We start from the raw sequence: 71,541 nt of genomic DNA, 5'->3' as shown, positions 1-71,541 counted from the left end.
TGAGAGGAGCTCTCTCAAAGGGCCTCACTGTATAACACACATGAGCAAGGATCACTCTTGGCGGCAATTCTCCTTCAAAGGTTAAGCACTCCTCTTTCATCCCTTCCAGAACTCTCGTCATTCTCCTCACCTCACACACACCTTTCACCGCCAAAAATGTTTCAGCATCTACCGACATTGGCACATCACTTACCACTCCTTTCTTTCTGGCTTCTGACCTGAGCGGGAAACATTTCACATCGCAATACTCTCAAATCTCACTAATCTTCAAGGCTTTCTTCCTCTGACTCTCAGACACAAACTCAATCTGGCTATTTTTTCCCCACACTGAATCATCAGAGTCACTCAAATCCTTCCATCTCCTTTTCTTATTCTTGCTACCAAGACCTCTCGTGTCCTCCATGTCCCTCTCCTGGGCTCGCCTTCACCCCTTCTCAATGCCATCTCTTCTTCTTCTTCTATTTCTTCTGTGGTGTTCTATGGCAATTGGCATCCTTTATGTTGTATTACCGCCTCCTTCTGGATTCATCCATCCACTGTTTCCCTAGATCTCTGCTGTCCTGACAATCGTCCATCAGCGTGTCACACACACACACACACACACACACACACACACACACACACACACACACACACACACACACACACACACACACACACACACACACACACACACACACACACACACACACACACACACACACACAGCTAGATACAATATTATGATTATTATTAATATTATTATCATCATCATCATCATCATTAATAATAATAATAATAGATTGTAAATCGATTGTCTGATCCACACTCCGGAGCAGAAGGTGGCAGTAATGCCAAATAAGATCAATCCGGAACCAATCGCACAGGAGTCTCCGTACAACACCGGACGGTTGAAAAGTGTCGGACAACTAAAGGGCAAATGGCAAATCTGCATGAAACGATTTTTTAAATCCCTGTCGTAAATGGCGATGTGGGTCGCCAGGCGGTTTGTGTCTTCGGTCGCTCAGAGAGGTACTGTGCTGAACATCTTTTGTTTCTTACCTGTTATTTGCAGCACATGAAATTGCGACCTACAACTGGGACTTCTAACTTAGCTTGCTGTCAATGCTAACTGACCGGTTAGCGTACCCGTTATTGTTTTCACAGAAATGTAACGTTAGTGGAAGGTAAACCACCTGAACTCGGTTTATCCACTTTACCTGCTTTAGGTTAGGTTCATTCACCTTTCTAGGCTGACAATACATCTTCATAATAACACACGTTCATGAGTGCTTTCAGACAGTCACAGATCCCTAGCCCTCAGATGCAATTATCCATCAATTCGCCTGGCGGCTCGTTAAACGTTAAACTGACACTCTTGTATGAAAACTGCCAGTTCACCAAACAATTTAAATTCAGTCATCATTGAGTGTCATCACAAAACATTCGTGGGAGGTCCACAGCAAAACACGGTTGCATAATTCTCCTAGACCTAGACAGTTGAAGTGGATGGAAGTTGGTCACCAGTGCACCACCCACTTCAATTGTTGACTTTAGGAGAATTCTGCAAGTGTTTTTGCTGTTTAACTCTGAATGATGTCTATGATGATTGCAGTGATGTCATATGAGCACAATCAAGTCCCAGGGGGGCAGACACTGAAAGAAGTGGGAGTCTGGCTTCAGACCCCCGTTTTCAGCCATGGACAGCTACAATAAGGAAAGAGGATGCTATTCCAGTGAGCCCCAATAGGCAAGCTAATAGGTTTGCCTCTGAGGGCTAGTTTATTCCAACCAAACACTAACCAGTTAGTTCCCCCTTGTATTCCTTCTGCAGGACAGTATGCGGGTCGGTCTGGCTTGTTCCGTCGTCCTCACCATTGCTGCCTCCCCGAGCTGGAGCTCCGGTATCTCCAGTGCACTTGCTGCTGGAGGAGTCGCGTGCCCGTGGCGGGCTTTGAGACCCTGAACGCCACCCTGTTCTCTTCGGGCCCATGCAAGGAGGACAGCCGCTCTCTGGACGACTGCTACACCTCTGAGCAACGAGTCGCCATCCTCCAGCTGCTCAACACCGCCACCGAGTCCGAGCTGGCGGGCGTCAAGCTCCTGCGAGGCCGCAAGTCTGTGAACATTGTGGAGTACAGGAGCAAACATGGACCGTTTAAATCTCTGGAGAGCGTGGTGAATGTGCCGCTGCTGAAACACAAGAGCGCCGTCATAGTGTTTAACTCCATTCTCAATCCACCTAAGAAAGAGAAGAAGGTGAAGATACAGCTGGCAAAGTTCATCCGGCCAGAGGTGGACAGGTCCTGGCTGGAGGTTAGACAGACAGCTTATATTGGACGTGTGTGTGTGTGTGTGTTTGTTTGTTTTCTGTCTTTCTACACAGTTACAGCCCAATTGCAAAATACCCACTTTTAAAAACATTTGTCTAATCCTTACACCAGGAAATTAATATTATAGGCTAGGGGTTGAATCAAGTGTGGTATCACTGGCACGGGCTAGAGCAGAGGTTTTCAAAGTGGGAGGCGGCCCTCCCCAGGGGGGCTTCAAACCATTTCAGGGGAGGCTCAATGAATGGAAGTGTGGGGGGGGGGGGGGGGGGAGGGGATAAAGTGATTACAGTTAGTTATCAAAAGGAGATCACATCCTGTTTTTCCCACTTTCCCAGAGTCACAAACAAATACATGCCTTCAGACGGACCTTTTTTGTGGGTATTATTTGGTGCAGTCTGAAGTGATGTCAAACAATATCAGGCTATATATAGCAACAATAGCAATATCAGGCTATCTTGTCTCAACTGTGGGGTGTCTGGGATAAAATAACAACCATGGTCCCTTTTCCAAGGTTTTGTCTGAGGGGGGTGGCTCTCAGACTTTGAAACCCCCTGGGATGGAGAGGTTGGTGAGACCTTTGACCAGAGGATGCAGGTTTGAGCACATTAGCCCTGCTGAAGTGTCCTTGAGCAAGACAATGAATCCCTAATCGCCTACTGCACAAATTCCCCCACAGACAAATAACAAAATAGCACATTTATAGTATTAGGCTAGTGTTCTGGTTAGGGTATGAATCTAAATCAGTCAAAAAGTGTTTTGGCGAATTTTGGAGGCGATTGGAGCAATGGGCTTGCAACTCCGGACAGACAGACACACCAGCAATTATCGTATTAAGATCTTGCTTACATCTTGCTCATTTCAGTCAGATATGCACCACAACCATTTGTCCTTGTTTGTTGTTTCCTCAGGGAGCCAGCTCCATCGTGTCAATAGTGTGCGGGACTGATAAAATCGCCTGGGCACATGTGGGCCGTGGCATGACAGTACTGGACTGGCAACAGCTGGAATGCCCTAATTTCTTTAGAGGAACATATCAGGCTTCTGCTTACTTAAATGATGTGAGTATCAATATTTAGACCTCTTTTATTACCAATACGTTAAAGACGTGTACGTCAACTTTATTTGACGAGCCTTTGCTTTTTCCTGGTTTCTTCTCTGAAACCAGTGTATGGTTGCATTTGTCCTAGCGTTTTAACAGGCGTCATTGGCATGTCATTTGAGCCCCTATTCAGTTGCTTTGATCGTTTGTAATGCGTTTCTTGATGTGTTTCTACCGACAGGTCTCATCAGTTGTGTCACTCCTTCCCTCAACTGACTTCTACATAGTGGAGAAGCCCTCCATCTCAGTCCAGAATACCACTCTGTTCCCTGTCATGGCTCACATGCGGGCAGTGGAGGCCATGCTGTTTGCCCTGCTGGAGCCCAGGTTCTCCCAGCCGGACTTAAACATCCCTCCCAGGTGAAAAAAACCAAGCGTTTTCCTATCAACATTTGGCCCAAAACACTCCAAATACCTACCAAATGTTTGGACTTAATTTCTGAATCCTACTTGACAGAGGAATCTTATTTAATATTAATCCCCTTAAGACACCGAACTCAAATGCCCTCCTTCCTTTGCAGGGTCCTGAACATGATGCGTGTCGCGGTGGGACGCCACTTCAGACTGATGGTGGGCGAGTCGCGCACGAGCGGCGCGCAGACGGTGCGGCAGATGATGACCGAGTCGGTGACGCAGAAGCTCCCCCGGCTCAACTTCCCACAGGAGCTGCTGGTGAAGTACAGGAACTCCTTCCAGATGGGCCGAGGGAGAGGAGGGGAGGAACTGTGCGACGCGCTGCTTCAGGCCGTGGCCTTCTTTGAGCTGCTCAGTGATTCCAGTTAGCCGGCAAGTGGTGGACTGATTTGAACAGAGAAACAGTTTTGTTGAAGATTTTCCACACATGCCTCTCCCGCCCTACCAGAGCGAATGCACCAAATATTTAGCTGGAAGGCGGTGGTGAACAAGTCGTGGATTCTAGTGACAGTGTGGTGAATGGGTTAAAAAATACTTTTTGAGGCTTAGTGATGGTTGACTGATTGTGCATTTAAAGTGATGAATCTTCTTGTAGGTTTGGGACAGAAAACACTCAAAGTGTTGTACTGAGCTGAAGAGGTGCTATACTGTTTATTTCTGATGTCATTCAGAGACAGAAGCTGGACCATAACCTGAAAGTAATCGCTGTCTGCTCTGTCAAGTGAGGATTTTCACTCTGGCCTGGTGGTGGTGCTCTGTAAGTCTATGGTAAGGTGACCAGACAGACGTCTCCGATTTTCAGGGACAGTCCCCGTTTTGGGGACTTGTCCCCGATTTTCTACTCCTCGTCCACGACCGACATAACTGCCTTTCAGATGCTCCAGCGGGAGTGAAGATTCTCACCATGAAACTCTACAGCCACAAACTAGAGACCTGGGGCATTCAGGGGATGTATGGCTTTCCTAGGTATATTGACAATAAGGGGGTTTCTGAGTAATTTCCAGAACAGAAGTACTACATAAGTACTTGCCACTCAATCGTCAAAAAATTCAATTCTTACAGAAATCTCCAAATGTCAAAAGTTTTTGATGGCAAATCACAACATGAATTTTCCTAATGGTGTTCCTCAAGGTGTTGGTGTCTTAATGTGGTATTTTGGAGGGATATCAGTTGGCTTGCACCATAGTTTATTACAGTAGCTACAACAGTTGCATGGTCAAACTACATGAAACCGGAATTGTCCCTCTTTTTTATTTCATAGATAATATTGGATATTTTAATGATATATTGACTGCTGAACTGGAAATGTCCCCGATTTTCATTTCAGAAATCTGGTGGTCGCCTTAGTCTATGGATTATGTGACAATTCAGTCTTTTACTAGAATGATAATAAAAAAAGCAAGCTAGTTTTTCCACCAGCAATCCATGTCTGTTCCTGAACAAGCGAGCGATGTTACATACCTCTAACCCAGAAATACCTCTTAGAATTTCACAGAGGAATCAAGAAAATGTACAAAAGTCAAGTTTTATTTACTTTTCATCATTGCACTTGTAATAAAATAGGATTTCATATCTTAACTATAGATTCTGAATTCATGTGATACAAGTAGTCAGTTCTTTCTGATGCAATTTACAGCATTTGAGGCAGTGTAAAATAAATATTGATCGGTCAATGAGAAGTGTAACTGAGGTAAGGTCATGTGATGAGTATCGTTGCTGCACACTCGTAGTCACGATACAATTTCTGTGCGACTTCCTTTCTTCACACTATGGTCAGCCCCTCTCCAAAATACTGGTGTGCGTCTCTCTCTCTCATCCTTTCATGAGGTTTCTACCATCTTGTCCATACTGCTCTCTTCTGCCAGGAGTTGAAGAGTTGATTTGGAGAGCCCCATGTGAATGCTGCTCAAGTAGTGCAGAATCCTGGTACACAAAAACACAGTGATAAATAATTTGAGTTCGTTAAATCATTCTCAATTATTCGCAGTCAAGACGGTCAACTTCCTCAACTCAAATGGTTTTTTTCTTCATCTTCTCACCTGATTGGCTCCTTTCCCTGCTGCTGTGCCCTATCAGAGCGGCAGATGAAGCGGAGGACCGGCATGTAGTCGACACCGACAGCCTGTCTGTTCCCCAGTAGGCTGAAGGCCCGGCTACTGAGGAGCGTCCTGCTCAGCTCAAACCTCCGCTCGGCCACACTGGAGGGACGTGGGGAGGTTATGCATTGTTTGTGCATCAAACAAATGTTTTTGAAAATTAATTGAAAGTACTGGATTTAAAAACAATGTGCCTTAGCTCTGAGCCTCTTTGCATCCGAGGACCAACACTTGAAATCCCACTGATGGGAGATTTGTGTTACTGTAATAGAGCAGCAGCGCTCATTTTTAAAAATGAATGGTTACACTTTGACAAGATCATGAGTCAAAGTTGAGGCCTCCACGCTGTCTTAATTTTGACCCATGTCATGTCCTACCCCAAAGTCAATGTACTCTCATCAAGGGGGAATCTTACTTACCGGTAGTCTGCTTAGTCACTAGAATGCACCAGGAAAATTTGAATCATGTTGTGAATATGCGCTGTCCAGATTTGAAGATCTAGGGTATCAGTCCAGATTAGATAACTGAAACGTTGGGCATCTTAATTGGCTTTTAGGCTACCCACACCAATCATGTAACAGACTATATCAAGACAATGCCCACACCAATCATGTAACAGACTAAAGAAATTACCCAAATATAGTCAACAATCTCAATCAGTACTTCACACCTTGGCGCACACAGAGGGTCGAAACTCCAGCTGAGTCTCTGTCTGTGGGATGAGACGGGAAGTGTGAGTCTCTCCACCAGCCTGTCCCACCTCTGGTCCTCGAGGTCCTCCTGTCTGCATCTGCGGGCTTCAGTCCACACCTCAGACACCCTCCACCAGCACCTGTGAAAGCCCAGGCCCTCGGCAGTCGCCTGGATCTCCTCCAGCCTCCCTTGGACGCAACTCCCGCCTTCCCCTTCTCTCATCTCATCCAACAAGCCGTCCTGGATCTCTGCTCCCGTCCAGACAAACCGCTCCGACGCGAGTGTCTCAGCAGCTGGTGTCATCATGGCGTTGAGGTATGACATGAGATCCATGAAGTCCGTTAAGGCATCCAGACAGCGAGTTGCCAGTTTGGCTGTGTCTGTTTCAGTCTTTTCATTTGCACTTGGAACTCTCAAATTCGTCCCCTTCAATGATAACAAGGTTGTGTGCGGTTCGAGAGTCAAATTGGAGGTAGTATATTTCCTTCGGCTAAGCCTGGAGAAGTTCCTAGCCGAGATGCTGTTGGTTGCTGCTGCCTTTACATTAACTTCCCCATCCGGTTGGTGGATGCGAGGATGAATATCAGGGGGTGTCGGTTCACTCTGAAGCCCAGAGCAAGTCACCTCATTTGGGGAGTGGGATGGGGTTCGCTGGGCCTTGATGGGCAGAGGAAGGAGGAGCTCCAGGTTGCAGTACAGAAGAGGTACAGTTCTTCTCCAGCTCTCAGATAGGAAGTTCACAAGCTTGTTCATGTCTGGTTCAGTCCAGGACTCACACTGAAGAATCAAAGACACAAGATATTGGGAAAAAATGATGGGAAAACTTAACCTGGTTAAGTTCATATACAGTAGGTGATGATGTTAATGTCACTACTTGCCTTCAGAAGGTTGAGTAGATTGCGTTGGGTCACAGTATGGAGACCCAGCATGCTGGCAGTGCAGGGAATGTAGGAATCTGAACCGTCTTCCCCTTCAGTGCCATTTGACCCTAGAAATAAAATCAAATTAAACAAATTCGGGCTAATCTGTCCTGGAAGTGTCAAGAATATCACAGCCAAATCATATTGGAGTTTTCTTCACATGCAGTTAGTTTTAACGGATACTAACAGAGTTTTCCTTGTGTGCGTTTAGGGGGGTCCTGGATGCCAGGGTCTAGGGCTGAGTGATGCCGGTGGGTTAGGTTAGGCTGTCGATTAGCTAGATCAGTGGTTCTCAAATTGGGGTCCAGGGAACCCCAGGGGCCCTTGAGTGTGTCCCCAGCAAAAGGGGAATAATGTATTTTCGCATTAATTTTATCCTTGTGTCAAGTTGTTAGGGTCAAGGTTGAGGGCTGCCGGTAGAGTAGGTCAGGTGGTAGGTTAGGCTGTAGAATAGTGTTTGTCTCGCTAAAATCTGCTCTTGTCTACTGTGTTTTTCTTGCTTTCTCTCTTCTCCTGCCATGCTTGTTTTAGATCATTTATAGTTAGATCTAGACTATTTTCTGTGAAGCCTTTTGAGACTTGCCTGTGAACTAGGGCAATATAAACTTGACTAGAATGACTTACAATGACGTACACTGCTGGGTTCCTTAGGCAGGACCCCTCTGTGAGATGCCCGCCTCCCACCGCTGCGAGCCCAGTGCTGTAGCTGGAGCAGGCAGCGCCTCACGTCTCCTCGGGCCAGCCTGAGGAGACTGCTGACATCATCCAGCTCCAGCCTCACCTCCTCAGCCAGACACAGCAGCTGCAGGTAAGCACAGGTGTTCACCTGGGAACACAGAAGTTTGGGAAACAATTTCCGCACTCAGATGAGATCTTCTCACCTGTGTGGGGAGCCAATAAGCACTCCAGCGTAGAGGTTTCAATTAGACACATGGCACAAACCTACAGGAAAGATGGAGTAGCTTGACTTACCGCTGAAGGCCTTTTGAAAATGATTTCTACCAAGTTGCCGTCAAATCTCTCTCTGAAGGAGGGATCTAAGGAAGAAAAGTTTTGCATCAAACCTCTTAAAATAGGGCTGGGCGATACAGAAAAAATCAAATATCCCAATATTTTTGACCAAATACCTCAATATTGCGAAAATATTGTAGGGATGACTATTGGTGTTTTTACAAAATATTTACACATAGGGCTGGGCCATATGGTCGAAATCAATATCACGATAATCACAAAGACTTTGTTTTTGGTATATCACGATATGTCTCGCCTATATCTGAGCAGGAAGAAGAGATCTTGTATCTCAATGGGACCTTCCTGGATAAATAAGGATAAATAATTAAGAATATGCAAAATCTTGTTAAATCCAGTTGAACTGAATGGTAATGTTAGGTGTGATGTCAAACAAAATAGAAATATTCAAATAAAGTTAAAGTAAGTAAAGTGAGTCACATTTTCTTGTTATCATCAATTTAGGTTAGCAGAATTGTGTGTCACGATACTCCAAAATCACCATATCATCACGATACGATTCCACTGAAAGACGATAAATGATAATATGGAATTATCGCCCAGCCCTATTTACACAATGATATTTTGATAAATAATCATCAGTAATGTGGATATAATGACTACGTCGGTAAAGGCAAATAATAGAACAGCTAGAACAGTCTGGTAAGTTCAGAAAATGACATTACTTTACTGTAATGCAGCCATTAAAACCGGGAAAAGTAAACACTTCTGCATGTCATATTACGAAAAAAGGAAAATCCAAGACGATATCTATTCTCATATCCCAATCCCAAGATCGATATAATATCGTTATATTGGCCAGCTCTATTATCATTCTCATTTATTCTACGTTACATTCTGTGCGTGTTTACCATTGGTGGTCAGAACGACGGGTCTTTTGGTGGTCGCCATGAACGTCTTGATGGCTGCGAGGAATCCGACATCATCATCAAATATGACATCAACCTGTGGGGAAATGACCAACAGATCAAGGACAACCCCCGACATGGTTGATGGACACTTCCTGCAGTTCCCTTAACAGCCAGTAAAACACAGCTCACAGTATTCCAGCTGCCAAATGGCTCACCTCCTCAAACAGGATGAGCGACATGGCTGCCGGCGTCTTCTTGCTCTGCGGCACTGTTCCACCGCGGCTCGGTGATAATTCCTCGCGGTCTGCCTTCTCAGAAGATGACAGGCCACCAGAGAACAAGTTGTCTGCTTTGGCCTTGGTCTTGAAGAAGTTGGCCAAAGTCACCGTGGCTGGATTAGACTTGCCTTTGCGGCCAAGTTTCTGCCCCGGTCTCCTTTTGATGGTGGAGACGACATTTACGGAAGATGCCGTTTTTCCTGTTGAAGGAAAGGTTGAAAAAATAACAGTTCCTTCCAATATACATCACAGAAGCCTCTCGTACGGTCTACTGTTGTAAATTCAAACGTGTCTTATCCAGCCTTCTCGTAAAACCCCCCGTCAACACAAAAGTAGAAGAGAACTTGTATGATTATGTGAATTTCAATTAAGCCTGCACGATATGAGGAAAATCTGCGATAACATTGTTCAATATTGCGATGATGACGATATGACTTGCGATGAAATATTGAAGTACGATATGCATATTAGCTATACACTTTCCTATGTCTTTCTGCTTAATACTGCTAACATAGACCCCAAACATTGAATAGCCTATGCCCACAAGCATGGCTCTCTGTTAGTGACTCAATCTGAAATGACACCACGTGTTTGGGCTGAAACGGAGGGGCGGAGCGCACCGCTGCAAGGGAAAGGTGTGCGCTGGATTTACAACACAAGACAAAACGATCGCATGCTGAAAATTATTTTATGTGTTCATTGTGCATGTTCATATTGCGACGACGACGAAAATACGATTTATCGTGCGGCCCTAATTTCATTGAAGCCTGGCTTACCAGGTAAAGCGTCCGGTTTGGGTGAGCAGCTGCTGCTGGCGGCGTAGTTGTTGAAGTAAGCCGGTTTGAGGGGGTCATTCCCCGACGTCTCCACTAGGTGGGACTGGGTGGCCTCCTTCAGCTGGGACAGGAGGTGGCGGCCGCTGCGCTGGGAGGAGCAGTTCACCTCAAACACCTTTCGGGGTGGACGCAGGGTTGGAGGAAGGAAGGAAAAAAGGACTTAAAGGAATTATCCCGGTGGTTTCTGGTGTGATGTTCAGATGGCTCTTTGGCCTGAGAGTAGTCTAAGAACCTGGAGAAACTGGAAAAGGCATGATTTGGTCCTCTGGGAGTCGCCACACAAACATCGGCAAATATTAGACACTGCTAATTAGGATGAAAAATAATATAAATGTCACAGTTGTAAGACATCATTTACACCCAGTTTTTAGCTGAAATCTTCACCGGAGCACTGAGCAGGCTACAGTAGCTGCCCCCTTCTTGCTCGAGCACCTGACTACAGTGCAGATCTCAGCTAAAAACAAGGTGTAGGTGATGCGTGATTTCTATTCGCACATAGGATAAGCAATAACCACGCCCTGTGGCGCTGGGATTGGCCAGGAGCATTGAAGCTTGGGACTAAAGCACCTGGGGTTTTTCATCTTTTAAAATAAAGATGTTTAAAAAACTATTGCTTGTTACATTTTCAGTGCTGTAGGCCTACCTTTTCTCTGGATAAGAATTGAGCTTGAAATTAACGATATGATACATTATATTATATGAGCTATGAACATGAACACAACACTGTTTATATTATTGCATGTTTTTGTAGATTGTGTACATTGTGTAGATTACAATTATTATGCTTATTATTATTATTACTATGCTAAGGAAGGTAGGTGACCATAATTAATTTCAATGTCCGCTCTCAATGTCTCGAAATCGCTGTCTGTTCTCAAGAGCTATTCAGTTGGTTCATGAAATCACTGGGCTGCGTGCCCTCCAGTGTTGCTCCTGGCCAATCCCACACGCCACAGGGCGTGGTTATTGCTTATCCTATGTGCGAATAGAAATCACGCGTAGGTGATGTCTTTTCAAGTCAACTTGGCATCTCGGGGCTTGTGGAGACTTGGATTACGCCAGGTGAGAGTATGCAGGCTTCTTTTTTTTTTTTTACACACATTTGAAAGTTGGACCCCATCCACTTCAATTGTTTAGGAGAATTCAGCAACAGTGTTTTGCTGTGAAACTCCACAAATGTTGTGTGGACTAAAAAACGTCACCCGTCCTTCCATCGGCACGGGGTTGGCGTAGATAATGACCGAATTTTCATTTTTGGGTGAACTTATCCTTTAAAGATATTGAATATAGGGCACAAAACATCCGCCTCAATTAAGAAGATCTCGGTACAGACAATCAAAACCCCCGACCTTGAAGCCCAGCTCCTGAGCGCAGGCGTACACCGAGGCGGTCTTGCCAGCTCCCGTGGGTCCCGTGATCAGCATGGCGTTCCGCAGAGGCTCCTCCCTCTCCTCCTCTGACCCAGCCTCACCCTGGAAGTCCCCGCAGTCCCACGAGCCTGCATGGGACCACAGTCAATTAGCAGGGACCCACTCATTAAAATAAAGTGTGTCACATGGACACAGAAGAGACAGCTGTGTGACACATTTTTGGCCATGGCTCATAAGAACCCCCCCCCCCCCATCCCCCCCCCCCAGCAGTTAGTATGGGAAAAGGAGACAAATTAGTCCATACTGTTGCTGTTTTCTTCATGCTTCCTTTCCTCCTCTTTGCTTCTCTCGTCACACCCGGCTCGCAGTTTCCATTTCTTTAACCAGCTGCATTCCAAAGACAAATCAAATCAAATCAACAAACTAGCAGTTCAGCTCATACTGATTTCAAGCCCAATGATATCAGTGAAGAGTAGAGCTGCAGCGATCAGTCGATTAATCAATCAACAGAAAATTAATCCCCAACTATTTTTTTAAGAAACATAAAATCTCTTCTTCCAGCTTCTTAATGTGAATATTTTCTGGTTTCTTTAGTCTTCTTTATGACTGAGTAAACTGATTGTCTTTGTGTTGTGGACTGTTGGTCAGGACAGAAGAAGACATTTGAGGATGTCATCTTTGAGCTTTGGGGGAAACGTGATCATCATTTTTCACCATTTTCTAAAATGTTGTAGACCAGACTAAATTATTAGTTGAGGAAATTGGATTAATCGATAATGAAAATAAGCATTAGTTGTAGCCCTAGTGAAGGCTTGAGAAAGCTATTCCGTATAAAAATCACCTGTGGAGTTTATTCACAGAGGCGGCGTTACCGATGAGCTCACTTGAATGCTGGGGGCTGTACTTCTCCGTCCAAAGCTCATCCTCAATACTGGAATCTGGACCAGAATCAGAAACAACATACCATAAAACAGTAAAATAGAAGTTAGGTAGCCTATATACAATAAAGTGTCAGAAATATGTACCTTCTCCTACAATCCTTCCTTATCAAGTACCATTGAGTAAGAAGTGAGATATGTAAAGTACATACGGTAATATTATTAGGGATGCACCGATATGAAAATTTTGGCCAATGCCGATAACCGATATTAACATTGCTGTTATGGCCGATAACCGATATTTACCGATGTCGATATGATCTGTATAAAACCACATTTTTATGATCATCACATTTTGTACATACTGAAAAACACATGTTTTGAAAAAGTTATGCATTTCTTTATTTGCAAAGCCTTTGGATAAGCCCATAAATCATAGATTTACTGCATTATTTCATATCAACGTGAAGAATTTGGCTGATAATGATAACGATATTAACATTACAACATCTGACCGATACCGATATGACCGATATGTTAAAAAATGACTAAAATCGGCCGATACCGATATGATTGCCGATATATCGGGCATCCCTAAATATTATATTATACAGCAGTGCGAGTAGTGATCATAGTAATAATAATAAAGAATAAGGTGCATTAGGTTCCTGTTAGTCAAATGAACATCTGTAACAGTGTGGATTATTTGATTATTGCACAAATTGCCGTATTTAGCAGATATTGCACATTGAGTTTCATTGCACAATCAGATATACATGATCAAAAGTGTGTTTTTTTATTTGTCGATGGATGGAGTGAGTCCAAGGCTATATTATTATTGACTGAGTCAGAGTGTCTGACGCTCTGAGGGAGGAGTTCAAGAGTTTGACGGCCACAGGCACGAATTACTTCCTGTGGCGCTCTCTGGGTGGAATCAGTGTTGTACTGAAAGTGCTCACTATGCTTGACCAGCTGATCGTGGAGTGGCTAGAAATGGTTTTCCAGAAGAAGGCACATTGGTCATTTCCCGTTATTAAAAAAGGAAATAAAAACATTTGATAGGAATAACACAACAGAATCCTCACCTCTCGGGACACTGTGAGAGGATAGGAGTGACTGGCTGTCTGACTCTGTACGACGTGGCGGTTCAGATTTCAGCTCATGGTCACTTTCCGTGTGCTGCTTCAGTCTGTGAGTGCGGCTCAGCCTGCTTCCTCTGGGCTGCCTCATAGCCGGGGGAACAGGATCTCCCTGCACAGCTTGTGCTGACAGGAGGGGACAATCACCTGAACAACGGCTCTTCTTCACCTCCGCGGCAGCAAGGTTAGACCTCGGACGCTTGGATACCTTGTTAGAGGCGTCTTTTTCACTTCCTCGTTTCCTTTTGTCTCTCGAGTGGTGATGTGGGAGTTGTCGGGAGCTCAGACGTGATGCTTCCTCTGCTTTGGAAAAGAAAGAGAGACATTAAAGAGTAATTTACCCCACAAATTAGAGGTCTTCACAGGTCCAAAAGGATGGGCCCGGAGTGGACCCTAATGGATCTGAGAAATGTGTGCCCGGAATCACTTTGATGATATGAAAAGGGGTGATTGACAGCTGTGACAGCCACTCACCGGGTCCACTCGGGTCCTATTGGACCCGGCATTTCACTGTCCACTGCACGGACCCGGAGTCATTTCTTTTGAATGGACCCGAGACCCGGCCGGGTCGGGTCCTCGGGTATCCGGGCATACCCGAAGACCTCTACCCCGAATCCAAATTTGTAATCTAAACAAACCTCACTGCTACTGAAGTTCTGGTATCAGCCAAAATAGCAGATGTCAGTTTCAGTAGCATGCTTTTGTACCATTAGAGATGCCACTCTTTACAGATTTGATTTTGGTGTTAGTTGCTGAAATGTCTAGTTTGTTAGCTCTATAATGGCAAGTTGGCAACGCAAGCTCATTGGATGCTGGAGGACACCTCCAGCCACATGTGGTAGGATAACCTGGACCTCGCTGTATGTGTATGTGTATGTGTATGTGTATGTGTATGTGAGTGAAGTGAATATAGACCTCAACCTGCAGCACAGCAGTGATCCAGTATCAAGTGATTCTCATTAGAATGAATGAGTAATGTTATGGATGATGTGTCTCACCTGTCAATTCAGACTCTTCTAACGTTAGGCTTCCAGCAGCTTTCCTCTGCAGAGTGCGGAACACACTTGTGACTGGAAATGCTGGGTGAGACTCTCTGATCTCCTGCAGGCAGCTGAGTCGAGCTGAAGCCGACGACTGGCCTCTCCGGCTGGACAGAGCTGACCCCTTTCTCTCCGCCAGGTGAGAAACTGAACATGTGGGTGGTGGTGATAGCGATGACCGCTGCTGCTGACTTCCCCCCAATTGCAAACCATTGCTCTGAGCAGCGGTGACTGATTTTTGAGGACGTGTGACCTGCTTCTTTAGAGATTGACAAAGCGCTTCTTTACCCCTGCTGTGCTGGGTTGTCCGCAAGAAAATGGGAGCAATTTTGATGCCTGGTTTGTTGTAACAACTCTTCTGCCACAGTGGTTGATGTTCCCCAGATGTGATGCATACAGCTGCATCTGTGTCCTCCTCTTCCACCAGCAGCAGGGCTGAGAAATCAGAGCAGCTTGTCTCGGATAAAACGATGACATCAGTTAGTGAGTGGTCTTTGCTTGGGCAAGCTGTAACCTTACGTGTTTTGCTCCGTTTGAGTTTGTTTCGCACTGCAATCGACTCCATGTTTAAAGACGCCCCACTGGCATTTTGAATTTGCCGCTCGCTAGCCTTGGTCGTCGTTGTGTAGTTGTGCGATGTGAAATTTAGTCAGGTCATCTTTGGAGACCTCGCCTTCCCTGTGCGTGGTGCAATCGTGTATTTAAAAGTAATTTAACAGTCAAATAAATAAATAAATAAAACTGAGCGGTATATAACGTTAAACCACACAAAATCTTAAATAACATTTCGGTGTTACTTCGAAAACAGTCCGCCCGGCAGTGACGTACAACGTGTAGCCAAAGATTGTGTATTTAGAGGCGACAACAAGCTCTTTCCTGCAATTTTGCCAACATAGACGACATACGCCATACATCCCCCCAAAAATATGCATCACACAAACATGAGTTGCGTATCTACATGTTAACGGTACTTTAAATTCGTTTAAAGTGACTTTTACATAATTTGACCGGGAAGATATCAGAATATACAGTCGGCCGCAGACTCCGCAGTACCCGGAAACAAGAGTAGAGAGAGAGGTCTCTTCGTCCTTCGCACTCTCTAAATGTAGCCAGCCATTGTAGCAGTGATTGTAGTTTACCGAGCTACAAACGTCGAGCTAACCACGTCCGTTACTTTGTTGCGAAAATGTCTAAAATCGAGACGCTGAGAGAGTTTGTGAACAGGCGGCTCGTAGCTGCCGCAGAGGAGATATGCGGAGTCTTTGAAAGAACTTTAGCTGAATATGAGGAAGAGACGACCCGCTTGATCGATCACCAGCGGAAAATGCTGGACAGCATACTGACCGAGAGGTTACATGGTGCAGGTTCGTGAATATACTGTGTTCCTGACTAGATTTAATGACTGGTTTAATTTAAAGCTACCTGTCAACATTGGGCTTTGAAAATAAGTGGGATTTTCCGGGACCCTCGGCCCCACCCGATCGTTTTACAATTACGTTATGAAAGGGATTTCCTCTCTCGGTTCCAGTGAGACCCCCATCCCTCCCCTCCCACCCCTCGCATGGTTGTTTCCCAGCATACTTCTGGCCAGGAATCTATAAATAGTCTCCCAAATGTCTAGATATCCAGGGTTCCCACGGTCATGGAACACCTGGAGAAGTCATGGAATTAGTAAAATCATTTAAAGTGTTGGAAAAGTCATGGAATTTTGTTGTGTCCAATTAGATTGTTACACTAATCTTCGTAAAAACAAGTGTTATGATAGCGAGGAGGAGGCAATGGGCAGGCTTCAAGTTCACTAGAAAATATTTAATTAAATAATAATGAATTACTAATTCGTGTCTTATTTCAATAGCTTCCATGTCATGTGCTGCAGTGACTCTAAAAAGCCCTAAAATTCATTATAAAGAGCTGTGTGTTCTGGTATTGATTCAGAGTCACCGCCTCACATTACATGGAAATCCTATTGTTGATCCTTGAAAAGTAATTTTTTGAAATTGTTTCCATGAAAATGTGTGGGAACCCTGGATATCGATATCAATTTTTATTTATCATTTTTATGTGTTTATTTTGTGCCGGGCTGGCGTGTGATAAGGGGAAAAACATGGAATTTTACAGAATTGCATTGAACTTGAACTTCCTGAATTTCCAATTCTGTTTTCTATCGTTTTTGTTTGTTTTGTTTTTGAAATTCCAGTTCAGTTGAAGTTCATATTATGACTTGACCCCAACCCTGCTACCTGTTTGTTTTGAATCTTCCATCAAGATTGTAGATGCTTAACACGTTGTCTTCTTGACTGTACATCCAGATCCTACCTGTCAACCAAATGTGAGCTACAAGAAGCTTCGAACACAGCAGCAGGAGGCTGAAGGCGTCAAGTGTTCAGTATCTGCTTCTAGCTGTGTAAAAAGGGAATGCCATCCACCTCAAACGTCACTTCTTCATCATCATACCCACACCGTGGACTACAGAGCATCAAGTGACCAGAGGGAGTCTGACGGCGATGTCAGTGGGGTATCGGAGGCAAGCAGTGACCATCAGGCCTTCCCTCCATTCTGTTCTATGGCTGAAAAGGAAGAGAACAGCACAGGTGGCTATTTTCAAGAGAGTGCAGGAGTCCAGTCAAGTTTTATGATGCCAGCGTTGCCTCTGTGCGCGTCGGGGGTCGAAGTCTACCTCTGCGGCACCTGCGGCAAAGAGATCGAGCACCGTGCGGACGAGAGGGAGAAACCCTACAGCTGCTGGGAATGTAGCGAAGTCCTCCACCCGACCGCAGCTCCTCTCCGAGAGCCGTTCGCCGAAGACGGCGGTGCGGGAGACACCAGCACCCAAGCGGGAGAGAAGAGAGCGACCAACCGCGAAAACTGGAGGTTGAAGCGCAAAAGAATGAGGAGTTTGGGCCAGAGTTACGTCAACACTAAAAACGTCTTGGTGCCAGGAAGGAGACTGAAGGAGAAAAACTGCTTCTCCTGTCGCTTCAAGTGCAGCATGAACATCCCCGAGTCGGAGAGAGAGAAGATCTTCGCACGCTTTTGGGCAATGGGAGACTCGGCCAGGCAGAGGTGCTTCATCACAGAGCACGTTCTGAAAAGAGACAAGACGAGACAGACGACAGGCAGAGACTCCAGGAGGCAGAACACGTTGGAGTATTTCTTCTCTATAGAAGGGAGACGGATTAGAGTGTGCCACGAGTTCTTTCTGAAGACGCTCGACGTGTCTGGGAAGGTTGTGCGCACGGCGTTATTCAAGAGTCCAACATAAGAATATTAACTAAACATTTCAATTTGGCGTCTTGGTCATATTCAATGGTGCCTTTTTATGTGGACATAAAACATAATGTGTGCACATACCGGTATATTTGAAAAAGCAGACGGATCTGATTTAATGTACAGGAGTGTACTTCAGTCAAGCTTTGTGCTTGAACCATTAAAGGTACTTGCAATTATCTGATGTTTATTTTGGGATTTTCAAATGTCCATGACCAAGTTATAATGAGATTGAATTTAAAAAAAAAGTAACCGTCAACGACACTAAGCATGACTTTGTGTCATGGGGATACCCCTGCTCTATAGTCATATACTGTTGAGTGTTACTGTTTGCTTTGGTTTGCTGGACATTAGTGTCATTACTGTAGTCTTGTCTCACTGCAGTGCATGCTGGGAGGCCTACCAGCATTGGTGCTAATTAATGCTCGTGCACTTGGCAATAGAGAGGCAAAGTGAACGTCACTTCCTGCTTCAGCACTGCACCAGAAATTTTATTCCACAATTTATTTTCCCATCGACATTTCGTAAAATGTGTATAAAATAGTTTTACTTGGTCAAACCAAAAGGTTCAACTATATTTAGAATCGGGGGAGACCATAGAACATTTCACTCGGACCAAAACTTAAAAGAACATTAAAAAAAATATTGTCTTTATACCCGCATTTTTTTACATTTTGGTCCGAGTGAAATGTTATGCGATCTCTCCCGTTTCTAAATATATCTTAACTGTTTGGTTTGAACAAGTAAAACTATTTTTATAAGCATTTTATGCAATGTCTATGGGAAAATAAATGGAGGATGAAAATCTCTGGTACAGTGCTGAAGCAGGAAGTGACGTTCCACTTTGGCTCTCTATTCCTCCTCATTCAGGCCTGGTGTGAAACAGGAGTCGTCCACCCTCATTGGAAGAGAGGGGTAGTGGTGTGTGAAACAGGCGGAGGAGTCCACCCTCAAGTGGAAGAGAGGGGTAGTGGAACATGCCAAGTGTGGTTTGAGTAGAATAAAACGTCTAAATCTATTTTGAGTGTCTTGACTTAGAATGTTGATCGGGACATTGCAATATATTTGATTGATTGGTCATCCAGTTATTCAGTGATGCCAATGTATCAAATTATTGTGTAGAATGCAACTCTTGATCGGTTTGTTCCTTAATTGACACTAATTGTCTGTACTATGTTTGTAGGAGGGGCTTAGAGTATTTAACAGGCAAGCACCCTTGTGACAAGTTCACTCTGCCTTCATCCAGCCAGGAAGAGAGACAGGGCTGCTGGCCTGGGCTTAGCCTTACTAGGTTCCAGTTCAGTTTCCATTTCCATTCTGGTATTATTATTATTTTGTGATTTTGGCTTTAAACACATTTGAGTATTTTTCCATTTTGTATTTTTGTTGCAACTCTACATATGAAAAACTCCAGTCTCTCCACAATAAATATTTTGTAGTCAACTTGAAGCCTGCCTCTGCCTCCTTCTCGCTATCGTAACACTTGTTTTTCCATTTAAAACCAAGATTATATTCTTGTCAAAAAAATGTCCTTGAAAAGTAATTTAATTTGATAGTTAAGGTGTGGGAACCCTGTTAACATAAATACACAGAGCCTGGGAAATACAATACAATCTTATAATTCCAGGACTTTGAGTGTGAGAACACAGTCTAATTCAGTTTGTGCCAAGTACAGCAGTTCATTTTTGCTGGTCGTCTCGCTTTCACATTGTCAACCAAAGAATAATTTTATGTATTCTGGGAGTTATTTTGTTGCTGTAAAATATATACATCTTTGTTTCTACAGCAATATGTATGTGTATAACTCGTTGGTGGATTTATTGCCTGTTTATTTACCAATGGAGGTTTTAATGGCCAGTATTGTTAGAACTGGGCTACTAGTAGTAGAAAACTGGACTCACTAGCTAGAGAGCATGATGGACAGGGTGTAACGAGTAAAATCTGTTCCCTTCCTGTTTATGTACATCATAACATTAAACAGCTAGCACAAGTGCATCCATGTACAAGATCAAATTAATTTTATTTTTTTAAATATAAAAATCCCCATATCCAAAGTTTACAGTTCACAATTTAACCGTTTTTGACAATAATGGTGAAACGATTGAGTCTCCCTTTTCCAGAAGACTAAAGAATAGTTGGAGCAAAAATAATTTGGTTGTCCACAAGGTAAGTCGGATGAATTAAATGGAATTGATCAATTTATGTGCACGCTACAAAACACAACTACAGCTTTTAAAACTTGATGTTATGGAATGAACGAAAGATTGGGAAAAAAAAACTGAACTAAAAAAGACTTTGATGAAGATCACCTCCTTTGGCTTAGACTGCACCCAATAGGATAGACAACCAAGTTGGACCTCAAAACCAACCATCCAATAAACAGCATATTGCTTTGAGCGAGAGAGAAAAAATAACCAATATGATTTGCAATCTGTTCATTGGATTCAGAATGGGGTACAGCTAGATATTTTACATTACAATGTATACAAATTTCTGTAAAGTATCAGCTACTAACACTTAAAACCCTTTTTAAAAAACATATTAGGCCTTTTTTGCACAAACCTCAGAAGGAAAACGCACCACAGGCTCCAGCATCAATGAGAAAACCTCTGGAGATTTGTACATTTTTAATGCTATGCAGTCTACATGATACGTGATGTGATGTGCTGCTGGTTGTTTTAAGTCAATCTTAGGAAATAACGTCTTCAGAAAAGTTCTTCCTTTTCCTGGCTTTCCAATGAGCTCTTGATGCGGGCAAAAAGACTCGCGGGATGAGGAGCGCTGCCAGTTGGAGTTAAGCTCTGCAGCAGGCGTTTTAGCCCGGGACGCGGAACAGAAGGTTCATCTTCTCATCCTGGATCCAAGGCTCGTAACATACTGCTATCGTCATATGATGACCTACCAGCAAAGCCCAGAACCCTTTTTTTGGGGGGTGGGGGGGGGGGGGGGGGGGTCCCAACACAGATAGGAAAACATGCCTTACAGACTTCATATGGATGCAGAGTGTTGATTTCTACTGTGAGGATCCTCTCTTTTCAAAAGTATCACCCCCACATTAAAATGTCATTCGTGACAGTTATACATTAAAAACAAAAACAAAGATTCCCATCTGATGACAGACATTTGAGAAGCTGCATCGGACATTTGGCGCAGCATGGATGAAAACTAAAAATTGCATTTTCAAGGTAACAATTCTCTAAATACAAACACCAAGTGCTAAAATAATAAGCTAAAAATGATAATGAGCCAACAAGGTTATTGTGTACGTGTACAAATAGTCAAGAGTGACAATGTTACCGTTACAGTTTTTACTGTAGTCTTCATAGTTGTCTATTACAAGGACATACCGGTGGCAGTTGTGCCACATCAGAAGATTCGGTTTGTTCACTCTCACCCAACAACGGATTACTTCAGTGGCTCCTACAATATGCATATTATTAAGTTGGTTCAACTTACATGATCCAGTCCTCAAACGCCTGATTTGTGTGGATGTGAGTGATTCATTGTGTATTGTTCGTATTTGGTTCAGTTCTCAAGTTCCTAAAAACTTGCATACCGTGTATACCTGTCTGCCTCAAGTCCTCCCACCTATCTAAGCACCAAAGGGTTGGTAATGGTCATTAAAAACAAAAACGGTAGCACCTGACATTACAGCTTGGTAACATGGTAATAGGGGGGGTAATAAAGAAGTAATAATTAGGTAATACCGTGTAATTACCAAAATAGCAAACGGGTAATAGTTTGTTAAGCGCTGGTGTTTGCCGTGGTGGGTCCCTTCGCAGTTGGGTTTCGGTTTGGCCATGGTTAGGCGTCAGGGGTGCCTGGCGGAGATCTTCACTCTACCCAGTTTCTAGTTACCATTTTGTTTCTGGCCCTGTTACCCCATTACATACACTTCAGCCTAATTACCCAGATATACCCATTGTTAGTACCAAGCTATTGCCTGGTTATTCACACCATTACACCCCTATTACTATGTTGTTACCGAGCTGTATTGTAAAGTGCTACAAAAATAAAATAAAAAATAAAAAAGGAGGAAACGACGACGATGAGTCGTCCGTGCGTCCGTCCGTCCGTCCAGCCCACATCAGTCCGTCGTTACCCCGCTTTTTGTCCTTTTGCCCAGCTTCCCTCCACCGGAGGTGCCGGCGGTGCCGTTGCAGGCTCCTCCCCCCATGGCCAGAGTGCGGTCGTGCTGCTCGTCCTGGCCCGGGGGCAGCAGGTCGTGGATCTGACGCAGACGCACCATGGCTCGGTCGATGGTGGCCACACTCACCAGGTTGAAGTCGTGCATGCTGACCAGGTGCAGCAGGAAGTTGCGGCACAGGTTGCGCCGGGCGATGTAAGGGCCGCTGTTCTCCACAAACAGCATGCTGGCCTGGTTCATCTGGTTGTCCGCTATGAAGCTGCACCGAGAGCAGGGGGGGGGGGGGGGGGGGGGGGGGCAGAGTGCCGCTTAGTTTCCACGGTTACAACTTGCAGTAGCACTACTCGACTACTGGAGTCATGAGAGATTCATAGTAATTCCAACAGTTCATTCATTCAATTTAACAGGGGAAAATGTCAAGACACATGGGAGAGATTTGGAGTGGAATTGTATGCGTTAAGGATTCAGGGGCTGTTCACACTGTTTCCCTAACTCCCAGCGTCCTTTCCTCATTGAAAGCAATGGGAAGGCGGTTGCTCCTAGTTTGAGTTTGAGAAATGTTCTCAGAACTTCTCAGAAAAGCGCCGGGTTGACGTGAACGTCTTTTCTCAGCGAGACCAATCATGACGACGGAGACGCTGGCCGGCCGTTTCCCATAGCGACAACAAATATGGAGAAATTGAAAAATGCCGGCGGAGAAATAGGGCGTTGTAAATCAGTGAATTTACGTGACTTTAACAGTGAAATACTGTAAAGGCAGCATGGATTATACCAAACACTTGTCTAGAAGAGCTAACCAGCTGATCACTGACCTAGCGGCTGCTATGCTAACGTCAGGTAAAGTCACCACAATCCACTTTTTATTATTTTTTATTATTTCTCCTCACAAAAAGCGCTCCAGGTCGTGCTTTTTCCAGGCAAAAGAAAACGCTACGTGTGAACAGCCTTATTTTTAAAACAGCCCTTTTGACATTTAGTCCACTCACAAAGAAATCCTCCACATCCTTTAGCCAGCATGAGGGTGCTGTGAACACAAAGTAGTAGTGTGGAAAGTGTGATGATGAGGATCGGTGGTACTCACCCGTGCTTCATGACGTGCAGGTTCCACAGCTTCATCACCTCCTTCTCTCCCTCGTTGACGTCGGTGAACTCCTCCAGTTGCTGTGTTGCCAAAAGAGTTCCAGTCAAGTCAAGTAAAAGAAAATAAAGTGTAGGTATAGCTACACTTTCAAACCCAACTGAATCAAAAAGCTACACAAATAAAAACACACAAAAGAGCTGCTAGCCAGCTGTTTGTGGCTTTATCTGGAATAGTTAAACCGTGCAGTTTAATATGAAAATTAAATGACAAACAAGCTTCAGGAAGAAGCTTATGTTTCCACCCATTAGTTTGCTTGTCTTTCTATCAGCAGCATCTCTCAAAAACTACAGATTTCCATTGCATCTTGTGGACAGATAGGCTTTGGGCCAACAAACAATTTTGGTGAGGATCTCAATTTGGGGTTTTCCCCCCCCTGCCAAAACTGTGAACTGTGAAACTAACACAGAAAGAGACATGATTCCAAATCCTAAGGGTAAGTTACTTTGCAGAGTTGAAAAATCAATCCAACCTAACACTGAAGTGACAGAGATGATGTCTTTGGGTCTAACAGCAAGTTGAAAAAGTGTCGGCAGAGAGCGAGTGCCATCTGATTATTTATGCCAGGGCAGGACAAAATGAAGAAGGGTAGAGGGCGTTTACAATATCAGTGCTTCATTTACAACATTAAAACCCCATTGAAAATATATGTGTAGCGTATAAATAACATTTTGTCTGGGAACAGCTGTGAGGAACATTCAAACGCAAGTGTAGAAATCCATCCAAGACTCATTTGTTCATTTCCAAACTGCCTCCATAGCAGGGTAGAAAATTAACTATTTTTTTTAAACTAGGGCTATTTTTGCGCCTGTGAAATATATTTCGGGGCCATTTTGGATAATTTCCAGGGCAATTTTATCAAATGTTGGGAGATACCTTAGTTGCACCTACTGTATGTAGCGTGACAGACCAATCAATGACTCTTATCCAAGCATATTTTATTTCTGAAAGTTCATAAACAATCACAGTTAAAGATGCCCATTTGCTAACTCAACAACACTGTTGATTGTCTGGCATGTTATTAATACTTGGTAAAAGCAGGAGTGAACTAGCTGGCCAGCTAGCTTGTGCTGCCTGTCACTGAGGTCAATAACGCTAGTAGGAGGAGGGGCCATTTTCGAGTCACGCTTTGAAAATACAGAATAATGTTAAAATACAGAAAGTATTAAACTCTTTATTATTTATGGGGGCATTTAAAAGCCCCATCACCCCAATTCCAAGGGCAATTCTAGATTCTTTAGGGGCATTTTGCCCCAAGCCCCTGCTAATTTCCTATCCTGCTCCATAGCTGGGCTTAACATAAGGAATTAGGGGTGCTCCGATCCGGCTAAGCCATGATCCGATCCGATTCCGATTCCTGGGGTCACGATCCGATTCCAGAATCGATTCTCGATTCCAACGATTCTCGATTCCAGAATCTAGAATCGATTCTCAATTATGTACCGTAGTTTTATATTGCAATAACACACAAAGGTAAATCTAAGACAAAAATGACAAATGTATTAATGCTGGACTTCAAATTCAACTTCTGAAGTATTACACTCAGGGCCTAAATTCATTTTGCAAACTAGGGGGGAATTCCCCCCTTATGTTCTTCAGATAAGATGGATTTATAGGCTGGGGGGGATCTGTAGACTTTGAGAAGGATTTATAGATTTTGGGGGGAATACATTAACCAGCGTTCTTAAGTGCAAGAGGTGGTGGCACCGTGGCAGTACAGTACACAAATGACATGAACATTTGGACACTTATTCAGCCGGTATCTTGCATGTTGCGTTCAGGTGCACTGTAAAAAATAAAAATAATATATATATATATATATATATATATATATATATATATATTTACAATACAAAGAAGAATCGATTCTTGGGAGTTTGGATCGATCCAGGAATCGTGGCATTATATGTATGTTCAGAAAACGAAACTCAATAAAAACTAAAGTGTAAAAAAAAAAAAAAAAAAGAATCGCGATCCTTTCAGAATCGATTTTTTTGGAGCACCCCTATAAGGAATGGTCCCTCTGGTACCTTCCCCCGTCTCCCAAAGCCGTGTGACATTTGAACTGGACACTACAGCGGCCTCGCTCTCTCTCTCACCGTGGCCGTCTTCTCTCGGAGCCACTCGGGGTCTCTCTCGTCCTCGCTGTCCTCCTCCATCTCCTGCGGCCTGAGGGGCATGCAGCTGTCGCTGTGGAAGTACAGGCGGTTGTGTCCGCTCACGTACGTCCTCTGCTGCTCCAGCTCCCCGTCCTCGGACTCCAGGAACTCCGACAGGCTGGGCTTGGTCCTCTTGGGCCTGGAGAGGCAGGGGGAGAGGGAGAACAGGTTCTGTGTATTCCCACCACCTCTTACACACATCTCTATTTAACATGCTCAAAGTGTTGAGATAGTTGGGATGTTGCATGATCTCTTGCTGGGTTCTATTCTATTCTGTTCTTCAGAGTATCCTCTTACTGTTAATGCTGCAACAGCCCCAATTTCCCAACAGGGATCATTCAAGTTTAATCTCATAACATATTGCCACACAAGATATCGTGATACTATGCTGTATCGATTCACTACCAAAATAATAAATAAATAAAAATCCAGGGCTTGCAATCACCAGATAGATTGTTAATGATATTCCCAACTTTTTGCAGACATGCATACATAGCCAGCTGACTGGGACAGCTGATCTATTTAGGGCCTCCTTCTTGAAAATGACTGAATATTGGTCTCTATTTCAAACCAGCTAATTTCTCACGTTCATTAAAAGTCAGCCAACAGTTCATTAAAAGTTAATTGTCAATTCATCACTAAACCGGAGTTCACGAAAAAGGAAATTAAAGTGTCAATTTAGAAGACGGTTAATTACAATACCCGACATCATGTGTGGACTTTGAGCAGGAACTCTGCTTTTGATTTGAGCATGGGGTCACATGGTTACCTGCAAACCAGGATGTGAGTGACGGCCGTCCTCTTGACCGGGCCGTTGCGGCTGAAAGCGAAGCCGGGCTGGCTGTGGATGTCCTGAGGGTTGCCCACGTACGAGCCGTCGTAGCACTCGTTGATGGACACGTCTATCCTCGCTCCTTTGGGGTGAGGCTGCACACGTTACAACACAAAACAAAAACACACCAGTGAGATGAGGACAAATGCTATTGGGCAAAGAACACAAGAGGGACGGCACTACCAACTCTCCCAAGGTTAGTGGTTTGATTCCCAGAGAAAAATATACGCACACAGTCATGGTACTATAAGATGGTTTGGGTTAAAGCATTGCTTCCCAATCTGTGGTCCACGGACCACTGCCAGACAGAGGACTGCCTCCTCAGCACGTTTTGTTCTTCCTCGTGCTTCCATTTTCCCGGTGTCTTGTCAGTTATTTTTTCATTGCCTGCGACGACGTACTACAGTACTACAATACTACAGTACTACAATACTACAGTACTACAATACTACAGTACTACAATACTACAGTACTACAATTTAAAATGTAGAAATGCCCCGTCCTTGTGCTGATGGGATCTAACCTACAAACTAGGGCTGGGTATTGGCAAGGACCTCACGATACGATACATATCGCGATACATGGGTCGCGATACGATTGTATCATGACACATTGCGATACAATACATATTGCGATATATTGCAATACTCAAACACACAATTTACTCCAAAAACAAAATAGAGCTAAAAATACAACACCTAGGTAGCGTAATAATATGTACAGTACATCACTTTATATTGATAACTTAGTGGACAAATTGAGTCAAAACTACTGAGTGTTGAGTGTGCTACTGTAAAAGTATTCTTATTGTGTCACTGACCACACGGCTGTGCAAAAAAATCGATATGGTAAATATCGATACAGTATCGCAGAAAAAAGTATCGCGATATATTGCCGTATCGATTTTATTGCACAGCCCTACTACAGACCACCACACACACACACACAGACACACACACACACACACACACAGAGAGAGCGGGTCCTTACCACATAGTTGAATATGAAGCGAGAGTGGGAGAGCTTGAGGTGTTTGAGCAGGCTGTAGAGTTTCCTACAGTTGAGGGTGCACCAGGGACAGTGGAGGTCATCTCTGGCCTCTGTCTGCTGCCGCGTGTTATTGTTGTAGAGGAACTGAGCAGAGACAAATTGCATCCGTTACTACAAGGTCTACCGGAGAAGGTCACCCTATTTCAGACGGTTTTTTTATGTTTGTTGGTGATAGTAACAAGGTCGCACCATGCTACAACAGAGATAGCAAGACTGTTTGCTAACAAAACCCTTGGGAAACCGGTGATACCAAACATTCTGACTGCCCACCCCCCACCCAAAAAAACAAAAACAAACACTCCATATTTAGGCTATGATTATGAGCCAGAATCACAGTTAGCAGCAATGGTAAACCAATGAAACACCGCTCAAAAGGTGAGAGTGAATCGAAGCATTTCTAAAATGCCTGGGGAAAAAAAAGACGACCACAAGGTGCACAAGGACACGTTTGTCCATATTTAGAAGTGTCTTTTGGGAGCCAACAAAGAGGCAGTGATACAGGCACAAACACCAGTCCTGACTGCCGAGTGCTGAGGGCTGTTTATACCTGATAAAATATACGTAGCTTCTGTCGCGGCTCACACAGGATCTGCTCTCTCCTCATATGAACGTCTGTGCTGACCGACTCTTTCACTGCTGGAACAACAGATGGGACATGGGAGAATTATTTCATTTTTTTTTTTAGAATTATTTTTTAGAATTATTTCTGTGGAGAATCACAAAATCCTGAATTCTGTGGACATCTTTGGAAAATAAATAAACAAAGCAAGCACAGATATGACTGTGTTTCTATCAGTTATAAGTCGAGAATCTTTGAGTTCCTATTGCCAGATTCAGCTCCAAATAGACACGCGTCCCACACGAATGTCAAAGAATGTGGGATAAAATCCCACACCATAAACCCTCACAGCTTTGCTGAGAATTTGGCAACAAATAAAGCGTCTACTTTGGTTGGTGTTCACCATGAACAGTTTGTGCTTGAAATGAAGCAGAAAGTGGTCATGTAAACTCTTACCTTCTCCCTCCCATCTGGTATAAGTATGGATAGGGATCCGTTTAATCATTTGTGTTCAAAGAGGGGACCCTATTCCCCTCCTAGCCATCTTCAAATCAGAGTGTCAAGAGCGTAAATGCATATTAAAATATTTTGAGCGGATTACGTTAAGAATGTTTCTGGACATCCCATGCAAGAGTGTTCTCAGGCTTACCCACTGGCGCCGCTCGGTGGTGGCTGGTCCTGGTCTCCATGGGGCTGTAGCTGTCCGAGTTGCGGGTGGCAAGGGGCTTGGCCACGGGGGCAGTGGACTTGTCGCTGGCATCTCCCGTCCAGCGCAGCGTGAACTGCAACGTGGGTCCCTGAGAGAAGGTCTCAAACGGCGGCAGCCGCTGTGCGAGAGACAATGATCAGGCATTAGGCAACGATGCGGGGATGTGAAGAGGATGACAAATCCAAAGAAATAGGTGGGAGGGAAACATTAGCCATGACTGCGATGCTTAGATAGTGATCTACAATGTACACCATCTTTGATTTGAAATCTTAGATAGAAACACTGCATGAAATAGGCCATGCCCATCATGGGGGAAAGCTCTCCATTCACTCCCATAAACCAGCGTCCTTTTCCTTGAATTAAACCTAGCTAGAAGCTGTTGTGTGGTGGGCTGCACAGAGAACAAATGTAAAAAATCACCAATTAAAGTTTTTTTGTACTCCCGAGCAAAACAAGGAAGCCATTGAGAATTGGCGAGAAGGAAAATCTGCATCTAGCTGTCAAGGAAGTAAGTTGGAGTGTTCATCTTCCGTATACATTATCTTTGTGTGCAACACACGACCATGCACGTGACATAGGAGAATGCCAGGATTGTTTTTGTTTCCCCCCCGTTTTGGGCGTGGTGTCTGAATGATGACGCGCTCCGCAGTGTCTCTATTGTGATCTACAATGTACACGATCTTTAATTTGAAGTCTTAGATAGTGATCTCATCTATCTCTCTCTCTCAGGCCTGTTACATCTGAAGTCACCCGTTCCACCCGCACACCTACCTTCCCATCCAGAATTGTCTCCCATGTAGCTCGCTTCTTGCTGACAGGGTTGTCCTCCATGCCTTGCATTGACACCTCATACTCCCCGTCCAGCAGCTGCAATCTCCTGCAGAGGAGGCAGGCAAAGAAACAGTGAGCAGGCAAGGCTTTAGATGACTGAAGCTCAAAATACACAGCAGTCAGGTCCCATAGCGCAGAGGTTCTCAAATGTTTTTCAGCCAAGGACCCCTTACAAGATAGAAAATATACCGGGGACCCCCTCATTCTGATTTGTGATTTTGGGCTAAGCTTAATTGTTTCCACGGTAACGTGCTTGACTTTTAATTTGATAGGTTTGTTATTAGAATGTAATCCATGAACCATTTTAGATTTAAAGCATAAACTATTTTCGTTGAACTATGAAGATTTTGCAAGAAAAAATATATATATTTTTTTTTATTACATTACATTTACATTACGTCATTTAGCAGACACTTTTGTTTTGTCCAAAGCGACTTACAATATCACAATTTGTCAACAGTACAGAAAACCACTATGCAACACAATCAATGACAGCCAAGAAATTTTGATAGACTAGCACCATGTAGGAAGTAGTTTGAGAAGGAATAAGTAACATGTAGCATTTTATTTTTTAATTTATTAATTAAATTTTTTTTTTTACTTGCAAACTTTTCGCGGACCCCCTGGCAAAGTGCCACGGACCCCTGGGGGTCCGCGGACCCCCATTTGAGAACCACTGCCATAGCGGGCCGTTTGACCCTTACCTGTTCTTGTCAAAGACGGTCATCTGTGCAACATAGGTCTCTGTAGTCTCCGTCTCTTCTCTATGGGATGAGCTCCTCTTTTTTCTACTGGGAGTCTCTGTTACATCTACACACACACACACACACACACACACACACACACACACACACACACACACACGAGTAGTGAGCAATTTTCCGTCAATCAAACATCTGCTATGATCTCCCAACATCTGGGGAACCCTTGCTAATTTAGTTGGTACACTCACCAAATGCCAACATAACTGAAACTCAGTCCTCTACTCCTTTCGTGAACAATTCTACAATATACATACAGCTAGCCCAACGAAAGGGCAAGTGGCTGAAAAAGTTGAATGTCAAGCCCCCCGATATATGAATAACAAACTTAAGAACTTGAGGATTTTGAGGTCCGTTGCGCCTACCGATGTTCTCATTAGCTTCTCCGTTGACCAGGCCGTTGGCGTCCCTCCTCCCTGTGCGTGACACCCTGAACAGGAGTGAGTAGGACTTGACCATGTGACTGTTGCTGGGCTCAAACTCGTTGCTGGAGACCAGTAAGGACGGGCAGGAGCCAGGCTTCGTTTGGTTACTGTCAGGATTCAAAGGCACCTGCTTTTTACCTGTAGGCACTTGCTTTATCGGGCAGCTGACATCCTGAAAGACACAAGCACATCTATCTTAATTAACAAACACGGCTATATTGAAAGTTGAACAGATAGATGATATTTTCAGTGGTTAAGTGCGTCTAGCCATTAATTGCAGATGTAAAACATTTGGCTGAGAAAGATTTTACTTTACCTTGCGTTTTTTATGGCAGACTTTGACAAGTAGCACCTCTAAGGACACGGAACTTTGTTCATTTTCTGAATTCTGAGATGGCTTTTCTGCATGGCAACACAAAATAAGGTTTGTGTCACACCTTTGGTAAGTCACGCAGAGATATCACAAACACCTGGATGACTTGAAGCAAACGTGCTACCACACAGGTACTTGTTAAAGAGTAGCTTCTACTTACCATCCTTATGGAAGAACCCAGTGAAGGTTAGCTGCAGATGTGAAGACAAGCTAAGAAACAACATAAACACACAGGTAGGTTAGGTCAAATTCAAATGCTTTAACTCAGTGGTTCCAAAACGGGGTACGCGTACCCCTAGGGGTACGTGGAGCTACTACAGGGGGTACTTGAGACAAAGGAGAAAATGGAAAAATGTAAGAATAAATCATGAAAATGGATAAAACGTTAAAATAAATCTCCTCAGGAGGCACTAATTGCAACTCTATATTCTTTCAAAGGGGGGTTATGATTCATTTGTTGCATCATATGTTATAGTTTTCTCTTGCAGTTTTCTAAGCAAAATGTTGTAGTGGGGTAAAGGGGGTACTTTGATTCAGAAATCCGGGAAAGGCAAAAAAGTTTGAGAACCACTGCTTTAACTAATGGGGACCTAAGACATTTGTGTCTTAGATGCACAAGTGGCATTCATGTTTTGTGACTGAATAAGTTTCCCCTGATATATAAGTCTTCAATAGTGTGTACATACATCAATAGCGATAAATGAGGCCCATCAACTCGAATCTCAGATCTATAAAAAAGCAGCCAGTCTTGCTGTGTTACCTTTGAGATTCCTGCTCTCCCTTCATCCTCTCCACTCTCTGCAACATATCGTCCACTTTGAATGTTTTCCTGTGAACAATTCAAATGGAGGTCATCTCAGGGTATGAATGAGATTATACATACATGTATCCAAATTCAATGTCTATATATCATACTTCATATGTATAACCGTACGAATCACCAAATATTGTACCTTTTGGCATTTGTTCGAGTGTTTCTGTGAGACATGAAGGTGAGCGTCCTGTGCAAGAAAATGGGCTAAAATGGAAATAAGAACACATCAATCAGACTCATTATAATTGGGTTAGCTAATGAATAACGGGCTCAGAGATTATATTATGTAGAGTAATTATCTTACTGCAATCAAGTTCCTTGTGCGGAGAAATCTGTATATCTGAGTTGGCTCTGGAAACAGAAAGAATGTAACTTAAAACAAGTACAATAACCTAACTTTTGATGTGGTGTATGCAAGATGATACAATCTCTAGACCAGTGGTTCTCCAAGTGGGGTCCGGGCGGGGACCCCCAGGGGTCCTTGAGGGGGTTCCAGGGGGTCCCCAACAAAAACGGGAATAATTTATTTTCACTATCCGTCCATAAGTACTCCAATCAGACATGGTCTCAGTAGTGCGCATGGAAAGACTCAGGTCTTTGAGGACTAACTCAATTAGGAAGTTCTCGACCATGTGGGACCCGTTTCTGAACTACCTGGGTGAGGTCAGAAATGTGTAATTTGCATATTCTTGCAAACATATTTGAGTAGGTTGGTAGCACCATGTTGTAATGTTTTTGTTTGTTTTTTGTCTCCTATTTTGTTTTTGTTTGTTTGCTTTTCTTCTTTTTCTTTTCTGTCTTTCAGTTTGAATTTGTTTACCGGTACTTGTTTTTCTTTTGTGTTTTTGTTTTTAACCATTTAAAACCAAAATCTGTATGATCAACTGGATATGGGACTAGGTTTACAGGGTGGGAGAAAATGTTTCTTCTCAGATTAAGCACTCACACTGTTGGACACTGTAATTTATTTGAAGATTATTTGTTTTGGGTCCTGTCCCGCCTGCAGTTGTGTTGTTGTTTTTTTGCTTGGGGGTGTATACCCAATTGCTTATGGCATTAAACTGATGTCTGAAAACGAAACAATAAAAAAATGATATACAAAGTACTCCAATCACAGAATTATGGCTATTTTTACACTTTGTGTAATAAAACATATGTAAGCAAAAATCATATCAGATGGGGGACCATAGGACAAAACCTTATCAAATGTGGGTTTGTGGTCTAATATGTGTCAGTTTAGGGGTCCTTGAGTTTGGGAACCAGTGCTCTAGAAAATCTGAAAACCAGAAGATAAACTGCAACTTACATTGGATTAATGAGTTGCAGCAGTCTACTGTAATAAATACCAATTATCACATTTCTCAGTGTCAAAATCCATCTAAAAATCAAGCCAAATGACTCATGGTACATCCCACAACAAATGTGAACCTGTGACTAATCATAAAAGGCACACACATAGCAAAGAAAACCTGATCAACTATATACATTGAGTAATGTATCTTGTTGACAATTAGAAACTGATTAAAAACTGTCTGATGGCTACTACTTGGGTGTAACGTTATCTTGAACATGTGTGGCATATTGGACTATGACATGAAAATTATGTCGGTGAGCCCTGTGAGTTTACCAAGTTCAGCTAGAGAGGCCTGTCAACCATGACCAGATGTGGAAAGCGTAATAAGAACATGGAAAAGGCAAGTGTAATAAAATGTCCATTGTAAGCACTGAGAAGTTAATTTGATGTTACAAAATATTCCGTTATGAATAGGTTAGTAAATAGTAGTAATACAAATCTCACTTTCGAAGGCCTGTAGGAACAGCTCATGGTCGGCCTGAATTTGCTCCATCTTCGGCTTCTTGACCGAGTTCATCATTACTGATGAGGCAGGGTACACGGCGCCGTTAGCTTTGCAACTCGCCCCACTCATAATACGACCTGAGTGCTACAGATGGGACAACAACACAAACAGAAACAGATCACGTTAGCTCATAATTAAGGAACAACGGGAAGGGATGGCACCAGTTAGCTTAGCCAGCAGTGGGCAGCTGCTAACGTTAGCAGTCGAGCACAATGCTAACATGTTAGCTAACGTAGCTAAAGCTTCCTTTGGCTAGCTGGGTGTTGTTTTAGCATATCATTCGTTCATCTCATCAACATTTTGATGACAAAACCTCCAATCTGTATGTGGCTGATCTTAGATAGAAACAATGGAAAGAAAAGCAAGCCGACCTGGCTGATGGCATCTGTTAGCCACAGCTGCCTAGAGCACAAGCCTTGCTTGGCAGACTCACCAGCAAAAGCCCATGAAAATGAAGAGGCAACGAGATGCTGGCTAGTTAGCTAGCAATGCTAGCATAGTTGGCTAAAAAATAAGATCCAATACGCCTGAGCTTTCCCGCGTGCAACTATAACAGAATAATGTCTGATATCGGGAGTGGGGTGCGTATTTTGGACCAAATTAGCTATCGCCAATATATTGCCTGTTTGGTTTCCTTCGATTTGTACTGGACAGCAAAGCATTAGCCACTTCTCAGCCAATAGTTGCCGGTCCGACCGATTCGAGAGCTGTGATTGGCTGTTTACAGCTGGAAATGACACACGACCCGCTCTCGCTTTCTGCGATTTTGCGGGAAATCAGACTACCCATATCTACCCATGTATCTACCTACATTTATATTGGATTTTACAGTAGGCTACAATACAGCGCATCTCAAACTACATTTTTTTTTATATTAATTGTATGTTGATAGCTAATAGTTTGTCTCACATTAGTGATTCACGAATGTATCTAATTGAAAATGGGATAAAAATACATTAGGGAAAACATATTTTATATGTTTGGGGATTGTGTGTTAGAGTTTGTGACCTGTATTTTGTGTTATGTTTTTATTATTATTATTATCAAGCAGTATCAATATAAAAGTCCTATAATATTTCAGTGCTCATTGGATTACCCTGTAAGTGTTAATTAGAGTACTCATATAGTCTAAAGTGACCTTATATATGTTTTTTTAATCTCCTGAAGTATCACTATAATATTTAATTTTTTATGTTTATGGGGTGCGCAATACCTACTGTAGTTTTGCTGTAGCATTTATACAATATGCCATCCCATGTATTAGGATTACTAATTTTATTTTATGGAAATTAGTTCTTGGCAGGCCCTACACATTATCCATCCGGTACTGACAAACCTGAAGCTCCTCGGAGGGCTCGCTCGTGTTTCCTGCCGGAACTATTTGGAGCCGGAACGGAACCGGAAGAGCAGCAGATCACAACTTCTTCCACACGTGTGTGTGTGTTTGTGTGTGTGTGGAGAAACTGAGCTTACTCTCCTCAATTCCATGCAAACGTATTTAGCCGTTGTTGAATATAACGAGCACTCTTCTCACCGGGCAGTCGGACCTGAACCGTCAGCGATATGGCGGAGGTCGTTCAGCAGCGGATCGAGGAGCGGATCCCCGAGCTGGAGCAGCTGGAGAGAGTGGGACTGTTCACCAAGAAAGAAGTCAAGTAAGACTGCTAGCCCAGGGCAGAGGGTACCCAACAACATGCTCATGTCAAGGACCTACCACGGACCCTGTGTTTAGAAGAGTTTGTCACAAGAACATTTGGTAGAGAACTGAGAAACTGTTGATACTGTAACTTTAGAGAGAGTGAAGCCTGACTTACAGTAACTATCAACTAATACGAGCTTGTCAGTCACTGTCATCATTTTTATTTTCCTTTCAACTCGATAACATTAAGAAATACATCTTTGCTTGTGTCTGTCAGCAGAGCCAGACAAATACGAGATATAATCCCAGGAATGCTTCTTGTAGCTAGGTATATTTACACCCAATGAATATTTATTTTCCCTTGCAGATCCATAATCAAGAGAGCAACAGCCTTGGAATACAAGCTCCACAGACTGATGATAAACAAAGAGGATTTCATTGCGTACATTCAGGTAGATAATCATGCAAAGTATCATATTTTCATCTGGGTTTTTACATGTCACAACATGAGCAATGGCAAGTTTAAAATACTTGTTGATTTTTCTCCCCCATTGCAGTATGAAATCAACGTTTTGGAGCTGATCAAGAAGAGAAGAGTGGTAAGTGGCCTGTGTGACAGTAGAGCTTGCGGAGTTGACGTAAGGTTGTGTTGTCACTGTCAGCCATGAATTGTGTGTCAGGTCCTGTTGCCGGGGTTGGGTTCTGTTCGGGATTCAGAAAAAGATGGCCATGGTCGGTCAGTATTGCTGTGTCAGGGACGGCCATTCTTCACACAATCATTCGGGGAGAAAACTGGACAAAGGAATAGGATGTTCATCATTGAGTGTGTGATAGATGAGAACTGCCGTTTAACGTTACTGTGTGTGTTGTTGGCTCCCTGTTATTTCTCTTTTCCCGTCTCCATGACGATGATTGAACACAGGTTTGCAGGTAACTACCATTAAATAATCAAGCCAGGCCTTAAAAATTGCGGTGATGTAACTCCACAAGCTCTATATATACATAGTGTAGAAAATAACGTGATGCATATTGTCCATTTATCACATGTTAATAATCGCTTTTCTTATATTAGAATTATTGTTTGAGGAAATAGTTTTTAAAGGAGAATGTCACCCATTTACAGTTCAGCCAATGTTTGTGAACTTTAAAGTTGAGTTGTCACAGCAAAATGAAGTTCATTCCAGCTAAGCAGCATGAACCAGTTGAATCTGATTTGGGTCTAAGAACTCCCATTAAGTTTTTAGGGGTTAACAAAGTCAGTTAAACTCCATTCATTGTCTATGGAGCAGTGCCAGATTTGACAGATTCTGGTTACCTTCTAGCTTTGGAAAAATGGTATGGACTGGATTTACAGTATATAGCGCTTTTTGCCAGTCCGACGACCACTCAACATGCTTTTACAGTAACGTCTACATTCACCCATTCATGCTCACATTCACACACCGACGGCGTCTGCAGCCATGCAAGGCACCAACTGCTCGTCTGGAGCGGTTAGGGGTTCAGCGTCTTGCTCAAGGGCACTTTGACAAGCAGCCCAGAGGAGCAAGCCTCGAACCAGGAACCTTCTGATTCCCAGGCGACAGCTGTACCTCCTTAGCTACTGCTCCCCCGAAAAGAGTGGTGCATGTTTCACAAGTATCCATTGAATTGTCCTGGGGCACAGGAATAACATGTCCATTTTTTAAAAACGCGTGGCATTCCCCTTGAATATATCCCTACTGCTAAACTGATTGTGCTTGTTAGCCAAGCATGCATGATGGGAAATGGAGTGTGTGCGCTGCAGTGCAGGGCAGGGCAGCATGAGCGCACGCTCTGACAGCCTTTCAATGGTGCTTTAAAATAATGTCAACTCATCTGACTGTTTGTCTCCTTCCATTTGCAGCACATACACTACCAGTTCAAACGAGAAGAGATCGAGTATCCCATCATCCACAGAATCAATAGTGTCTTCAGAAGAGCAACCAATAAGTGGAAGGTAGTATGGCTGCTTAATTAATCCAATTTTAATCTCAATTACAATTTTGGATTCCCACAATTATGAAAACAAGATAATCTTATTATTATTTTTATATATTATTTATTTTAGTTAGCCTATTTATTTATCTAAAAATAATCATGCTTTTATTTTTCATTTATTTCCTTGTTTTCCCCTTAAATTATATTTAAAGTTCAAAGACATCCAGTATTAAAGACACATTTTGCAAATGCATGATGTTGCCAAAGTCAATGAGTAATCACATTAAATAATCGTGATCTCAATATCAGTCAAAAATAATCGTGATGATGAATTCTGTCATCATCGAGTAGCCCTAGAAGGTAGCTATTAAACTCACCATTGGAGCTAACATTCTGCATTCTGCCTGATACACACATTTGGTGATATATTCATGTTGTTTTATCCAGATTGTCTTTCCCTCACTTTGTCCCTTGAAGTTGAAATCTAAAGCTATATTGAGATTAATTAAATTAATTAATTAAATAAAGCTATACTGAGATGCACTTGCATAGCTTGCCCCCTGCTGTGGTGATCATAAATGAGTGAACGGACGGGGAATGTTCTTCTCTCACAGGATGATGTGCAGCTGTGGCTCTCGCACGTTGCTTTCTGTAAGAAATGGGTAAGTAAAGTTCAAATTCTCTGCTCTCAACGCAAACCAAGTCAGGCCTAATAACATTGTTCTCCCATGCCAATAACCATCTCTTCTGGGTCTCGCATATCAGGGCACCAAGTCCCACGTGAGTAAGGTGTTCTCATCCTTGCTCGCTATCCATCCGGACAAACCAGGTACGGAAGATAGCACTCTTCACTCCCAATCATGTCATCCGCTGTATTTATGGATATGTGCAAATTAAATATATGTCTGGGATGAAGAAAACAAAATCCTGTAAATGAAAAGCAAGGGTGATGTGTGTGTTTTTACTCGGCGTCTCCCTCTACAGCCCTGTGGATCATGGCTGCCAAGAGTGAGCTGGAGGATAGGAATTCCTCAGAGAGTGCCAGGCATCTGTTTCTGAGGGCGCTGCGCTTCCACCCAAACAACAAGAAGGTCTACCAGGAGGTAAAAGAAACAGACATGGGAATCCCCTGAACCCCCCATCTTTTTTTATGATCAGAAAACCCCTTTCCTTCCAAAGAGCATCCAGTTCTCCCATTTTCAAACATCTAGCATTCCATTGCAACCAGTGATATGATTATGGACTTGGTGCCACAGCTGCCCAGTGAAGAATGACAATGTGTATTCATAAGATGATTTATTTATGTTGGATGATTGTGTGTTAGTACTTCCGCATGGAGCTGTTGCACGCTGAGAAACTGAGGAAGGAGAAAGAAGAGCTGGAGAAGGCCAAGATGGACCTGGTGAGTGCACACACACACACACACACACACACACACACACACACACACGCACGCATGCATACACACACACACACACACACACACAGTGAGATACACAGGCTATCACTTTGTATTTGCAGCCTAAAGACTATCCCCTTTATTATATGTCCCAGGGTGAATATGAGTTCGCTCCAGAGATTCTGAACGGTAAACTGGCCGAGGTCGTGTACAGAGATGCTACAGGGAAAATCCAAGGTAGGCTTTTCTGTTGTTGCCCGACTTGTGTGAAAAGTAGAAAGGTCAAAGAAAAAGCTCTAAGTATGCTAAATTTAACATGTGAACCTCCTCGAAAATAACACCAATATAACATCAGTGCAAAACCCTAACCCTTGTTAAAATACAACAATTGTATTGCCCAGATCTAGTAACGGAATACATGCATTTAAAATACAAAATAGGAGTACCGTAACTGTTTTTCGTTACAGTTTAAATGGGTGGTATTCTGAATACAGTTAGTCTTTAAAAATAGAATACTTTTAAGGGATTCGTTTATTTCTTTGTTTTGTTTTATTTGCGCTAAAATTCATATGAGGCACGCATTTCCCATGAACGGATTTAAGAAATGTGCAACAATTTGTATGCATGCAGTGCACCTGCCACAGACCACAAGAGAATGGCAATGTCAGATGAGACAGAGCTAGGACACTCCTCAGGAATGCATTTTTGACATGGAAATATTGATAACTTTTCACTTCATCAACTGATGCGCTTGAACGGTGCGCTACGGATGCGCCTGACATTGCCAAGCAACCAAAGACAGCAACTTCACAGTAATTATGTGAAATACTGGCTTACCGTCCATCGCAGTAAAACTGCTGTAGTAGTTTTACTTCTTGATCTACATATGGAGCAGAAAAAGATCTTGCCATGAATGCATCCAAGCCTGCAAAAATACAAATGACATGTTACAAAATGACATTTTAGGGCAAATATTCAGTAATCTGTAGTGGAATATGTTTTCAAAGTAACCCTCCCAACACTGTCAGTACCTTTGTGTGTGGGATGCTAATTTAATGACGTTGCTTGTCCTTTCCCCCTGTGCAGGAGCCGAGTTGGTCCTCTCACTCCTGACTATTGCAGCCATCTTTGACTTCACCAAAGAACTCCAGGACTTCATCCTTCAAGAGTAAGACATCACACTCACTCTGTTGGGCTGACACATTCTTTAAAGGATGTGTCAGGGCGACACAGGGCGAAGCGGAAGCTTAGAGGGGACAGAGCTTTTTCGGTCGCGGCCCCCAAGCTCTGGAACGACCTTCCCCTGCAAATTAGGCAAGCCCCTTCTCTGGCCATTTTTAAAACCTCTCTTAAAACGCACTTTTATTCTTTGGCTTTTAACATAGCATGAGACCTCTGACCCTGTGCCCCCCCCCCCCCCCCCCAGTTTTTCTTGTTTTGTGTGTTGTCATTGTATACTGTGTTTTTAGCTACTGTTTTATTTATTACCTATGCACTGTACAGCACTTTGTGGCAGCTGTGGTTGTTTGAAATGTGCTCTATAAATAAAGTTGAGTTGAGTTGAGTAATCAACCCACTTCGTATCATATATCATCTCGGTATTATAAGCACATGGACAGTGTTTTTACCTTCTCTCTCTGTTTACCTCACGGAGAAAATGCTCCTTCTCCTGTCTGCAGAAACTCCGCCCCCACCAGCTGCAAGTCATTAAGGCTTGTTAAGGCTCTCCGTGCGATTTGGATGTGGCATAATTAAAAAATAAACAAAAACAGCCGCCCTCGGAGTAGATTCTGCCTCTCCAGCAGAACTTCCGCAGCTCCGTGCTGACGCGTTCTGACGTCAAACGCGTCACAATGGAGCGTTTTGGCAGAGGAGGAAATGGGAGATCTCCGTGAGAAAAACACAGAGAGCGGTAAACACTGCCCATGTGCTTATATTACCGAGATTATTAATGATAGAAAGTGGGTTGATTACCGGTAAAGTCAGCCTTTAACTCACAGCTCATGGCCCCCTTGTGGCTAAGCAGGGACGCACCACCCCCTTGTTTGCAGTTTACAGACTAAGCAGGGACGCACCACCCCCTTGTTTGCATCTTACAGACTAAGCAGGGACGCACCCCCCCTTGTTTGCATCTTACAGACTAAGCAGGGACACACCACCCCCTTGTTTGCAGTTTACAGACTAAGCAGGGACGCACCACCCCCTTGTTTGCAGTTTACAGACTAAGCAGGGACGCACCCCCCCTTGTTTGCAGCTTACAGACTAAGCAGGGACGCACCCCCCCTTGTTTGCATCTTACAGACTAAGCAGGGACGCACCACCCCCTTGTTTGCAGCTTACAGACTAAGCAGGGACGCACCACCCCCTTGTTTGCATCTTACAGACTAAGCAGGGACGCACCACCCCCTTGTTTGCATCTTACAGACTAAGCAGGGACGCACCACCCCCTTGTTTGCAGCTTACAGACTAAGCAGGGACGCACCCCCCCTTGTTTGCATCTTACAGACTAAGCAGGGACGCACCACCCCCTTGTTTGCAGCTTACAGACTAAGCAGGGACGCACCACCCCCTTGTTTGCATCTTACAGACTAAGCAGGGACGCACCACCCCCTTGTTTGCATCTTACAGACTAAGCAGGGACGCACCACCCCCTTGTTTGCAGCTTACAGACTAAGCAGGGACGCACCCCCCCTTGTTTGCAGTTTACAGACTAAGCAGGGACGCACCCCCCCTTGTTTGCAGCTTACAGACTAAGTACACCGAGGACAGCGTGACGTGGGACTTCATGGCCAAGAGGGAGCTGGAGGCCCCGGGGGCCGGGGAGGTGCTGCAGACGGCCCAGGGCCGGGCCTCGGACATCAGCCGCAGAGAGGAGCGCTGCTGTCAGGTCTACGAGGAGGGCCTCAAGAGCCTTCACACGGGTAGGCACTCAGCACTCACACATACATGAGGAGGGCCTCAAGAGCCTTCCCACGGGTAGGCACTCAGCACTCACACATACACACAGTGTATATTTCAACATCCAAGTCATTTGGGTTATTATTTCACAATGCAGGAGCACTAGTTGAGGCAATAAACCTACAATGAATTCAAATTATTCAATCATTTGAATTAATTGTGCAATAACAGGTTTCTTTGTGCTGCATGTGCATGTTACATTAATACAGAACACGATTAGTGGTACAATATGTGTAACATGTTTTCTCTCATCATATTGCTTTACTATATTGGAGAATTATTTCCCCTTTTTCTGATACTGCCCATTCATAGGTTCAGCATTTCGTTCACTCAGAAATAGGTTGGTTTTGTCAGCTTTGTTTTGCTAATTTTGTTTATAAAGTTAACATTACATTGTTAAATTCAATATCAGGAAACCCCCAAAAGCTCTTAAAAATGCATAAATTTGCCTTGAAACCTGCAGACACATTTATTATTGTATTAACTTCAAGTCTGGCATATTCACAGGCTGCTGTGCTTAAGCTGTTGGTGACACATGAACATTCACTCTTCAGGATGCTCATTGTGAAATAGGAATGAATCCATGTGTGTTGCATGTGTTGGGTTGAGTGTGTTACATGTGTTGGGTTAATTAAGTGTGTTACATGTGTTGGGTTAAGTGTGTTGCATGTGTTGGGTCAAGGAAGCGTTACCATGTTGTGTGCTGTGTGTTGTAGAGCCGATGTGGACGTGCTATGTGGCCTTCTGCTGGGAGAGGCTGAAAAGGAAGACCAACGTCCAGGAGCTGAAGGGAAAGGTGACCGAGTCATTTCACTCTTGGAAATCAAGCTGTTCAATCCAGGGTTCCCACGCTCCTGCAAAACCTGGGAAAGTCATGGCATTTCAAAATCTTCAAAATCGAAAATTAATGGAAAAGTTTTGAAACTGTATCCATGAAAATGTGTGGGAACCCTGTCAATCCCGCCGGCATCATGATGACAGGTTGATTGGATCTGGTAATGCATGCAGATCGCAAAGGGTACAGTAAATACCCAGCGTCTGTAGGTGGGGTTATAGGACAGAAGTTGATTTTGTGTGTGTCTGTGTGTCACAGAGGCAGGAGAGGCTGCTGGCAGTGCTTCAGCGTGCTCATGATGCCTCGCTGCTGAAGGAGGATTACTATAAGAACTGGGTAAGGCAGATAATGGGCAGTTGAAATGTGGAACAGGTGTCACAGGGCCCCAGCAAATTTAACCCACGTGTTTTTGCCTCGCCATCAGTTGGATGATTACCGGTCAACCGTCTCTAAGGCTGCGTTCACTCCAATCATGTTTGGAACTGGTTTATTATAGTAGAACTCTGCAGCGTTTACTCCTTTAGTTCAGCTGGTTTGGGCAGGTGAGAACAACACGAAACTCAGATGCCACCAAATAATCGCACGGAGACTGCCTGAAAACACCAGTCTGTCTTCTACCAAGAGAACTGTGCTGCAGATGGTTAGGAATGAGAACATAATCTGAACCAGCTATAGGAAACCACCTAAAAAGAGATGTTTGTTGACATCTGAGACGTCATCTGTGATGACAAAACTATGAGGAAATCTATTGACATTTCCGTCAACAAATAAAAACTAGACTATGTGTTAGGGAGGGACAAATTCGGAAGAGAAGAGAAGAAGAAGTTAAACAGTTAAATCTGTGTCTGTATTGCACATTCAAACCGTCATCCATAATAACAGATGAATAGACCGTTCCAATGAGTTTGGAAATTCTAAAGAAACAATAGTTACGGTTTCCTTTGACTAAGACGAGACAAAAAATACTGAGACTTTTAGGCGACTAAAACTTGACCAAATAAAAACAGGATGAGGTTGACTAAATATGATAAAAAGGACATTTGACACAGGACTAAGACTAAATAAAAAAAAATAGACGACAAAATGAACACTATCTAGGATCCAACTAAATTGTCAAAGTTGCAGTGGTCGGACATCTTCATATACCGAGTGGAGAAGCCCAGGGTCTATACGGCACCAATCTGGGAACCCATCGGTAAAAACAAAACAAAAAGAAAACATTATTTTTCTCTATTTTTCTCTAACCTCTGGGGGCAGGCTCGTTTCAATGTCTGAATAAACGCAACTCAAGAGGCTCCGTAAATCCCTTTCCACTCCCTGCAAGCTCTGCCATTGGCTCCAACCGACCGGCTCTGCCCATTTATGGATTTCCTTTCCACTCCCTGCGTGTCGCTCTCAAATCCCTCCCCTCGCTATGAAACAACAACAACAACAACTCTAGCTCGTTGCTAATAGCAAGTAGCAACTTGCTGATAATGGTAAGTTTTGACTACACACCGTTCGACTCTCAGTCACGCCCACTCCATTTTGATTGGGTAAAGCGCAGCATGCGAGCCTGCCCCCCTGCGAGCGCTGTTATTCGGGCTTTCCACGGAGCTTGCCGACAGATTTCCGATGCAAGTCGAAAGTCCGTCATGATTCGGACCAAAGAACGACCTACAGTATTTGACTCTCTTGGAGGAGGCATAGGGTATAGAGTCTTTCCATTTTTGTTCATAATATTTAATCATGTTTTCATGTGGGTGCCTTATAAATCATCATAAAAAATGGGAAACTGTTAATGTCTCCCTTTTATGTACTGTATGTGTAAGCACTGTGATTTCACAATTAAAAGAAAAAAGGGGCAGCGTGTCCCACAGATTCGGTACACTGAAGGCTATGTGGAAGCACCACCAACAGGCTGTCGTTCGTCTGTCCAGCTGCAGATCCTGCTCTCGGCGGGCGATGCCGAGGGAGGGGCCAGGGTCGCCATGGCAGCCACGCAGCGCTACAGCCAATCAGTGACGGTGTGGAGCCTGAGCCTGCAGACACTCATGCAGCTGGGGAGCGCAGACATGGCCGGGCTATTCCAGGAAGCTCTCACACACGTTGCTCCAAAGGTACACACACACGCGCACACACACACACACATGCACGCACGCACGCGCACACACCATAATATATCATTTGCACTCACACAGCCCAAGTGTGGGCATTTTGTCTGGTTATACCTTGCACACTCATGTCACTTGTGCTCTTACAGCACTGGCATGACTGTCCTCCTTGGAGAATGGAGACACGTGAACACACACACACACACACACCATCATCAGCACTGCTGTATAATTAGGCCAACTCCCTCCCTGGCCCAATTACTCTCTACTCCAGCATATTAACTTCGTCAAACGGCTCCAGCCGTGTTCCTAGCTCTGTTACTGCCAGTACCTGAGCGAAGCACATTGCAAGTATTTTCAGACATGTCAAAAACTTGATTTATAAGTCTGCAGACACTTATTTTACACTTGTTTAAATAATCATTAGTAGTTTGAGATCAGATTCACATTTTTGGCCTGGTTCAACTTGGGATAAACCGCCAGTGTTATGGTCGTTTTTCACTCCACACTCTTAACCGATTCACAGGCTTTGGGTGGATAGTGAGCTGATCCTTCAAGTATTTTGAAGGATCAGCTCACTATCCACCCAAAGCCTGTCAATCCCAAGTTTCCTTTGGTCACCGTGCTCCCTTAAACCTGAATCCAGGTCGACAGCAACTGGACATTTACATTTTTGAGCCATTTATCAGTAGCGTAACAGTTGACACCTGCTGGGGGGAAGTAGTTGCGGTGCGCATGTACAGTTTTAGCAATGGGCTTATGAAATGAAGTGGATTGTTTTGTTCTTTTCTTTTTTTATCATTTTGGAAATAAATTGTTTGTGTAAATTGTCTTTCCAAGTACCCCCTGCAAGCTGCTCAAGTACCCCTAGAGGTACACGTCACGTACCCCTGGTTGGGAATCACTGCAGTAGGTCATATAGGGATTTTTCGAAATGTCTATGGAGGAATTGAATGGGGAACTCACTTCCGGGGCTGGAAACGTCACAGAAGCCGTTTTCACACATGCATACAGGAACATTGCCTGTAAATCAATATTGGCCATTTCCCGGAATTTCCATTCACACCTGAGGGCTCACATGTGTGAATATAGCAGCGAAATTGCCTGTATTTGAGGGGGGGGGCACTGCAGAGCGGGTGGGGAGTGACGTGTGCACTTGGATGGGGAATCCTCCTTATTTTGGGGGTCGGCAAAACTCCGATGGTGAAATAAGTTTGCTTGTCACACAATAAATCACACTCGTTTGACTTAAGAGGGCATGTATGTTGTATCCTTCACAAGCGTTGGGCGGCTTGCAAGACTCAAGCCGCTGCCATTTTCGCTGTCTGTGTCCCTGTCGGGCTGGACTGAAGGACTCTGGCCAGAGTGCGAGCAGAGAGGGGAGGGGGGAGCACGCCCACACATGAAGCAGCCATACCGCTCTTCTGACAACCTAGGAACTGGTGAAATGTCCGCGATGACGGGGTCGCGCTTATACCGGAAAACAACTTTCACACATGAAGGCATTAGACCGCTTTCCGGTCATTTACTGGTAAAAAGCGCATGTGTGAAAACGGCTAGAAAGTCACGTGACTGTTGAGCTCTATAAACACCTTGACTCGGCCGCCAGGCTTTGCAGTAGCAAACAGAGTAACTGGTTGTTGTTGTGGTGGGTGTTACACAAGGCCATGCTGTGGTTGTTGTGGTGGGTGTTACACAAGGCCATGTTCTGGTTGTTGTGGTGGGTGTTACACAAGGCCATGTTCTGGTTGTTGTGGTGGGTGTTACACAAGGCCATGCTCTGGTTGTTGTTGTGGTGGGTGTTACACGAGGCCATGCTCTGGTTGTTGTTGTGGTGGGTGTTACATAAGGCCATGTTCTGGTTGTTGTTGTGGTGGGTGTTACACAAGGCCATGTTCTGGTTGTTGTGGTGGGTGTTACACAAGGCCATGCTCTGGTTGTTGTTGTGGTGGGTGTTACACGAGGCCATGCTCTGGTTGTTGTTGTGGTGGGTGTTACATAAGGCCATGTTCTGGTTGTTGTTGTGGTGGGTGTTACACAAGGCCATGCTGTGGTTGTTGTGGTGGGTGTTACACAAGGCCATGTTCTGGTTGTTGTGGTGGGTGTTACACAAGGCCATGCTCTGGTTGTTGTTGTGGTGGGTGTTACACGAGGCCATGCTCTGGTTGTTGTTGTGGTGGGTGTTACATAAGGCCATGTTCTGGTTGTTGTTGTGGTGGGTGTTACACAAGGCCATGTTCTGGTTGTTGTGGTGGGTGTTACACAAGGCCATGCTCTGGTTGTTGTTGTGGTGGGTGTTACACGAGGCCATGCTCTGGTTGTTGTTGTGGTGGGTGTTACATAAGGCCATGTTCTGGTTGTTGTTGTGGTGGGTGTTACACGAGGCCATGCTCTGGTTGTTGTTGTGGTGGGTGTTACACGAGGCCATGCTCTGGTTGTTGTTGTGGTGGGTGTTACATAAGGCCATGTTCTGGTTGTTGTTGTGGTGGGTGTTACACGAGGCCATGCTCTGGTTGTTGTTGTGGTGGGTGTTACACGAGGCCATGCTCTGGTTGTTGTTGTGGTGGGTGTTACATAAGGCCATGTTCTGGTTGTTGTTGTGGTGGGTGTTACACAAGGCCATGCTCTGGTTGTTGTTGTGGTGGGTGTTACACGAGGCCATGCTCTGGTTGTTGTTGTGGTGGGTGTTACATAAGGCCATGTTCTGGTTGTTGTTGTGGTGGGTGTTACACGAGGCCATGCTCTGGTTGTTGTTGTGGTGGGTGTTACACAAGGCCATGTTCTGGTTGTTGTTGTGGTGGGTGTTACATAAGGCCATGCTCTGGTTGTTGTTGTGGTGGGTGTTACACAAGGCCATGCTCTGGTTGTTGTTGTGGTGGGTGTTACACGAGGCCATGCTCTGGTTGTTGTTGTGGTGGGTGTTACATAAGGCCATGTTCTGGTTGTTGTTGTGGTGGGTGTTACACGAGGCCATGTTCTGGTTGTTGTTATGGTGGGTGTTACACGAGGCCATGCTCTGGTTGTTGTTGTGGTGGGTGTTACATAAGGCCATGTTCTGGTTGTTGTTGTGGTGGGTGTTACACGAGGCCATGCTCTGGTTGTTGTTGTGGTGGGTGTTACATAAGGCCATGTTCTGGTTGTTGTTGTGGTGGGTGTTACACAAGGCGATGTTCTGGTGGTTGTTGTGGTGGGTGTTACACAAGGCCATGTTCTGGTTGTTGTTGTTGTGGTGGGTGTTACACAAGGCCATGCTCTGATTGTTGTTGTGGTGGGTGTTACACAAGGCCATGCTCTGGTTGTTGTTGTGGTGGGTGTTACATAAGGCCATGCTCTGGTTGTTGTTGTGGTGGGTGTTACACAAGGCCATGTTCTGGTTGTTGTTGTGGTGGGTGTTACACAAGGCCATGCTCTGGTTGTTGTTGTGGTGGGTGTTACACAAGGCCATGCTCTGGTTGTTGTTGTTGTGGTGGGTGTTACACAAGGCCATGCTCTGGTTGTTGTTGTGGTGGGTGTTACACGAGGCCATGCGCTGGTTGTTGTTGTGGTGGGTGTTACACAAGGCCATGTTCTGGTTGTTGTTGTGGTGGGTGTTACACGAGGCCATGCGCTGGTTGTTGTTGTGGTGGGTGTTACACAAGGCCATGTTCTGGTTGTTGTTGTGGTGGGTGTTACACAAGGCCATGTTCTGGTTGTTGTTGTGGTGGGTGTTACACAAGGCCATGCTCTGGTTGTTGTTGTGGTGGGTGTTACACAAGGCCATGCGCTGGTTGTTGTTGTGGTGGGTGTTACACAAGGCCATGTTCTGGTTGTTGTTGTGGTGGGTGTTACACGAGGCCATGCTCTGGTTGTTGTTGTGGTGGGTGTTACACAAGGCCATGTTCTGGTTGTTGCTGTGGTGGGTGTTACACAAGGCCATGTTCTGGTTGTTGTTGTGGTGGGTGTTACATAAGGCCATGTTCTGGTTGTTGTTGTGGTGGGTGTTACACGAGGCCATGCTCTGGTTGTTGTTGTGGTGGGTGTTACACGAGGCCATGCGCTGGTTGTTGTTGTGGTGGGTGTTACATAAGGCCAGGCTCCTGAGAATTAGCATTGTGATGGGGATTACAGTCACCCTGCTCACTTATGAGTGAAACTGTTGGGAAATCAATACTATAATCAACACCCAGGGGATTGCCTCTGGAATGCCCCCAAAAATCAAATGTTTCCGTATTGCTTGGTGCTGATTGCTGAAGCATATCGGCATGCCATTGATATGAATGCAAACGTAGGAAGCATGTACGCTCAAGGTATCGAGGGGGATCGAGAGCCGGAACCGTTTAGAACCGGTTCCAAATTGTCCAGTTACTCTGGATCATAATGCCTCCGAGGTGATCAATTCCTTTTATCGATGCCGCCATGTTTTCCTCAGGGCATGACATTCTACAGTGTGTTCAGACTCAACAGATTACCAACCCAAAAACCTGTGTAGGCCTACTTCCCCCCCTCAGGAATCGACAAAGAATCGGACCGATAATGGCATTGGTATCAATAATATCTTATCAATTCCCATCCCTATGCAAAAGTTGTACCTGCTCTAGAGATGGAACGATATGAAAATTTCATATCACGATTATCATGACCAAAATGATCACGGTTATCAGTATTATCACGGTTTGTTAGAATGTGCTGAAAATGTTCACAGAAAAAGTACACAGAAATCATTTCACCAAGTTTTATATTGAAAACTCAGACCCAAAAAGGATTGATACACTCACTGAAATAATTTCTCCAAGGCTGCGCGTCTGCATCTGGGAGACGGTTGCCAAGTTTGGTTGATGATGGACAGTATTTACCATGTTTTTCAAAGCACTGTAATCACGGTACCATGGTAATCACGGACGGTACCACGGTTTTAATGATAATGACAATTTTAAACTGTACGGTTATCGTAAGGAATGTTACCACGGTTATCGTTACATCCGTAACCTGCTCCCTGTAAGGCGCTGCTCTATTTTGTAGCTGTGGTTTTAGTCCAGTTTGATATGGTCTACTTTACTCTTCTGCTTTCTAAAAGGCACATTGACCCAGCTCAGAGACAGGCGCTGTGATTTGTCACCAATATGGCGGCCCAGGGTTTTGAGTCATTACTCACTTGTGTTCAAGCTCTGCATCAAAACCCTGCTAGCCAGTTGTGCAAGTTATGCCTACTACCCCACACGACAGGATTTTCAAATCCTTGAAGATTATAAAAATCTTGAGAGCCCACACACTACAGGACAGAGAGAGCAGATTTTTTTACATTTCAATCTTGGGGGACACACACAATCGCGTCTGTTCAAACGCAACCCCACACACTAGAAGATTATGCCGAAGATTCACCTTGGAAGCAGGGCTCGACGTTAACTTTTAAAATGCCTATTCAGTGTGCGCACCGGGTGTAGTAGTAGTAATAATGATAATAATAATAATAATAATAATAATAATAATAATAATAATACATTTGTGTCATTTCGTTTTCTAAACAAATCTTATTTAAAAAAAATGTAAAATGTTTTTGAAGGATGTGCTGGTCGAGGTGTATGTTGTAGGCTTGTTGTAGGCTACATGCTTTGCAGTATAGCATTATGCTGGAATTATGCTTGAAGTTTGGGCTGTCGCACGGAAATGAGAGACGCTGAATCTTGACGAGGAAACGTGTGGAGCTTTTATACACTATGTGGGTTTCTGCTCGCGGAAGTCTTGAAAACTCCACTTTGTCCGCCCAGCCGCGTCCATTCGGGGTGTAGGCCTACTGTGCACGGCCAGGCGAAAACCGTCTGTACAGGTGCCTTGTGGAGGGGCACGTCTGCTGATTTGACTCACTTTTCCGTGCGGACACTCGCCGATGCGGGAAGCATATGAGACCTAAGCGCTTGTTGTAGGCTACATGCTTTGCAGTATAGCATTAGTTTTCCGTCCCGTTCAAAGACGCACGGGTATTTCACCTCGATGACAATTTCCTCATCCTTTGTTTCTGTGCGGGGCTGCGGGCGGACGCGGACCAGATTATTTTGCGAAAAACTGTAATGGAAACACAGCTACTACTGGCTCTCTGCTCAAGATGCAATCGCCTGTCGGGTTGTAAATATCTAACATGTTAGATATGCCCGATTCACAATCGGGAAGAGGCAGTCTTCCCGATTGTGAATCTTTGAACCCCACACACTACAGGATCATTTGGGAAGATTATCTGCCCGGCGCGGCTCAAATCGGGAGCACCCCCGAGAAAATCGGGAGGGGGGAATCTTGGCCATAATCTTGCAAATTATCCTGTAGTGTGGGGTAGGCATTAGCTTGGCATGGTCAAGATATGTTCGCTCTGGAAATATATGGATGGAAATGTAATGTAAACTAGTAGTAATGTAATGTATACTAGTAGTAATTTGAGACAAACTGCATGGTATGCTGGGTGTTGACAAGCTTGACACTAAATGTGCAAACAACCAAAACACTGCTTGGTTAGACGGTAGATTGTTCTTCAGCTAAACTAGTGTCGTCTAGAGAGAGAGTGGCGTCAGCGGAGGACCAAAATGCGTGACTCATTAGCCAATGAACAGCCAGGAAGGGGTCTCGCGCTACTTTTGAATGCTAAAATAAAGCTGATAATGTACAATTTGATTCTAAAAAAACAAAAACTTTCAAAGTACAACACAAACTGTCCATTTTGCTGCAACTCGACAGTGCTGCTTAATCCAGGACGTTACTTCCTGGAACTCTTGAGAGTAAAAAACTGGTCCATTGGAGTGAATGGAGATGTCGCGACTCTTCTATATACATGGCTCTGAGCTAAACTACATGTATCTGTGCTCTTGTCTTGTCAGGAGAGTCTACCACTGTGGCAGCTGCAGGTCCAGTGGAGTGGAGCCAACCAGAGTCCTGAGGAGACAGAAGCCATCTTCCAGGTATGCAACCAAATCAGTCAGGGACCTTTGCATACTGTGCACCCATTATCATACATTATCTATTTGACTGTCTTTGCTGTTGTGCATGTCATTAAAGACAACAGACAAAAAGGCTCTTGGCAAAAATCGAACAGACATACATGGTTTCGGTTATTACGTATGGAGAGACTCCGGTTCCTGAGGACCAATTCACTCGGGAAATTCTCGGCTATCTGGGACCCGTTTCTGGCCTACTTAGACGGAGGTTGAAAGCGACAAGTAACTTGCCCAGCTGACTTTTCATGGACCCCTCGCGTGGGATCCCATGCACATCTCTTACAAGCACATAAGCACTTGACGCGGCCGGTAACACAACGCTGTAACATTGGAATGTCGATGATAATATGTATATTTTTGTTTTTGTTTTGTCTGACAAATTGAGCAAACATGATTTTGCCAGTAAGACAGTCATGGGAAAGCCAGCCTTATTAGGTTGTATCCTGCAAAATATCAAAAACCCGTTGAAGTTTCACATTTAGTTTAGCTTTGAGTTTTTTTCCATGGCGTTTAAAAAGTGGAACAGAAAAACGAATGGCACCGGGAAATGAAAAGGATTTGCGTTAGCTGAAGTAGGGGAGGTTAATTGCCTTCAAAGTCTGCTCGCTGTTTTGGCCGACTAAATGAGAATGCCTTGCAGACAGTTTGTTCCCGTTTTTGTTCCCAGAGAGGTCAGCTGTCTGCGGTGGCGGCTGTTGCCATGGAGATGAAAGAGGCCTACCTTGATTGGTCGTACATGACTGGAGGCTACAAGAAAGCCAGGAAGACCTTCGTTAGGTAAGAACAGATGATTTTACCTGCCCAAGTTCTCTTACATTTAAATGATAAAGGAAAACATTTTTGATGAGTCCCCAAATTGTATTATATAACTCTAAAACCCCGGAGATACTTTCACAAATAAAGAACGAGCTTTTCTTGTGATTTAATGCAGATTGTAGGTTTAAACCTGTTTTCCCCTCCTGTAGTTTACAGGAAACCCGTCCTTTCTCCAAGGCGTTTTTCACCAGAATGATCCAGATTGAGAAGGAACAAGTAAGTGTACCAGGCCAGCTATGTCACTCACAACGTATATGAGATCTCTGTAGCGCACGGCCAGATGGGCCAACACCTTTGTCTGAAACCAAGCCATTGTTCAATAACATTGACACATACACTCACTGTACACGTTGTTAGGAACATACTAATACAGAGTAGGTATCAGCTTTCAGTTCAATGTCAACCGGCTACCCAGGTGACATCCGCCTCAAGGTTGGACGTGTACATGTGTACATTTTAAGATTCACCACATTTATAAAGAGGTTATCTGAGTGAAGCCTTAGCTCCAACCAGTCTGGCCATTCTCCTCTGACCTCCCTCATCAACAAGACTGATTGTTTATCGCATCATACTGTGTGAACTCTAAACACTTGTTGTGTGTGGAAATCCCAGGAGATCTGCAGTTTCAGAAATACTCAAACCAGCCCGTCTGGCATCAATAACCGTGATGTCATAGTCATGAGATCACATTTTCCCCCATTCTGATGTTTGATGTGAACATTACCTGAAGCTGCTGACCTGTATATGCATTGCCACATGATGGGTTGACTGGGTAATTGCATGAATAAGCAGCTGCACAGGTATCGCTAATAAAGTGCTCAGTGGCTACTGATGGCTTTTGGTAGAGAGTGGATTACTTCTACAATAGTTTCCTTTGCACGACTCATGGGATTTGAACAGTTTCTGCTGCTGAGAAAGTGGGCCAGGCCCCATTTGTATTGCTTTCAGACAGACGAGTGTTTGAGTGCCATATAGTTGAAATGCTGTTTCAGAAGTCTTTACACTCTGGGGGAAGACGGTGGACTCTGGCCTTATGTGTGTAACAGAAAAGCCAAGAGAATCCAGATCTGTGGATAACAGTGTTTGTTCTTGCAGGAGATGCCAAAGATGAGCAACCTGAGGAACTACTATGAGAGAGCACTGCAGGAGTTTGGCGTCTCAGATGATGGTGAGAGGAGATAAGATGGCTTAAGGGCCTAAAGCATACATGGGCAACATACGGCCCGCGGGCCGTATGCGGCCCGCGGGCGCCCCCTGTGTGGCCCGCGATGGAATTGCAAAAAAAAAAAAAAAAAAAAAAAAAAAATTTTTTTTTTTTACACTGCACTTGAACGCAACATGCAATATACCCGCTGAATAAGTGTCCAAATGTTCATGTCATTCTGGGCAATACTCAGACTGAAATACTTATAGCATTTCAGTCTGGAATATGGAATATCTTTCAATAATATTTATGACTAAAAGGCTAAAAGTAATCTCATGTGTAAGAAATGACTGTTCTACATTGAAGTAGAAATTTAAATAATTAACTTGTTGGTTTTGGATTTATTTATCTTCAAGAGTGCATTTTTGTTCTTGTGTGACCCTCAACACAGGCTTTGAGAATCCCGGGCCACTTACTGATACTCATGCTTAAATTAACCCACTCATATTCTGGTTTATTTCAAGAAAAACATTTCGGCTAGTGGAAATTCTAATTGGCTGGTAACTTTAAAATCTAGCAGCCATATTGGCAGGTGGTAAAAAAAGTTAATTTCAAGCCCTGAATGGAGAGCAGGTGATGACATAGGAGTGAGTGAGGAAAAGGATCAAATATTGGTGGTTAAGACTGAATAATGACGTCACAATTGTTACTTTAAAATTAGTTATTCCTCTAAACCTGGCTTCAAATGCCCCAAATTTTTCACGCTGGCGCTGTTCAGCCCTCAGCAAAATCTGGTAGCGAGGAAATCTTTTTGTGGCCCTCTCTATCATCAAAGTTGCCCATCCATTACGGCATGACAATATTTGTTCGGCCCCCGGCAACAATCTGGGTTTCTCATGTGGCCCCCCATGAAAAATAGTTGCCCACCCCTGGCCTAAAGTAACAATGGCCAAAAATAAAAGCAGCGTGAGTGAAAAATAGTCTCATCAAGGTCATCATCTGGAGTATTGAGGACTACCGTAGATGCCAAGTTTCCATCGTAACAAAATATCTTCAGTAGACTGAAGAATGAACAAGCAACAGTTAATCCTAATGATCATATGATTCTGTGATAAGACTGAAGAAAGGGTGGCTTGATCAGAGCACCAAATGCACTGTTCCATAATCAGTCCAGCTATTAGTTTAGCTAATGGGCCTGGCTGATAAACACAATATTTTGACCATATTAGAAGATTAACAATGAAAGGTCTACATCCTGGTTTCTTGAAGCGAAGCCATGCGTAGAAACACAAAATCAATCCTCCGTGGGTTTCACTGCAGGGCTAAATTTATCATCTGGGTTATGGACTCAAAAAGTTGAAGTTTCATATTTTGCTGAAAGTTTTCTGCTGTATTTGTTGGTGTTCTATTCAGCCTAAGGTGATGTTTGTTTTCCTTTAGATCTGTGGCTAGAATACATCCGGGAGGAGCTGGGACCCAATGGCCAGCCTGAGAACTGTGGCAAGATCCACTGGAGAGCAATGAAGTTCCTGGAGGGCGAGGATGTGGAGAGGTTCACTGCCAAATACACCCTACTTCAGACCGGACACATTTGAGTCAGCCTATTAGGTCCAAGCAGTGGATCCTTACAAATGCAGAAGTACACCTGAAAGAATACATACAGTACATAACTGCTGTAGTAGATCAAGGTCTATACTGGGTGCAGATAACAATAACTGTTTAACAACTGTGTAGATGTTTGGCAGCAATAGAACCAGAACAGTATTGTTTTGGACCATGCGGTCTCCCTGGTCCTGTAGAAGACTGGTTCCATGCTAGCCCTTTTCCATTCGCATCCCAACGTTCCAGCAGTTGAGGGAAATGTTCTCACTTTTAATTCAGCAGCTTATTTGGGAGTTGCAGCTCAATGCTGTTCTGTTTTTTTCAAGCAGTGGTTCTCAAACCTTTTATTTATATATATATATATATATATATATATATATATATATATATATATATATATATATATATATATATATATATATATATATATCTCTCAAGGGCCCCTAATTTAGTACATATTCGGGCCAGAGACCCACCTCCTTTGATGAGATTGTTTGTCTGACCAAAATTTGAGAATATTTTTTATTGTTCAATATGACTGTCTAGAATTCCATGACTGACTGACTGTATTGTAGACAGAGAGGTAACAGTGGAACTATGCTCAAAATCTTCGACATTCTCTATTGTGTTCACTTCTTGTAAAGGAAATAATGGTGACGTTTAACAATAGATGCATTTGCTTGGGGGACCCCCTGAAGGACCCCTGGTGGTTTATGGAGCCCCATGTTGAGAACCACAGATTTAAAGGTTGTACCTGCTTTACATTTTATATACAGCACAGTTGTACCTACTTTACATTGTCTATACAGTATATTATACTGTCTGATAACAGAGTGATGTTGGAAACGTTTTCTAAGAAGTTCTACTTTTAATTGTGAGAATTCCACATTTATTTGGCATTTTGAGACGACAAACCTTGGTGCTATCATAATGAAATTAAACAGTTTTTCATCCTCTGGTGCTTCCCATCGTGGTCGCTGGGACAGTAACATGACAAATGTACAGATATGAAAACAAAAAACATACATCTGTAATCTGCTAACTACAAGCTCTCACTTAGAATTTATTTTTTAAAGCATTGAATCCATATATGGCAGTAGATTTCAATGACGCACCACTTCTTTCAACAAAGTTAGTAAAGGTACGGTTACAGTGACAGACTTCTTATTTCACATAAACGCTTATCCACACTTTGTAGTCAGATACTTAATATCAACTCTGTTAAATACTATATCAATGCCTGCCTTTATAAAATGACACCATAAATTTAAGCAGCAAATGTACTATAGGATAGTATCCACCAAACATTGACATGGCCCGGCATCTATTCAAACACTTGATGTCCGTGAACATTCAAATGTATGGTTTTAAGGACACTTTAGTTGCTCTTTCCAGTTCTTTTTTTATACAGCACTTGCATCTACAGTAACTTAACTATGCAGTGTACAAAGATGTTAAAGAAATGTAAGTGGATCATTATTTGCACTTAAAATCAGACTTAATACATGAATTATCTAAAGATATATCATAAGCTGTATTTTCTCATGATCCCTCGAGGCAAAATGACAGTTATGTGAATTACAGTAATGGCATGAATATGAACTGATTTATAGGTCTCTATCCATTGATAAACAGATGCTCATTGGAGATCATTGAGGCACGTTCTCTAGATCATTATGGAGGCCCTAATGAAGATTATACTCAGTCCCATAAAATTGCTCTTTCTCTCGTTAGCCGAATCTACTAAAGATCTGTGGGACATGACAACACCTTGGCGCCCACTCCAATCATCTGCGTGCAATTCACAACATGGCGGAATGTGCGTCTCAATCTGGCTTTGAGAGAAATTAGTACAAACATCGCTTCTAGAGGATGGAAAACACATTAGGTGTGTTAACCCATTGATACCTGATGCAGCATTTGCGTGTATATCCCTCATTTGTGTGTGTATCCCTTTAAGACCGCGGTTCGCGGTCTTAAAGGGATACACAAATGCTGCATCAGGTATCAATGGGTTAAGGCAGAAGTTGTGTTGGAGTCAGATTTCTTTATAATCCCTTTAGAGAACTGATGCTGCTTACTCTGGTGTTGCCCACTGCCAATATGATGGGTGCTCAACGATCACAGCTATTGGGGGAACACTGACTCCTTTTGCCATGAAAATGGTCAAATCTAAAGATATTTAATAATAGCACAAAATATCGGCTATCTGCAGCTGCCTACAAAAAAATACCAGTATCTGCATTCAAATCCCATATCGGTCAAACCCTAGTCCCATACGCTCACCTCCTCAGCAACCCACTACATCACCCCACTTCAGCCTTCTAACAAGACAGCTGTACAGCAGCTTTAGCATAGCTTCCGAGTTCCGACCACACTGATCCAGAGTGTTTTTCCAGGGGGAAGGTAATAGGGTGGCACATTCTCAAACATGGACCATCTCTGTCCTTGATACTCTCTCCAATTGCCCTGTCTGAATATAGAGAGGATACTTTTGTGGAGGTGCCTCCCCACCTCCTCTTTAAAGACCCCCCCCCCCTTGCAACGTAAGTGATGGACCGTAGAGGTCTGCTACCGCTACCCGCTCCGAATCCAACGGGACCGAGACCTTATTGGGGCAGGTAGGGGTAGGGCCTGGGTTAAATACATCAAGACAATTAGGGCTCATAGGTCAGGTAGTGCTCGTTAAGCTCCCTGAAGCTCTGTCTTTTTTCTTTTTAAGAAACCGTCTTTCCAAAAATACATTTTGTAATCACAACAGGTCTGCCATTGTCAGGCTGGGCAGAGCCAGAGATGTATACACCCTCTTGCCTCCTGAATCTCTGTTCTGTCACAGGCTGGGAGGCAGACACTAGCAGTGATACTCAACCCGAGGCTCTAGAGCCACATGCGGCTCCTTTATGTGTAGTTGTGGCTCTTGTAAGTCCTACTTACAATAAATAAAAAAATAAAGGGAGGAAAGGGACTTTTTTTAGATTGTGGCTCTTGCAAAGATTTGTTGTTTGTTGTCGATGTGGCTCCTGAGTAGATCAAGGTTGCGTACCACTGCGACTAGAGGTATACTACCTGACCCGAACCCATCGGGAACTGAGACCTGATGTTGGGTATTGGCCGGGTACAGAGCCTGTTTTTACATAAACAATTAGGGCTTGGGTCATGATGCTCACAGAGAATGTGGGCTCGTGCAGACCTCTAATAGGACGTACATAAAGGAACGGACAAAGTTCTAGACCTTTTAACCCACAATGGATCCCTCCCCCCTTGTCTGACTGGTTGACGTTTGACCCAGTCCTTCAGAGCTTCCTGAAGAGGATGTAGGTGAAGAGCACGACCACGCCGGCGGACAGCAGGCCGATCACACACTGGTGCATGGTGATGATGTTCTCCAGGACGTGGATGCGCTCCTCCATGGCGCTGGTGTGGATGTAGTCATAGATGGAGGCCCCGATGCTCCACACCGCCCACACGGCGTCCACCAACGCCTTCATGGTGGGAGAGACCATTGAGAGGAGCGCCACCTGCAGGCTGGTACCAGCCGCATCTGCTGCCTATGGGCCCCACTGCACTGCACAGGGAGAGAGGTGAAGGTAAAGAGGTGATTCTAAAATACCTTTGGCATGAAGGGACTCTATCTGAGAAGGTTTTTGTTCATAATACACAGTGTACACTTGCACAATTGTCTTATTATTGTAGGTGAGATGATAACCGGAAGAGCGAAAGATCCTGATCATGCTATCTTATTGTATGTACTAACTTCTAGGGAGGGAAATAAAACCACTTGAGAAGCTCAGTCAGAGTCTAGATCAGTGATACTCAACCTGAGGCTCTAGTCTAGAGCCACATTGTGGCTCTTTTAAGTACTACTTTAAATAAATAAATAAAAATCAAATAAATTAATGGGAGGAAAGGGACTTTTTTGTGATTGTGGCTCTTGCAAAGCTTTTGTTTTTGTCAGTGTGGCTCCTGAGTAGGGCAAGGTTGAGTACCACTGGTCTAGATCATCTGGATAATCCTTAATAAGAATCCTTTTTTTTAATCGTTCTGTTTTATTAAATTTTTATTGCCTTATTTTTTTGCACACACTAGATGGTAAATCATCTCTTAGTCCTCTGTGACAGTATTTTCCTGTGTGTACCCTCTAACACATACCCGCCACACAGGGGGGCCGTATGTTGCCCATGTGTGCTTTATAGTAACGTTCAGTCAGAACTCATTTATAATTAAGCCCATAGTTAATGAACTAATCATGTACAAAACACACACACAGTCACATATTTTATATACTGTATATGTTGTAAGCCTAATTTTTGCCATCACAGCTGCTTTTTACATGTATGGGATAATACAGGCTAATATACAAGGTGTCCCAAGCTCTGAGTCATTATAAACTCAATTAGCTACAGAAGCTAATGTTCACATTCAGTCCTTGTATATTTCTCTCATGTGTTCATCATTCCTTTCCTCCTCTGTGTGTGTGTGATCGAGAAATGAATTGCAGGTGGTGTTCCTCCTAATTGGCCTGGTCAGGTGTCAGATTGCTGCTGGCTGATTGGCTGGTGGAGAGCATTTAAGCCAGCTGATGCCATCCTGTCGCCCCTTGCTCTCCTCATTCCCAACGATGATGGCTGCTGTGCTGACTGCTGTGTTCTGTCAGGTAGGAACTGTGTGTAGACCTACTTTAGTAGTTCTGCAGAACTTTATTAAGATGTGTCTTTATCTTGGTAGACCTGTGCAGTCTAAACTGTAAATAGTTACCTTCCAGATCTACACTTTTGTACACTGTAAATAACACTTACCCAAGTAGCAGAAAGTAGGGGGAGAAGCCCTTTAGTTTTTTGTAACATTTTCTGATGTTTATTTTGTAGGAGCTTATAGGTAAGAGCTGTGTCTTATTTAATCCATAATTTTCTTTTCTTAGGTAAATTTAAGGTTGGGGATTAGTTTGATTGGTTAGTTGTGTTGGGGCCATGCTGTGCTCTGAAACTAAACCTGCTACTTGTGAACTTGTGATGGTGGTTTGGCTGATCATCCTTGGGAGTGCGAAGAGTGGGGGCACTTTTGTGTTGCGGTCCCATTCCCCGAGGCCGGTTTCTAACATAATTGGGTGCTCGTCTGCTTTTCTCATTCGTCAGCACGTCGTCTGTGTGTGTGTGTATATATATATTTTATGTTTGTCTGGTGGGCAGTCTTTGTGCAGGTGGTAAATGGTGTTAGTCAAGGTGGCTTTGCATGGAGCTGAGGAAGCTCATGGTGGTAAAGCTGGTGGAGATGTTTGTTTGAGGAGGAGCCGGTCAGAGGGGACCAGTAAGACTGAGGAGGGGCATGACAAGGCAGGGCCGTCAGTAGCACCGTTTCTCCTCTTTCTGTGTAGACTGCTACCCTATAAGAGTCTCCGTACATAGACTTGCCTGTCACTCTTGACTCCCAAGCCATCTAAATCAGCGAGTGTCACAGAAACATTTCAAAGCCACATATTGAGAAGAAGAGTTCATAGCTTCTCGACATCGGGGTTAGAAAGCTCGACGCTGCTCATAAATGCCTCCTTTTCATCTGAAGTCTGTGCTGGTGATATTTTTTACCGAGCTTTCGGCCAGAGTGGCGCTGTTGAGCGCTCTGACGGCTGAGAGCTCTAACCCGGAAAAAATATCACCAGCACAGACTTCAGATTAAAAGAGGCATTTATGAGCAGCGTCGAGCTTTCTAACCCAGACGTCGAGAAGCTATGAACTCTTCTCAATATGTGGCTTTGAAATGTTTCTGTGACACTTGTACATAAGTCTATCACTGATTTAGACGGCTTGGGAGTCAGAGTGACAGGCAAGTCTATGTACGGAGACTCTTGTAGGGTAGCAGTCTACACAGAAAGAGGAGAAACGGTGCTACTGACGGCCCTGCCTTGTCACGCCCCTCCGCAGTCTTACTGGTCCCCTCTGACCGGTTCCTCCTCCAACAAACATCTCCACCAGGTTTACCACCATGAGCTTCCTCAGCTCCATGCAAAGGCACCTTGACTAACACCATTTACTACCTGCACAAAGACTGCCCACCAGACAAACATATAAAATATATATATATACACACACTTAGACGACGTGGTGACTAACGAGAAAAGCGGGCGACCCCCTATTATGTTAGGAACCGGCCTCGGGGAAGGGGACGGCAACACAAAAGTGCCCCACTCTTCCCACTCCCAAAGATGATCAGCCAAACCACCATCACAAGTTCACAAGTAGCAGGTTTAGTTTCAGAGCACAGCATGGCCCCAACATCAACAAATCAAACTAATCGCCAACCTTAAACTTACCTAAGAAAAGGATGGATTAAAAAAAAAAAAAAAATAGACACAGCTCTCACCTATAAGCTCCTACAAAATAAACATGAGAAAATGTTACAAAACCAAGTGCTTCTCCCTCCTACTTTCTGCTACTTGGGTAAGAGTTATTTAGTGTAAAAATAGTATAGATCTGGAAGGTAGCTATTTACATTTTAGACTGCACAAGTCTACCTAGACAAGGACAGATCTAAAAGTTCTCTAGAACTACCAAAGTAGGCCCACACAGTTCCTACCTCACCTGACAGAACAAAGAGTCAGCAGAGCAGCCATCATTGTTGGCAATGACAGCAAGGGATGGCATCCCCAGACCATTCAACAATGCAGAAACAGGAAGTTGGTGAAATTAAATGTTTTGGGCTATCATTCAAAACTCAATTTGCTACAGAATGAAACTGTTTGAGTCTGTGTTATGTCTTCACAGCATTCCTTTCATCAGTGTGTGATTGAACTATGAGTCCACTCATTGTACTCCTAATTCCCAACTATGATGACTCTTTGCTGTGTTCTGTCAGGTAGGAACTGTGTAGGCCTACTTTGTTCTTCAGAACTTGAAGATGTGTTATCTTTGTGGACCTGTGCAGTTTAAACTGGAAATAGGTACTTCCAGCTCTACACTTTTGTACACTAACATCTTACTCAAGGAAAGTAGGAGGGAGAAGCCCTTTAGTTTTTTGTAACATTTTCTCATGTTTATTTTGTAGGAGCTTATAGGTGAGAGCTGTCTTTTATTTAATCCATCCTTTTCTTAGGTAAGTTTAAGGTTGGGGATTAGTTTGTTGTTGGGGCCATGCTGTGCTCTGAAACTAAACCTGCGACTTGTGAAGGTGGTTTGGCTGATCATCCTTGGGAGTGGGAAGAGTGGGGGCACTTTTGTGTTGCGGTCCGGTTCCCCGAGGCCGGTTCCTAACATAATTGCGGGCTCGTCCGCTTTTCTCGCTCGTTAGCACGTCGTCTGAGTATATATATATATATATTTTATATGTTTGTCTGGTGGGCAGTCTTTGTGCAGGTGGTAAATGGTGTGCATGGAGCTGAGGAAGCTCATGGTGGTAAAGCTGGTGGAGAGAGAGGTTTGTTGGAGGAGGAGCCGGTCAGAGGGGACCAGTAAGACTGAGGAGGGGCGTGACAAGGCAGGGCCGTCAGTAGCACCGTTTCTCCTCTTTCTGTGTAGACTATGCTACCCTACAAGAGTCCCGTCTCCGTACATAGACTTGCCTGTGACTGACTCCCAAGCCGTCTAAATCAGTGATACAGACGTATTTACAAGTGTCACAGAAACATTTCAATGCCACATATTGAGAAGGGTTCATCACTTCTCGACGTCGGGGTTAGAAAGCTCGACGCTGCTCATAAATGCCTCTTTTCATCTGAAGTCTGTGCTGGTGATATTTTTTCCAGGTTAGAGCTCCCAGCCATCAGAGCGCTTAACAGCGCCACTCTGGCCGAAAGCTCGGTAAAAAATATCACCAGCACAGACTTCAGATGAAAAGAGGCATTTATGAGCAGCGACGAGCTTTCTAACCCTGACGTCGAGAAGCTATGAACCCTTCTTCTCAATATGTGGCTTTGAAATGTTTCTGTGACACTTGTAAATACGTCTGTATCGCTGATTTAGACGGCTTGGGAGTCAGAGTGACAGGCAAGTCTATGTACGGAGACTCTTGTAGGGTAGCAGTCTACACAGAAAGAGGTGAAACGGTGCTACTGATGGCCCTGCCTTGTCACGCCCCTCCTCAGTCTTACTGGTCCCCTCTGACCGGCTCCTCCTCCAACAAACATCTCCACCAGCTTTACCACCATGAGCTTCCTCAGCTCCATGCAAAGGCACCTTGACTAACACCATTTACCACCTGCACAAAGACTGCCCACCAGACAAACATAAAATATATATACACACACTCACAGACGACGTGCTGACGAATGAGAAAAGCAGACGAGCACCCAATTATGTTAGGAACCGGCCTCGGGGGAACCGGACCGCAACACAAAAGTGCCCCCACTCTTCCCACTCCCAAGGATGATCAGCCAAACCACCATCACAAGTTCACAAGTAGCAGGTTTAGTTTCAGAGCACAGCATGGCCCCAACACAACTAACCAATCAAACTAATCCCCAACCTTAAATTTACCTAAGAAAAGAAAATGATGGATTAAATGACACAGCTCTTACCTATAAGCTCCTACAAAATAAACATGAGAAAATGTTACAAAAAACTAAAGGGCTTCTCCCCCTACTTTCTGCTACTTGGGTAAGTGTTATTTACAGTGTACAAAAGTGTAGATCTGGAAGGTAACTATTTACAGTTTAGACTGCACAGGTCTACCAAGATAAAGACACATCTTAATAAAGTTCTGCAGAACTACTAAAGTAGGTATACACACAGTTCCTACCTGACAGAACACAGCAGTCAGCACAGCAGCCATCATCGTTGGGAATGAGGAGAGCAAGGGGCGACAGGATGGCATCAGCTGGCTTAAATGCTCTCCACCAGCCAATCAGCCAGCAGCAATCTGACACCTGACCAGGCCAATTAGGATGAACACCACCTGCATCTCATTTCTCAATCACACACACACAGAGGAGGAAAGGAATGATGAACACATGAGAGAAATATACAAGGACTGAATGTGAACATTAGCTTCTGTGGCTAATTTAGTTTATAATGACTCAGAGCTTGGGACACCTTGTATATTAGCCTGTATTATCCCATACATGTAAAAAGCAGCTGTGATGGCAAAAATTAGGCTTACAACATATACAGTATATAAAATATGTGACTGTGTGTGTGTTTTGTACATGATTAGTTCATTAACTATGGGCTTAATTATAAATGAGTTATGACTGAACGTTACTATAAAGCACACATGGGCAACATACCTGTGTGGCCCGCGATGGAATTGCAAAAAAAGATTTTTTTTATTTTTTATTTTATTTTTTACAGTGCACCTGAACGCAACATGCAAGATACCCGCTGAATAAGTGTCCAAATGTTCATGTCATTCTGGCCAACATTCTTCTGTTATAGCATTTCAGTCTGGAATATGGAATATCTTTCAATAATCTTTATGACTAAAAGGCCAAAAGTAATCTCATGAGTAAGAAATGGCTGTTCTACATTGAGGTAGAAATTTAAATAATTAACTTGTTGGTTTTGGATTTATTTAGCTTCAAGAGTGCATGTTCGTGTGACCCTCAACACAGGCTTTGAGAATGCCGGCCACTTACTGATACTTATGCTTAAATTAACCCACTCATATTCTGGTTTATTTCAAGAAAAACATTTTGGATAGTGGAAATTCTAATTGGCTGGTAACTTTAAAATCTAGCAGCCATATTGGCAGGTGGTGAAAAAAGTTAATTTCAAGCCCTGCAGGGAGAGTGTGGTGACATAGGAGTGAGTGAGAAAAGGATCAAATATTGGTGGTTAAGACTGAATAATGACATCACAACTGTTAATTTAAAATTAGTTATTCCTCTAAACCTGGCTTCAAATGGCCCAATTTTTTCGCGCTGGCGCCGTTCAGCCCTCAGCAAAATCTGGTAGCGAGGACTTTTTTTGTGGCCCTCTCTATCATCAAAGTTGCCCATCCCTGGGTTACGGCATGACAATATTTGTTCGGCCCCTGGCAACAATCTGGATTTCTCATGTGGCCCCCCATGAAAAATAGTTGCCCACCCCTGATGTATAGGCTATCACTTTATATTCCACTCATCAGACCGGTCGATAGGCTACGTCCCTCAACACCTGCTGACGTCACATTTCTAATAAACTTCTAGGCTACTATTAAATTGTGGTCGTCAGATCAAGGTCTTCCTTGGATTTGCAGTGAAACATTATGTTATAAATTGGAACGGGAGAATGAGGGGGGAATGCGGATTTAGACTATTGTGTTGTCGCCGACTCGCCTACATAACAAGACGCGCCTCCTAGAAGTTAATGCGCAGCGCACTATATGCCCGAGACGTTTATGAACAGACGCAAATATAGCTACTCACCGACGCGCTTCCAATGTTAATGTTGATGCGAAGCTGATGATCAACATCCGTAGGTCTATGCTGTCACTGGACTAATAAATTATGCTGATCTTTTGGAGAAGCTGCTGATCCTGTGTCGGGTACAAAGTCGGACATTGCTACCAGCGACAAGCCAGCCAGAATAAACATTACTTCCAGTCATAACTTTCAAAATAAAACCATTATTGATAAAATTGCAACGTTTTGTAATACACCATCAATTAAAAAAAATATATATATATATTAGTAGGCTAGATATTCTAAAGACTGAGAGTGGGAGGGACGTATCATGTAACGGTCTATTTAACCCATGGCAGCCAGTAGCTTATTGTTCCTCACGTGGCTATAGAATAGCCTCAAGCGTTAAAGACCAATTTATTATGAAGGAAAATTGCTTATTTCCTTTAGTACCCTATCAAAGTCTTTCTAGCTTGACGCAAATGACATTGCTGTCATACCAGAGAGTCACCACCACACACTGAAAGTAGGGCGTGATCTCAATAGAATAGAATATATTAGACAAATAGAATAGAATATAATTTATTTTTGTGAAGCAGATTGATCGTGTGTATTATGACATGTGCTATAGGCTACATACAGGCCTAAATAAAGTTGGCCTTGCCTAACATAGCAACAGAACAGATCATAGAATAGAATATAGCAAACATATCATATATGACAGCCGATATCAAAACAAGTCCAAATGAATCCCACAAAAACGTAACTACCCCACCTGCACATCACACGTGATCACATGGGTTTGAGTAAAACAATAAAGGCTGGGTTTGAGGGTTTGACAGTGATGTTCTAATGATAGCCACAGTGGCATGGCCCGTGGTCGCCGCCAGGGGTCGCGGCGCCCTAACATGTTGCTGGTCGGGGAGGTAAGGCGAGAGAGAGAGAGAGAGAGAGAGAGAGAGGTGTGATGATAACCTGGAGGCTGGAGTCTGGTCAGCCACACACACTGGATCCTGCATAAAAACGGGGAACACCTTGAGAGACGCGCGCAGAGGATCCAACCCAGAGACACCCGGAGACTGCGCGCAACACGGCGACCAGCTGCCTCTCTCTCCGTGCATCATGTAGACGGGCGCGCCAGCACACCGCAGGAATGTGTGCAGTTCCAGGCACAGCACAGCACACATGCTGGACTGTTGGACATGACTCACAGTCAGTAGTGCGCTTGGTCATTTAGAAAAGAAAAACAAAATCAGTGGATGGGGCCACATTGCCGCGCGCCCCCAAATCGCAGCGACGGAGGAGACCTATAATTGGAGACGTGACGCGCTGAAAGAAAAACTATAACCAGGTTAGCACCAGTCCATTTTGGGGAGGGCCCGACACCAGGGCGCAACACCATATATCAGCTCCTTCCAGCTGTTTGGGAATATCCTCCTGCTCATAATGTCGAGGCTGCAACATGACAGTGAGTAGCCTACAGTATGTGAGTGAGCGCTCTCTCTTTCTGTCTCTTTCCAGAATGGATATTTGGGTGACTGGCTGTGGGTGCTGGGCGCGCACCGGGGTCTCTGGGAAACGCGCAGAAGCCTCTCCCCCCCCCCCCCCCCCCCCCTTTTTTTTTTTAAGGGAGGAGAGGAGGGGGGACGCGCACGAGGCGCGACACTGTTGCGTGTGCTCTCTCCTCGGCTCGGACAGGCCGGGCCGGGCCGGGGGGGAAGGCCAGAGGGACTGTCACAGACTTATTTCAACAGACAGACAGTCTCCCCCCCTCCACCCTCCCGAAGGATGAAGCTTGCTCAATTTGGGATGCACGCAACACCAAGTGATCAGATATATTACAGGGGCGGCGGTGGTGACTGGGCCGGTGCTGCCTGGATGGACGGCCAACTTCAACTTCGCAGGCAGCCGCGATCTGCGGCCGAGACACGCAGCCAGAGACAGACAGACACGAGACACAGCAGTGGCACACGGACCGGTCCTTCAGTCGGTGCTCACGAGATGCCCACGAGATGCGGACCCCGGCCTCTGGTACGCGTTTGCTCTCTCTCTCTCTCTCTTTCTCTCTTTCTCTGTCTCTCTCTCTCTCTCTCTCTCTCTCTCTCTCTCTCTCTCTCTCTCTCTCTCTCTCTCTCTCTCTCTGTGTGTGCGTGCGTGCGTGCATGCGTGTGTGTGTGTGTGTGTGTGTGTGTGTGTGTGTGTGTGTGTGTGTGTGTGTGTGTGTGTGTGTGTGTGTGTATGTATGTAGGGAAATCAGGTAACGACACCCTGCCAGCATCACATTCCTTTTAGCCTATTAGACCACGAAAAGATCAATTAAGACCACCGCGCTGTTTTCCAATTGGAAGTAAAAATCCATAGGCCTATCATTTGCACCGTTGTGGTGATGATGATGATGATGATGATGATGATGATGATTGATGATGATGATGAGGATGATGCTGTGGGTCAGAGGCTGGGTCTTTGCGGGCAAGGTGAGTCCTAAATTAATTCAACTGGCCTACAAAGTCCCAGTTTCTGGCTCATGTGACCACCAAGTTAGAGAATCCACATCTGCTTTAGGCTATTATGAACTTTCTTGCGAAAAAAGAAGAAATAGGCTACAGTAGTAGCCGAATCCGATGAATCGGATATTATGCAAATATCACAGCAATTTGTATGTCATCATCTATTTTTAATAGGAATATTATAGGCTATCAAAATAGCTGGCAGGCCTATAAGGTCATAAACCCACCACAAAAATACTAACTTCCTATATGAATATTTAAAAAAACGAACTAAAACTAATGTGGCTATAGCAATAGAAATATTACAGTGATTTTCCGTTCGGGCTGCACCCTAGCCTAATAATCTATACATTCTGGGAAGTATAGTGCAAATAGAGACTCCGCATTTGCAAACAGCTGCAGGTGCTTTAACTTAACAAACAAACAAACAAACAAACAAATACATATAAATCAATCAATCAATGCGAAGCTATTCAAAAAGTCACCTTATAACTTAGAGGTTGACTTTGACTTTGCTGTTGACTTTTTGGTTGCTTGACAATTCATAATAGGTTATAAAAGATTTTTATATAACTTTTATAAATATGCAGCCTTGTGTAAGAGCAACATGTTTCTCCAGCATTGACATGTGATTTTTCTATAGTTGGCTCTGTGTCCCTCAGCTAGGCCTCACTCCACTTGCACTGAGTTGTAAAGCTAATTCTTAATACAGGATAGCCTCATTCTTGATCAATTGGTTTTTATGAGCTTTTTGAAGGCGTTTCCAGCTCATAGATCACAAATACACCAAATTACAAAAAAAAGGGGAAACAAGTCCTGGACAAGACTATACTGTATAGTTCCAAGATCAATTCACTTATTGCACTCCACTCAATCAATGACCAAACTTTATGAAAACGTATACGCAAATAAGTTATACCCACCTTCTACTGTATTTAGCTCAACAATTTAACCCTATAAATTCAGTCAGGTCTTTATATTCCTCTAGCCCTGAACATAACTAATAAAATGTTAGAACCGGTAGAGTTTTAAATAAATAAGAAATCCCAGCCCATCCTCTATTATATCGAACAAGTGTGTCAAGTGGTGAAGAAGTTGTTTTGAAGGCCTGTTTCTATATCGGGTCTGGCCCTAGCATGCCGTACATACCTCGCTAATGAATTTAGCATCCTGACACTAGATGCTTTATGTAATTAATAGAAGGGGTGGCTATGGTGGCATCTCCATGCTGCAAGTGACACATAGGTAAGACATTCGCTGAAGCACGGGCTTTTTATTTTAAAAACACAAGACCTCACAGGACTATTAGACACTCAACATGCTCAGGCAAATGACAGACTCTCTCTCTCTGTTGCCCATCAGAGTGCGAGCTAAATCATTACATTCATATTTCAGTTTGTTTTACTTCTGAACAAGTGTGTTGGCTTTTTAAGAAGTTATTTATGGTCTCGCTGCTAGGGCCGTGTTTAACAAATCAGTGGCAGGCCATTTGTTTTTTGCAAGCCTGCTATTCCCTGCCGCTGTTGCAACAAGTTGAGATTGCAGGGAAAGTTGACACATTGTCAACCCTTTATACCCATAGTCCTAATTAAATTCCCTTTAATTGTAGATGATATTGTAATGCGAACAGGAGGCGTCAAATTAAAAAGAATTACACATTACGCGTGCAAAAACATTTCACGTGTTTTTAATTGCCCTCTGTTTGTTAATCTAAAAAAAAAAACGAGTTGATCACCATCAAATATATTTGAAATCAAATGTATATAAATAAATCTCAGATTAGGAGAGAAGCACCCATTCATCATCGCACATTTCACACAACGTAGCCCACTTAAGTGCAATGACACATCACAGAAAGCAGCTAGAAGGCCTCCAGCCAAAAGCCCCTCCGTTGTAACCGCTGTGCCGGAGAGGGCGAGCCAGTGAGAGAGTATGAGGGGCCGAGGCGGGCCTAGTAAGGCAGGCCTGCTGGAGCAGGAGCAGGAGCAGGCCTGGGTTTGAATAAGCAGCCATGGCTATGGGGAGCAGCTCTGCTATATGGGGAGCTCTGGGATAGTCAACAAGTGTGCTGATTAAACTTGTGATATTAAACAGTGCTGGCTGGTGGCTGCTACCGCCTGCCAAGCCTCTCTCTCTCTCTCACTGGCATCTCACGTTGTTTAAAAGGGCCAATCGGACTCATCTCGCACCACTTTGCTGCACAACGTTGCTTACATATTTTTTTTTCTTCTTCCCCACCACGGCTGTCTCATATTCTCTCTCTCCATTTGTTAGCATGGATATGTAGGCTTACTTTAAATAGAAGTTTCCCTCCGTTTCCCAGTTTGCTTTCTGTTGCGGGGTCACCGGGTTCGCACCGTTCTCTAACAGTGAACACACAAGTACGGTGTGTAATGCTATGGCTATAGTATAGGAAAGACCGCTAATGTCAAATCCTCCTCAGATGGTGTTTACCTTTTCTGTGAAAGCTGAACTGCTAATGAACACACGCAGGCAGCAGCTCCCCCTTCTCGGAAACTCGGCTCTGAACTCGTTCGACCCCTTTTAAAAACGTCAGTGCAAAAATCCCAATAAAACTCTGCCATTATAAATATACAATTCATAAATACTGGCAAGCGCTGCGGCGTGTTTTGTGTGAAACGTGTGACCCCCAGGCACCCGCTGAAAAGTTCACATTTTTGAAGTCCCGGGTCGCTCCGGGTCGCCGCCTTCCTCTCAGCCACGCTTGTACCGGTACCAAAAAGTCATGAACCCCCCAATCTGGCGGGGCGAGCCAGTAAACGCCGCGGTCCCATCTCGAAAAAACCCCTGGAACGAGACGTAAGGAAAGCCTCCGCTCGGGAGGGAGGGAGAGAAAAGGCAGCAAGAAAAGTGAGGGACTTTTAGGGGCAGCTGTGTTTTATTAACCCAGTCATAATGCCCCTAAAAATCCTTATTGCTCTTGCAATGGTCAACAAATCTCCTGCGGAGGATGTCGAGGGCCGGCGTGCTGCGGCGCGGGCCGAGGCACGAGGCGGCACTGCGGGCGAGCCGCTCAAATGTGTCGGCTGGCGTTCAGAAGGCGTTTCCTCAACTCGCGCCGAAAAACCCAGCGTTGAAATCATCACAGCACTTGTTGAACTGTTCAACTCCGTGCAGGCAACATTCTCGTGGTGGCTCGCAGGCAGCAACAGCAGCGGCCGAGGAGCTTTCTTTCATCAGAGGTTTCACAAGACATTTCGAGGCGCTGCTTTAGCATGTGCGCTAATACGAAGAAGGTGGGGAATGCAGAGAATTGTTGATTTTTCTTTCTTTTGGCAGGCTTACAGTTATGAGTTTACACCGTCATTCTATTTCTGCCCAAAGTCTAACTTCGTTTAACATGCAGACAGGGGAGTGGAGGCTCCGTTGTCCTTTGGGGTTGACTTTGCCACCTTGTGCCAAGGGACAGGGACGGACAGCCAGAAGACGA

General features: G+C 44.0%; 3 protein-coding genes and 1 long non-coding RNA gene across 4 annotated transcripts in view; 3 read left to right on the top strand and 1 right to left on the bottom strand.

Annotated features, from left to right (window-relative positions):
* Positions 1-890: 890 nt before the first annotated feature.
* On the top strand, positions 891-5,233 carry tefm (transcription elongation factor, mitochondrial). Its single transcript, XM_083655571.1, has 5 exons — positions 891-1,011; positions 1,814-2,295; positions 3,221-3,370; positions 3,593-3,771; positions 3,933-5,233. The coding sequence occupies exons 1-5, from the start codon at positions 963-965 to the stop codon at positions 4,192-4,194; spliced, it is 1,122 nt and encodes a 373-aa protein (XP_083511697.1). The 5' UTR covers positions 891-962; the 3' UTR covers positions 4,195-5,233.
* Positions 5,234-20,371: 15,138 nt separating this feature from the next.
* suz12b (SUZ12 polycomb repressive complex 2 subunit b) lies at positions 20,372-34,493 on the bottom strand. Its single transcript, XM_083656240.1, has 17 exons — positions 34,313-34,493; positions 33,819-33,963; positions 32,325-32,371; positions 32,160-32,224; positions 31,967-32,035; positions 31,367-31,416; positions 31,150-31,235; positions 30,774-31,005; positions 30,352-30,457; positions 29,588-29,693; positions 28,757-28,934; positions 28,096-28,184; positions 27,489-27,632; positions 26,436-26,593; positions 25,607-25,805; positions 23,451-23,530; positions 20,372-22,628 (listed from the first exon to the last, which is right to left on the bottom strand). The coding sequence occupies exons 2-17, from the start codon at positions 33,946-33,948 to the stop codon at positions 22,310-22,312; spliced, it is 2,058 nt and encodes a 685-aa protein (XP_083512366.1). The 5' UTR covers positions 33,949-33,963; positions 34,313-34,493; the 3' UTR covers positions 20,372-22,309.
* Positions 34,494-35,314: 821 nt separating this feature from the next.
* utp6 (UTP6 small subunit processome component) lies at positions 35,315-55,669 on the top strand. The gene is made up of 19 exons (XM_083655386.1): positions 35,315-35,534; positions 35,886-35,970; positions 36,076-36,117; positions 37,401-37,493; positions 38,089-38,136; positions 38,240-38,303; positions 38,459-38,577; positions 38,799-38,876; positions 39,029-39,110; positions 39,960-40,041; positions 41,616-41,794; positions 42,548-42,627; positions 42,925-43,002; positions 44,586-44,765; positions 51,599-51,679; positions 52,383-52,492; positions 52,681-52,747; positions 53,627-53,699; positions 55,116-55,669. The coding sequence occupies exons 1-19, from the start codon at positions 35,443-35,445 to the stop codon at positions 55,268-55,270; spliced, it is 1,788 nt and encodes a 595-aa protein (XP_083511512.1). The 5' UTR covers positions 35,315-35,442; the 3' UTR covers positions 55,271-55,669.
* Positions 55,670-67,287: 11,618 nt separating this feature from the next.
* LOC310793603 overlaps positions 67,288-71,541 on the top strand; it is a 27,292-nt gene continuing 23,038 nt past the window's right edge. The window contains exon 1 of the long non-coding RNA XR_014553530.1: positions 67,288-67,614. This is a non-coding gene — a long non-coding RNA (uncharacterized lncRNA). The remainder of the gene's footprint in view (positions 67,615-71,541) is intronic.

The sequence above is a fragment of the Poromitra crassiceps genome, assembly GCF_964638095.1.
Source record: "Poromitra crassiceps genome assembly, chromosome: 19".
NCBI lineage: Eukaryota > Metazoa > Chordata > Actinopteri > Beryciformes > Melamphaidae > Poromitra > Poromitra crassiceps.
This window is presented reverse-complemented; position numbering and strand designations above follow the sequence as displayed.

Coding starts and splice junctions, on each gene's coding strand:
- utp6 (XM_083655386.1), top strand. CDS start 35,443: ATGGCGGAGGTCGTTCAGCAGCGGATCGAGGAGCGGATCCCCGAGCTG. Junction 40,042..41,615: donor CAGGACTTCATCCTTCAAGA/GTAAGACATCAC, acceptor CCTTGTTTGCAG/CTTACAGACTAAGTACACCG. Junction 51,680..52,382: donor AGACAGAAGCCATCTTCCAG/GTATGCAACCAA, acceptor TTTTGTTCCCAG/AGAGGTCAGCTGTCTGCGGT.
- suz12b (XM_083656240.1), bottom strand. CDS start 33,948: ATGAGTGGGGCGAGTTGCAAAGCTAACGGCGCCGTGTACCCTGCCTCA. Junction 31,417..31,966: donor GGAGAGCAGGAATCTCAAAG/GTAACACAGCAA, acceptor GTTGTTTCTTAG/CTTGTCTTCACATCTGCAGC. Junction 22,629..23,450: donor CTGCACGTCATGAAGCACGG/GTGAGTACCACC, acceptor CTCTCGGTGCAG/CTTCATAGCGGACAACCAGA.
- tefm (XM_083655571.1), top strand. CDS start 963: ATGGCGATGTGGGTCGCCAGGCGGTTTGTGTCTTCGGTCGCTCAGAGA. Junction 1,012..1,813: donor GTCTTCGGTCGCTCAGAGAG/GTACTGTGCTGA, acceptor TTCCTTCTGCAG/GACAGTATGCGGGTCGGTCT. Junction 3,772..3,932: donor GACTTAAACATCCCTCCCAG/GTGAAAAAAACC, acceptor CTTCCTTTGCAG/GGTCCTGAACATGATGCGTG.